General features: G+C 49.4%; 4 protein-coding genes across 7 annotated transcripts; 3 read left to right on the top strand and 1 right to left on the bottom strand.

The window, feature by feature from the left end:
* Positions 1-29957: 29957 nt before the first annotated feature.
* LOC125546372 (cytochrome P450 CYP72A616) lies at positions 29958-32075 on the top strand. Its single transcript, XM_048710621.2, has 4 exons — positions 29958-30555; positions 30641-30885; positions 31028-31412; positions 31503-32075. The coding sequence occupies exons 1-4, from the start codon at positions 30031-30033 to the stop codon at positions 31932-31934; spliced, it is 1587 nt and encodes a 528-aa protein (XP_048566578.1). The 5' UTR covers positions 29958-30030; the 3' UTR covers positions 31935-32075.
* Positions 32076-32555: 480 nt separating this feature from the next.
* LOC147982551 (uncharacterized) lies at positions 32556-33152 on the top strand. Its single transcript, XM_087516341.1, has one exon. It carries the CDS (start codon positions 32556-32558, stop codon positions 33150-33152), a length of 597 nt encoding a protein of 198 aa, XP_087372467.1.
* Positions 33153-33522: 370 nt separating this feature from the next.
* Positions 33523-38963, bottom strand: LOC125546373 (uncharacterized). 4 transcript variants are annotated; one of them, XR_007300618.2, is made up of 5 exons: positions 38531-38963; positions 38314-38404; positions 37672-37752; positions 37050-37235; positions 33523-34148 (listed from the first exon to the last, which is right to left on the bottom strand). XR_007300618.2 is itself a non-coding variant. In XM_048710626.2 (5 exons), exon 5 carries the CDS (start codon positions 35694-35696, stop codon positions 34512-34514), a length of 1185 nt encoding a protein of 394 aa, XP_048566583.1. In that variant the 5' UTR covers positions 35697-36517; positions 37050-37235; positions 37672-37752; positions 38314-38404; positions 38531-38963; the 3' UTR covers positions 34159-34511. The 4 variants fall into 4 exon arrangements, 3 of the variants coding, with proteins under 3 accessions (XP_048566583.1, XP_048566579.1, XP_048566581.1); XM_048710626.2 differs by lacking the exon at positions 33523-34148 and adding an exon at positions 34159-36517; XM_048710622.2 differs by lacking the exon at positions 33523-34148 and having other exon boundaries at positions 34159-37235.
* A 168-nt stretch (positions 38964-39131) lies between these two features.
* On the top strand, positions 39132-39780 carry LOC125546374 (uncharacterized). Its single transcript, XM_048710628.2, has 2 exons — positions 39132-39395; positions 39527-39780. Exons 1-2 carry the CDS (start codon positions 39132-39134, stop codon positions 39596-39598), a joined length of 336 nt encoding a protein of 111 aa, XP_048566585.2. The 3' UTR covers positions 39599-39780.
* Positions 39781-70765: the final 30985 nt, after the last annotated feature.

Genomic DNA, 70765 nt, shown 5'->3' with positions numbered 1-70765 from the left:
CGCCCTTTGCGCGACTGTTATTGGGTTTCATAGGCCCTTCATTTATCTTAATCTGATGGATAGGATTGGTTGGTACTCCAACGTTGGTGTTTAGGAGTACCACCGCCAGTCAGCCCGAGCATTTGTCCGCAGTTTGAGAGGTCCGGTTGGGTCGATTTTTCTTTTTACCGGGTGACCTACCCGAGCGTTTAAGATGGGTATGGGGCGGTCTGAGCAGGCTTGGGCGCGTCTGAGAGATGGACGCGCCCAAGCCTGCTCAAGCCTGCTCAGATTTATAGGGTGGATATGGGGCGGTCTGAGCAGGCTTGGGCGCGTCCATCTGTCAGGCTTGGCCCACCACGTGCCCCACGAAAAACCCCAATCCGAGCGGCGAGCTCAAACCCTAGCTCACTCTCTCTGTAACACCCTCGATGCGACTATAGCTCCCACGTGTCGAGGCACGACTTAGAGACATAATCGCATTGAAGGCATATGTCGCAAGTTAGGCAATCTTCACAAACATCCCATGTAATTTAATAATAAAGGGGAGATACATAGTTGGCTTATACTCGCCACGTCAATCAAGTACATAAATAACATTACATCATCCAAACACTCATGGCCCGACTACGGTGCCAAAATAAAAGAGAACCCAACATGCGACACGGTCCCAATCACCCCCAACTGGGCACCACTACTGATCATCAGGAAAAGACACGTAGTAACGCTGAGAGTCTTCGTCGAACTCCCACTTGAGCTCGTACTCGTCACCTGGAGCGGAATCACCTGGACCTGCATCTGGAGTTGTAGTATCTGTGAGCCACAGGGACTCAGCAATCTCACACCCTCGCGATCAAAACTATTTAAGCTTATAGGAAGGGTAAGGCAAATATATATGTGGGGCTGCAGTAAGCGACTAGCATATATGGTGGCTATCTTATTCGCAAAAGAGAGCGAGAAAAGGAGGCAAAGCACGAGCGAGAAACTAGAGAGCAACCTGCGCAAACATTACTCCAACACCGTGTCCACTTCCCGGACTCCGCCGAGAAGAGGCCATCACGGTAACACACTCAGTTGATTCATTTTAATTAATTAAGGTTCAAGTTATCTACAACCGGACATTAACAAATTCCCATCTGCCCATAACCGCGGGCACAGCTTTCGAAATTTCAATCCCTGCGGGGGAATCCCAACTTAGCCCATGACAAGCTCTCACGGTCAACGAAGGAATAGACCTCCTCCCAAGACGTTCCGATCAGACTCGGTATCTCGGTAATTCAAGACAACTCCGACAATGGTAAAACAAGTCCAGCAACACCACCCGCTGTGCCGACAAATCCCGATAGGAGCTGCACATATCTCGTTCTCAGGGCACACCGGATAAGCTAAGCGTATGGGAGCCAACGTAACCCAAGTTGCCGAGGGACGGCCCCGCACGGTGCTCTAGGTTGGACCAACACTCAGAGGAGCACTGGCCCGGGGGGGTAAAATAAGATGACCCTTGAGTCCGCGAAACCCAAGGGAAAGGCTAGGTGGCAAATGGTAAAACCAAGGTTGGGCACTGCTGGAGGAGTTTTATTCAAGGCGGACAGTCAAGGGGTTCCCATTATAACCCAACGGGAACATAACACCGATATGACGGAAACTAGGGAGGCAAGAGTGGAACAAAACACTAGGCGAGAGGCCGAGCCTTCCACCCTTTACCCAAGTATATAGGTGCATTAAGATAACATGGCAATATAATGATACCCCAACAAGTAAATAAAAGATGTTCCAACAAGGAACGGCTCCAATCTTCACCTGCAACTAGCAACGCTATAAGAGGGGCTGAGCAAAGCGGTAACATAGCCAATCAACGGTTTGCTAGGACATGGTGGGTTAGAGGTTTGACATGGCAATTTGGGAGGCTGACAAGCAAAAGGTAGGCATCGTAGCATTGGCATAGCAAAAGAGCGAGCAAACTAGCATAGCAAAGATAGTAGTGATTTCGAGGGTATGATCATCTTGCCTGCACAGTTGTCAGAGTTGACTGGATCCTCAAGAGCAAACTCAACGGGCTCCTCGTTAGCGAACTCGTCTCCCGGCTCTACCCAAATAAGACAAACAAGCAATAAGGACACAATCAACCATGTGCAAACTCAATCAACACGATGCAAAGATGATATGCTATGCGGGATGCGATGCGGGATGCCAAATGCAAGATATGACAGGAAAATATATGAACCTGGCCTCAACTTGGAATTCCAAGTGTGCCACTGGAAAGATGAGATGAAATCGCTTGAAAACGATATAAAGATCAGCGGAATCGGAGTTACGGTTTGGAAATGGCAAGCGTTTCAAAAATGACACCGGTCTGCGATTTACAGCAAGTAGGCATCTAAATGCAATCAGATGAACATGCTACAGCACCCAAACATGACAACAAAATGCATGGCAGGGATGCACACAAGATGCTTAACAAAAGACTAGCACTGAGCCACGGCCAATTCATCCATTATGAGGTTTAAACAAGCATGGCAAAAACGCAAATGCAAAACAGATCTCAGACTTAGCGAAGTCAACACTTGTCTGAAATTTCAGATCACGAAGCCCTCTTCGGAGCAACAAAACAATATGATACATGACCTGATTAAGACAAGTAAGAACAAGGCATGGAGCTACTCAACAAGCTTAACAAAAGACCCAAAGTGACCTGGGGCCAAAAGGGTTCACAAAATATACTAACGGGCACATGAACATAGCTAAAAACACAATCAGTTTTTCAGACTTAGTGAAAACTGAGACATGCTGAAACATAACTCACGAAGGCATGTAAACGAGCTCGATGCACTCACTACGGTGCAAGTCATGGCAAGGCAAGCATACACCCATTAAGAAGGCACAAAATACTAGCTAAACATGGCAAGAACAATGGCATAGCATGCACGGATCAACTACAATAGCATCGGCAAAATCGCAAACGAGTTGACGATCTGCCCAGATTCACAACGAAGCAAAAGTAGAGCTCGATTGACTCACGCTAGGATTCTTCATAATTGAAAACAAAGACATGGATGGATATAGCATAACAAGATTAACAAAACTCCTTTACTGATCATCCTCAAAAGAGGCACAGATCACTAGAAAACAAGCTGAACATATGGCATCATGAACTAAACAATCCCAGACTTAGTGAAAACTACTAAGTCCCTGAAAACTGATTTACCGGGTGCCTCACTTTGCAAGCTTGCACAAGTCACCACACAAATTCTAAAAATGCATGGGTTGCACCTCTGGAAAGAAGACAAAATCCTTAACAAAACATATGAAGGACTCACAGGCATATCATGCACACAATAATCATGGCAAAAATGACAGAAGTCTAAGATGAACTAGCAGATCTGACAAATAACTCACGAAGCCTCCTTCTAACAGCATTTTGGGCATCAAGATGAACTCCAATGAAAATGACGCAATGGAAAGAAATGATGTACTCGTCGAGACGAACATTTTGATATGCTACACGCCCAAATTAGAGCTACGGATGCAAAGTTACGGAGCCGCGAACATGAGCATGTGAAGTAAAAAAATCTGGGACTAAAAAAAACTACCCCGGATCAGATCTAGGGTTCCGGGCACGCAACTCGAGGCGCGGCCGGATCTGCACTGTAGCTCCTCGCCGGAAATGGCGCCTTGGCCGGAGGAAGACGGGCGGCCGCCGGAGGGAGGCCGCGGCCGGTTCGGATCCGGGCGACGGAGAGGCCGGCGCGGCCGGTGGCGGCGATGGCGGCGACCGGGCGGCGGGCGGCGCGGCGAGCTACGGCGGGCGGCGGGGCGGCGGCACGCCGGCGGGGAGGCGGCTCGGGCGCCCAGGCGGCGGCGCGGGGGAGCAGGCGCGGGGAGGCGGGAGCCTCGGGCGGCGGCGGCGACCGGGCCCGCGCGGGCCGGATCTGGGCCCCGCGGGCCGCGCAGAGAGAGAGAGCTGCCGGGTGAGGTGGCGGGCGCCTATTGGCTTGGAGCGGCGGCGGGGATGACGTGGCGCGACGCCACTGGCCGGAGCGAGGTGGAGGGCGGACGTGTCCGTCGGTGGAAGAAACGTCCGGGCGCGAAGTGGAAGAGGACTAGGGCTTGTACCGCGAATGTTTCGGAGGGGATCACATATATATAGGTAGGGGGAGCTAGGAGAGTCCAAATGAGGTGCGGTTTTCGGCCACGCGATCGTGATCGAACGCTCTAGGACATGGAGCAGAGTTTGGTGGGTTTTGGGCCAAATTGGAGGGGGTGTTGGGCTGCAACACACACGAGGCCTTTTCGGTCCCTCGGTTAACCGTTGGAGTATCAAACGAAGTCCAAATGATACGAAACTTGACAGGCGGTCTACCGGTAGTAAACCAAGGCCTCTTGGCAAGTCTCGGTCCAATCCGGAAACGTTTAATCCCCACACATGAAAGAAAGCTAGAAATGACCACCGGAGGAGAACGAAGCGCCGGAATGCAAAACGGACAACGGGGAAAATGCTCGAATGCATGAGATGAACACGTATGCAAATGCAATGCACATGATGACATGATATGAGATGCATGAAAACGAAAAAAACACACAGAGACAAAGACCCGAACCTGAGAAATAAATATAACTTAACACCGGAAACGGCAAGAGTTGGAGTACAAATTGGGAAAGTTATATCTGGGGCGTTACACTCTCCCTCTCTCTCGTTCCGTCCACTCCTCTCCCTCACCCTTTCCGATCCGATCCACTACGATGAGCAGCTCCAGTAGCAACTCCGGCTCGGAGCTCGACTACGAGGAGGAGATGGCCCTCCGCATTGCACTAGAACGGTCCAAGGTGGAGACCGGCGGCAGCTCCGGATCTGGAGAGTCGCCGCACCTCCCGCACGGGCGTAGCGCGGACGCTGGAGCTGGACCCTCCCGTCCCACGCGCAGCGACACACGGTCAGCATAGTCCGTGCCGGCCCTGCGTCGTCTCCTTCCCCCGCCGGCCGCTCCTGCACACGGCCAATGCTAGGTGCCTGTGCCCGCGCCTCCGGCCCGCACGTGCACTCCGGAGTCGGAGCCGCGCGTCGGCACCGCGAGAAGAAGCATGCACTGGAGAGGAAGACAGCTGACGAGGATGCGCGTCTCCTGGCCTGGGTGTACCTCCGCTCCCTCACGATGGCAGAGACGGACGCTCGCCGCCTCCGATGGAAGAATGCCAAGGTGCTTCGGCTAGCTATTGAGCAGTCGGAGCGTGAGGCGAACGAGGCATCAGCGAAGAAGGCTCAAGCGGGAGCAGGACAGGGCAGTCCGGCGGATGAAGGGGCTCACCGTCCTCTCCGATTCCGACTCCGACGGCGACGGCAGCTGCTTCTCGTTGTCCGACGACCAAGACCCTCCGCCAGCCGCGGACGCCTACAGCTACGCCAGCGACCGGAAGGGCAAAGGCCCAGCGAGGAAGTGGTGATTCCGGCCCCCTCCTCCTCAATGTTTATATTGTTTTTAGTTGTAGAAGTTTTTGAACTTGTCCGTGGATGAACTATGATCTTTTGGATGTGGTGAAGTATGTTATGTCCGTTTGCAGCCGATCTTGTGTTCCTTTGAAGCTCAATTTTGTTGTCCCTTGTTTGATCATGCAGGATAGATCAACGTGTGCATGAATAGTACGAATATAAGGTGCCGGATATGACATACGCGGATGCAGAATGACAAATATGAAGGGTGCCCGGTCAGTACCCACGGACGCGCCCGGGCGCATCCACGGGCGTTTGAGGGGCCCGATTTGCCAAGTCCGGCTATAGATGCTCTAACATTTTTCTTACTCTGATGTATATATACACGTTTTGATGTGTTTATTAACTCATTTAATTTCGTATGTAGTCCAAATTGAAATACCCAAAACATTTTGTAATTCAGAACCGAAGTGATAGCAATTAACTCTGCCACTATGTTGCGGGTTAAAAAAAACTCTGCCACTAAGCTAGATCGAGTTTGATTTTGAAGGTTAATTTGCTGTCGAATTTTATTGCTAAAATCATTTCGCATTTCGTTGCATGCACTGCAAATGCGATGGATCGACACGGCTGGTTTAACATAATCACGCGCCGCCAGCTGGCACGCAAATTTTTTTTGCGGGATAACGAAGAGGTTTATTCAAATGAAGAGGCACCGGCCATGTCATCCATAAGGCTGGTGACCAGAAAACCCGGGGGGGGGGGGGGGGGAGCCCATCCAACACTCCATTGCCTCCTTTGTGCATGCTTGTTGCGCATAGAGGTGGGCTGGAACGCGGTTTGCATGTCTTCTTACATGAACTACATCAAAAGAAACTAAAGTAGCAGCTAGCTCCTCTATATCTAAAAGTAACGGCGCTATAACAGAGCGCGAAGTCCGGCGTGATTTCCGGAGGTTCACCACCTCCAAGCTATCTGTCTCAATCTCCACACGCGCAAAACCACGGAGTGTTGCCACAATCACACCTTCACGTACAGCTGTCGCCTCCGCAACGAGAGGATCTGTAATGCCTGGGCATGGTTTGCACCAAGCAGCAAGAAAATCTGAAGATGAACGAGCCACACCCCCAATCCCTCCTCTATGCTCCTGCATAGAAATACCAGCGTCGGTGTTGATCTTAACCAACTCTCCCCCTGGTGGTCTCCACCCATGGCCTGGCAATATACTTGTGTGCTTGCTCTGGAGCTCCAACACCATTAGAGCATCTCTGATCATCTTAAGTGACTGAACTGGTTCCATACTGGCCTTGTCATGGGTAATATTGTTGCGCGAGGTCCAGATAGCCGACATCACCATAATAATTTTTGCCCTGTCTGCCGCATCAAACCTAGCATCACAGAGAATATCTCTAGACCATGTCAATTCATGCAATTCTAGGAGCTTGATATTGAGCCACTCGCCTGCTTCTCTCCAGAACCTCCTAGCAAGGTTACACTTTATCAATGCATGGTACATGTCCTCATCAGCTGCCAGACACACTTTGCATCTGGCTAGAGTTGTTATATGTCTATGTTTGAGAGCACTTTCGACAGGAAGAATTCCTCGAAGCACTCGCCACCAGAACACACGTACTTTTGGTAGCACGTTCAACTTCCAAAGTCTTGTCCATAACTGCTTATTTGTCTTCGAAGTTTCCGTAGCCGATCTTTCTTCTAGACCACGATGCTCGTTATGAATCATTAGAGTTCAGTACGCTGATTTTACAGTATAGACTCCATCCTTCTCTGCTGACCATGCACAAAAATCCTCCCCTCCCAAACGCCTTAAGGGAATATTGAGTATTGCATCCGCTTCAGGAGGAATAAAAATTTTCTCTCACTACATTGATCTTCCATCTCCCGGTTTCTGCATCAATCAAGTCTGAGACCCTGGCCAAAATAGCACCCCCAATCTGCACCGACGGCCTCATGGAGAGCAGCCCTGGAATCCAAGGGTCGCCCCAAATCGAAACTGTAGTGCCATCTCCAATCCTTTTGATCATACCAACACCTAGAGCCAAGATGGCACGCCAAGTGGCCGAAGCATGTGGATGCGCTGAGGCCTCCCAGAAGTCAGTATTCGGGAAATACTTCCCTTTGAGAACCCGTGCACATAGCGAGTGAGGGCTAGTGACGAGTCTCCAACCATGTTTTCCTAGAAGGTCTAAATTAAATAGCTGCAAGTTCCTAAATCCCATCCCTCCTTTCTCCTTTGGTGTAGCAAGAGTATCCCAATCGATCCAGTGCAGGAAGAGTATCCCACCAGTAGCGCGCCATACATGATGATAAACCCTTGCAAACTTTCTTCGTGAGCTTAAAGCAGCTCATAGAGAACGCCGGTATCGCCCGAGCCACGGATTTGAGCCAAACCTCTCTTCATGCACATGAAATCAAGCGTTCTGTACCCCCCTGCAGCTTGCTTCTCAATCTCTCATTTAGGTGATCAAAGGTGCAACTTGTGATCCACCCAGTTGCAGTAGCTAAACCAAGGTATCTCTCACTGAAGGCTTCCACCGTTATTCCTAGAAGACACTTCAGCCTTTGTCTGATTGGATCTGGTGTGTTGGGACTGAAGAAGATAGAGCTTTTTTCTTTGTTTACACACTGTCCCAAACAGTCGCCATATATCCTTAGAACTTGATTCAACCTTTGGGCACCTGCTTCTTTTGCATTCATGAAAATTAAACTATCATTAGCAAATAGCAAGTGATTCACCCAAGGCGAGTGATTGCTCACTCTAATTCCTCTATCCACCTGTGCCCCACCCAAATTGTTCAACAGACTAGTGAAGCCTTCTGTGCAAAGTAGGAACAGATAGGGTGAGTAGGGGTCCCCTTGACGTAAACCCCTCGATGGTGTGAAATAAGGCAGCAATTCGCCATTCACTTGTACCGTGAACCTGATTGAGGTCACACGTTTCATTGTCAATCTAACAAAAATTGTGCTAAAGCCCAGTCTTAGCATGATGGCTTCCAGATAGTGCCACTCGACCCGGTCATACGCTTTCATCATGTCAAGCTTGACTGCATGCATGTGATTTCTCCCCTTCTTTCGCCTCCTCATCGCATGAACACTCTTATAGGCAATCAATACATTATCAGTGATAAGACAGCCGGGAACAAAAGCACTCTGCTCCTCACTTACAATCTCTCCGAGGAACGACCTCGCCCTGTTGGCAATACATTTGGATGCGATTTTGTATAACACAGAACAAAGCGAGATGGGTCTGTACTGCGAGATACGTTGCGGGTACCTTACCTTGGGTATAAGAGTAATGGAAGTATCATTCATTCCCACAGGCAGCTCGCCTCCATTCAAAAAGTCCAAGACAGCCAGCACTATATCTTCTTGAAGGAAATCCCAATGCCGCTGAAAAAAGCCCGCTGTGAATCCATCTACCCCTGGTGCTTTGGATGGTGCCATTTGAAACAATGCCGTCTTGACCTCTAGGGCTGTGAACGGTTTATCCAGGTATTCATTCATAGCCGGCGTCACCTTGGACGGAACTTGATTGATCAACTCGTCCATAGGCCGAAAACCCTGAGATGTATATAATGCTTCATAAAAACTTTGGACTTCTGCACAATTCTCCTCAAAAGTCTGACACATCGAACCATCGGCTTTCTCCAAGAACTCAATTTTATTTAAACGCTTACGTTGAGCTGCCTGGGCATGGAAATAGCTCGTGTTACGGTCCCCCTTGCGAAGCCAGAGAACTTTAGATCTCTGCCGCAACCATATCTCCTCCTGTCGGAGAGCTTCACGCAATTGTTTTCCAACTGCACGTTCCTCATCTGTAGGGCCCCGCCCCGTGGAGCAGGCTCGTAGACGATCGAGCTTCGCGTGCAGTTTTCGGACTTTGCGTGTTAAATTCCCAAACTCCTTCGCTCCCCAACTAGCAAGCTGTTGTTGCATGTCGTTGAGACCACCAACCACTCCGGCCAGACCATGTTGTCCCAATCCCTTCTTCCATTGTTGAAGTACTAGCTGATCGTAGTCACCATATGTCTGCCAAACATCCTCATAACGAAACTGTCTAGCAGCTCGTGTGTTGTTCCCGGCCAAATTCTCCCGTGGGTCAATCAATAGGAAACAGTGATCAGACTCCGCGGTACTAATATGCCGGACATGCGTATCAGGGAACATATGGACGTACTGGAGGTTGCCAAACCAATGATCAAGCCTGGCTTTTATGTTCGCGAGTCTGTGCTGTCCATTATCCCATGTATGCTCAGTTTCCGACCAACCGAGATCCTGGAGCGAGCAGTCATCCACCGCCTCTCTGAACGCCCGCATTTGATATTCAGGTCGTTCCGCTCGCGAGAAGTGTTCAGAGACAGTAAGGGTCTCATTGAAATCACCCACACAAAGCCAGGCTTCATGCCGGATTGCAAAAAGTGTACATAGCAACCTCCAACTGTGGGGGCGATCTTCCACTTTCGGAGCTCCATAGAATCCAGTTGCCCGTACCAACGAAGGTACGTACCAAGCAACCCTACTGTCCACTGACGGTGCACGCACGCGCGCGCCTCCTCTGCTAAACAAACAAACAATTGCATCCACCCACCGGCGTCCGGCGGCAACGAGCCTGCCTTAATTTCTAGACGATCACGTGTCGGCGTCTTTTGATCTCTTCTTTTTTGGGGTCCAAATTAAGGAACCAGTACAAGTATGATAGGCAGCGGAAATATGTACACGGTGCCATGGTAGTTGCACCATCAACTCAATCCGCCGCCTAATTAACTGCGTACGTAGGAAACGGCGACATGTCATGAGGCGTGATCATCAGTGAACTGAATAGTACGTGCATTGTGATGGAACATGCATGCATGCACCGTACATCAAGAGATAAGAGAAGGATGTTCCTACAAGGCTTCACAGAGTTCAGTGATTCTCAGCCGTTGGATCGTTTCTCTTGATGCAGTCTCGTCCATCCGATCGAGATCTGGAGAAGCCTGGGCCGTTGGATCTGGGATTGACACTGCTGAAATGAATAGTAATGGCCACAAAATGTAAATACCGTGCCCCCACCGGGGCATTTCGGTCATTTCGCCTAGGGGGTATAAAAGGGGGGCGCTCTGGCGGAGACCTAGCCGCCTCCTCCCTTGCTCGCTCCTGCAGCCGCCTCCCTCCCTCCCACGCAGCCGCCTCCCTCCTCCCTCGCTCGCTCCTCATCCGGCGACGCCGGCGGCGGCTCCCGCGCCCGCATTCTTCCTTCCCCAACACGCCACCGCGTGGCCCCGCACGCCTAGGCGGCTCCCACCAACCACGGCGACGGCGGCAGCAGCCATGGAGGAGGGCGGCGGATCAGCGGCGCCGGCGACGGATCAGCGGCGCCGGCGATGGCGTCCGTGGCGGCGGTGAATTTTCCTGCCGTCCACTCGATCTCGTGCTCGATCTCCTAGCCCCTCCTCTCCTGCGCTCGTTTCCCTGCTGCCTCTCTCATGCCATCGCCGCCCCATCTCCTCTCGCACTTCCCGTCGCCGGCCTCGAGCTGTAGAGATGCGCCAGTGCTCGATCCGAGCAGCGCGGTCCCTTGCTCGTGCCAGGGGTGCCCCTCCTCCTCGGTCCTCGTCTGTTGCTCTGGTTTCCGAGCACAGGCTGCCACAGCCACTCGGCGCCGCGGCTGCGCCATAGCTCGGGCCGCAAGCACACCGCGCTCCACCTCTGCTGCACTCGTCGATCCGTAGGTATGTCACTATTTTGTTCCGCTTTGGTTATTGGCTGCTGCTAATCTTTATTTTTTCATTTTTTTTCATCCAGATTGGTCCACGGTTCATGGCCTTCTGGTCAATCCCCTGGTCAGTGACTCCTTCGATCTGTGCGTGCACATCATCTATTAGCAGCCTCGTCCATCTTCGTTCACGGATCTACGGGTCAACCCCTCTTCTCCTCCTTTCCCCTCCTATTCTTTCCAGACCTACGTGTAGGATTATATGGCAGTATGCATTTTTTGCCTCGCTCTGTTCTGCTTGTAGATCATGTCCTTTCTGTTAAAGGCCAAAAGTATTTTTGTCTTTGTGCATTGAATGTTTGTCGTTTCCTTCCTTCACTGCTTGTTTTTAGTGGAGCCTAGATATATGCCTTTTGTTCCTTGTCTGGATCTTTGTAGGGCCTATGATTGTTGGTCCTTTCACCTTTGTGCATGGAATGTTGGTTATTTTGTTCCTTGCTTGTTTTATTTATTGTTTCTTTCTACTGTGCTCCTATGATTCAACAATAACCGAGGCAAGGGTGTGATGATCTGAGTTTTCAAATATTGAATTGCAATTATGGTTTAGTTGATGTTTGCATTAGTGAGGAGCAGGGGTGGTCACACAAGCAGAATGGCCACACAAGGTGTTTTTCTCAATCAGATCACATGCATCTCTTAAAGATAACACCATAGCAAGTATGATTTACAGATTATTAGATATTATCGGTCTATGCTTCATGTGTTTGTAGTGTTCCTAAATCTAGATATGTTGTTTACATATGTGCTGATTTATGTGACTAAATAGACTAGTAGTTCTGTCAATGGTTCTAAATACTTGCAGCCAGGAAATACCAGTCCCCATACTGGAAGGCTTGTCTATTTTATGTCTTGAGTTGAAAGAATTATTGCCAATTCTGTCAAACATATCTATTAAAATAGTGCTTCTCTTCATATAGTAGAAATAATTATATGAGAAGCTAATGCAACTACTCAAGGTAACAGAGAGGAGAAGAGAAAAGCTTTGCTATGGGATGGCATATTTTTGTTAGGCACATGAATTCTTATTCTGAACAAGTTTAAAATTTGACATGGCGCTGGTTTGTAGGTGCTTCTTCTATATGTATAGATCAGATGCTTTCTACACACTCTTGCTCTTCATAGATCATCTATTTGTCAGCCTATCACTTTATGAGTTTCAAATAACAACCTAGGTCTTGCAGAATGCAACTAGATGAATTTTAGGCCTATGCTCACTCGCCGATTGTTGTAGGTGTTCTCTCATTGTCGTACTACTGGCCACCTCTCCTCTCCATGGCACTCAATTATGTGACATGAGCCTGTTTTTTGTCAAGCACGACTATCCCAATGGTGTAGCTGTCGTTGTACAGAGTTGTACTTCCTTGCCAGAAACCTTTCCAATTCAGGTATACCACCTCCCTCCCGTCTTTTTCGTTCTTTTATGCGCTTCATGATTTATGGACGTGTGATGTGGAATGTCTTTAATGGTAAATTTTTGGATCGTTCTTTTGTGGTCGATACAGCTGCAAAAGCAGATATGCAAATTTGAGACCAATGATACTATGCTTACTAAAAATAACAACTCTGACAATTTCACAGACGATAGGTCTGAAACTTTTATTTACATATTTACCTTCATTTTTTCTGATAAGAGTATCCTCAAAGTATGGCAACTATTCACTTACTTAATTGTTGTTGGCCTTTTCTTCCTTTACTTGTACTCATCGAAACCTTTCCCTTTTCTTCGTAGTGGTGTCAGCTATGAACTGGAGAGAGGTGTTTAGACTCCCTAAGATGGTATATGTCGTTGAGGAGACGTGATCTCGGAGCAGCCCTTCTCATAGCTCGCAGTCCAGGTCGATGCCAAATTCAACTTCCAGGAGGCTTTTTGTGCTGTGGCTGCAGGTTCGTGTTATTGGGGGAAAATATCTTTTGTTTGTTTCTTATATTGTTGATGTGGGTGAGTTGATTTCTACCTGATTTGTTCCTTTCCATCTTGATCTGTGTAGCGTTAAGCATTTGAATGGAGCACATATAGGCATGCCCCGGTTCATCTTAGGTGAGTGTGGATCTTACATTGTTCTGTTTTACTAGATGTTTATTCGCCTGTTGTGATGGCATATCTGATTGTTTATATTGTTTGACATGTATTCCGTGCACAGAGTCACTTGGTTGTTTGATGCGTTCGTGCTCGTCGGCGGGACAGTGCAAGGCGCAACTCCGACGCGGTTCCTCGCCGGTTGGACGGCGTTCAGGCGCAACCCCGGCGCGCACTGAGTACTGCCTTGGCTATAACCTCCCTCGGTGAGCTCCATCTTCCTTCTGCTCCTCTGCTTCGGCTACTGTATGGGACATGGTCATGGCAATATTGATGTGGTGCTCGTCTGGTTGATACTCTATGCCCTACTCATGCATCGGTTCCTACCTGAGCTCTGTAGTTGTGGATCCATGCTATCTTAGGGTTTGCAGGCTGCTTTTCATGTTTAGTTGCTATCATATGAGCTCATTTGATGCTCTGGTTTACATGTGGATGCCCTGGTCCTATAGCTATGCTCCTGGATTTGCTAGATTGATCAGTGGCGTTCGTGCTAGGGCGATGATGATTAATCGTGGCTAAAATAAGTGTGCCTTTGAGTAGTCGAGGCACCTGTGGGTATCAAGATGGATCCTCCCTCTTGTCTCTAGAATCCTTTTTGATCCTGTGATACTTGTTGTTGTCCTTGGATGGTCATTCTTGTTGAGTGATAACTAGGGCAGCTCCACTGTATAAACAGATTGATCTGGTGATAAGAGATGACGTGGGTAGGTTATATGATCGAGGAAAGGTGAATCTGAGCCCACTATGCAATGAACCCTGAACCATTTTTATTTGTTTTTAAAGGTGTTGCTTATTTATGCTCAAGTGGTGTTCGTGCTAGGGCGATGATGATTACCATGGCTGAAATTAGTGTGCCTTTGAGCAATCGAGGCACCTGTGGGTATCAAGTTGGATCCTCCCTCTTGTCTCTAGAATCCTTTTTGATCCTGTGATGCTTGTTGTTGTCCTTGGATGGTCATTCTTGTTGAGTGATAACCAGGGCAGCTATATTGTATGAACAGGTTGATCTGGTGATAAGAGATGACGGGGGTAGGTTATATGATCGAGGACAGGTGAATCTGAGCCCACTATCCAATGAACCCTGAACCCTTTCTTCTAGAAACATGAAACGGATCGAAACCTGAGCGTTCTCCGCGATTAGAGCACTCTGTTCGTCCGATCGTTTTCCTGATGTGTTTTCGGGCGTCGGATCTCGGGCTCGGCTCATGTGAGGCGTCGGATATTTACCAGATCGTTATGAGCCATCGGATAAAATTCCAATGGCAACAAAATGGGCGATGATGATTACCTTGGCTGAAAGTAGTGTGCCTTTGAGCAATCGAGGCACCTGTGGGTATCAAGTTGGATCCTCCCTCTTGTCTCTGGAATCCTTTTTGATCCTGTGATGCTTGTTGCTGTCATTGGATGGTCATTCTTGTTGAGTGATAACCAGGGCAGCTCTACTGTATAAACAGATTGAGCTGGTGATAAGAGATGACGGGGGCAGGTTATATGATCGAGGAAAGGTTAATCTGAGTCCACTATGCAATGAACCCTGAACCCTTTTTATTTGTATTTAAAGGTGTTGCTTATTTATGCTCCAATGTTTATAGCCATCTTATGTAAAGGTTTCTTCTCTCATATCTTCACTGCATATAAGTTGTTCTTGATCTTTTATTGTTTGTTGTTGGTTCTCAATTTAATCCGGTAAAGAGTAAGTTGCACTTTGTTGGTCCATTTGGGTTGTGGATTTATTTATTATGATGGTGAGACACACCTATGGTGAGATTCTATTTCGATGATGATGTGGACTCTTCACACCTCGCTCTGAATTGGCACGATAAGATCGTTCTAGATTGGAATCCATATAACTTTGAGAAGGTCAGCTTTGGACCTTATTTGATTGCTCATTTCTTCTTTTCCTCAGAATGGCATATGATATTTACTGTCTAACTCTGAGCTATTGCAGGTCGGTGTCTGTTCTCTCTCTCTCTCTCTCTGACTTCCTCTCCTCCCATTGACTTGGCATGCTGGTCACTGCCGTGTCTCCTGCTGGCTTGCCCCTCGCCCTCGTTGGGAGGGTTGTGTGGGCCGTCCTACATTTTAATACACATACCTTTGAAAAGGTCAGCTTTGGTCCTTTTTTGATTCTTGGGTTAGATAAATGTCGTTGGGGTCCGAGAAGGTTGCACAAACACGAACTAGATTGGAAGTATAGGTTGGCATAAAATTTGTGTTTTTGTGAAGTTAAATAAAATTGACATCATATATACTAACGCGTAGTTCTGCTGCAATTGTGTCTCTATGAATATGTTGCTTTCAAATCTACATTTATCTCTCTGCAGTATGCTCATTTGCTATATAGTTTTGAAGTTTACATATCATGTATATTTATTATATACCTCTCATGGTTTTTCCCTGGATTTTACTTTATGGCGTGTGTGCTACCGTGTAGAGATTGAACGGAATCTGCTTAGACTATTTATTGGGTTCGGCAATAATATAATCATAAATCATGGTGTGAGACTATGGGTATACTTTTACAGTTTACTTAATTTTCTACCTCCGTTGATATAGCATATCCTCTTTGTATTATTTCACAGGATTCTTTACTAGCAGCTAAAATATCGTATACAATCTGGAAAAGAGATAGCTTAAATGGATGCATGTTTTCTCAAATTAGGTTGCTCCTGCCGTGTATATAAATGCGATGTTTCCTTCCATGACTAAACAAGCTGATGTTTGGTGAATCCTTTATAGTCTTGGATTGTTCAATTAGTTCGTGTGTTTTGCTATGGTCAATTCCTATGTGTGTATTGTTTTTTTTCTCTGGTTTTAAACTCTGTATGCTGATGCAGTGAGAGCTCGGTGTCGTGTCCGCCGGCTGAGCGGCAAGCTTGAGCTGCAGGTCGCTGAACAAGGCGGTCCTACTGTGAGGATCTCATCTCTCACTCTATGTGTGTATCTCTCAGTCTCGTTCCCCTTTATGGTAATCATTCATGCCTGTAGGGATCACTAAGATTTTTCTTGGTTCTGTAGTTGTGGATTGTTGTGATTGTTACTTTAATAGTGGGTCATATATATACACCTGGCAACTCTGTTTAGGATATCGCTTGGTAAATGTTGATTGTTACTGCAATAGTGGATCATATATATACACCATATATATATATATATACTAATTGTTGATTGTTTCTTCCATTTTGGTGGCAACCTTGCTGTTCCGTGCACTATTGGCTGTTGTTTCTTCCATTCGGTTCATGAAGGTAAAGCACACTATGCATTATTCCCTCTTAATTGTTTTCTGTGCATCCATGGTTGTGTTCTTTGATCGTGTGGGGAGGCAATTGATTGGGACACCCTTGATAAGCCTCGTTCGACATGGACGTCCACCTGCTATGCCACTTTCAGAAGTGATTGGAAGTCTCATGTATTTAGTTGCCAGCTCCTAACTGCGTTCCCCTTTCCTCTAGGTCGGTAAGCCCCGCCGGCCTCATGTGCGCCATTAATTAGCTCCGTTGATCGATCCATTACTCTTAGTCAATCCTTCTTTAGAATCTGCGGCTTTCATTGTTGCGCCTCTATACCAACGACGGAGGGGAGGTCGTCAAGGGGGTCTCCTCCAGTTTCCTGTGTGAGTAAGAAACAGGAGCAATTTGCATTATTGGGTTCTCAACAGTTATTCGGACTTAACGGTGTTTAATCCATTGAGTTAAGTTCAGGATTTTCTGCTGTTTAGAAATCAGGATCGGTCAATTTGATTTTTAAGTTACGCAAACTGTGCTAATGCTATTCTTCAGTGAAATTTAATTTCCTGTGTGAGTCCCGATTCCCAAGCATGTGAAATTAGCATTGTTTGTTGGTTCTGAACAATTTTCTAATTAGTCAAACTTAACGGGTTATCTTCAATTCAGTTTAGTTTAAGCTTTTTGCAGCTCAGAAAATCAGGATCTGATTTGATTAGGCTCATTTAATTTGTGCTAACCCTATTCTTCAGTGGAATCCAAAAGGGATATCTCTACATTGTAGTGGATTTTATTGTGCTGTTATTCTTCAGTTGTACTCAAACCATAGCTATGAATCTCGAATGCTTCGGTTTGTGTGGTTATGTGGGCGGCAACGACGACCACTAGTTATAATTTTAAAGGTTTTGGATCTCAAGAATCCTTTTCTTGCTATGAGGGATTACATTTTTTTGCTTCTATTAGCTAATTCTTTAGAGGTTTTGATGAGTATAGATGGAGAAATAAGGCGTGTACCGATGTTCTATAACAGATAAAGTGTTTGTGCGGTTGGATTTTTGGAGTTTAACATAATTATTGGTCTCTAGCCATAAACTGGATGATTTGTTTCTAGCAGCTCTGAGTAAGTAGCAATTCTGGCTTAGTGACTTTTCTCTACCAATGATTCGTATGGATTGCAAAATTAAGATCAATAGTTATTTTTCGTTTGTTGTATGGACTAAACCGTGGGAATAGCCGTAGAAAATTGACCACATGTACCTTGTTTATATGAATATGATTTGGCTGCTATAATTCAACTTGATGTGGTAGTAACTACAATACCACCATTGAAAGCGTGGACGTATAGTTTTTCACAAATGCGATACTCCTTGCTGCAATCATATGACCCTTTTAGCTAGATTTAATCATTTTTCTTATCTAATGCTGCACTATGTATTATTATTAGTTTCCCATAGAGTAGGTCAATGTAGGTTTCCGCCTACTCAGTGCGGAGGCAACTGATGTGGCAAATTCCATGCGGGATAGTTAGTTTTTGCCTCTTGCAGATATCTTATACTTTGGTGATCCTATACAGCTGCTAATTACTGCACTTAAAAATTACAGAAGTTGTAACATGAATCATAATTGTTTTGTTCGGGTAGTGATGCCATTCTCCTTGGCTCCGAGGCTCTCTACGGGTTGTACCCAGTTGAGACTATTTCAATAGTGGACAGAATTTGTGCTAAGGTGACTATAAACACAGGCCTGTTTGGGAGAGCATTTGTTGATAAGTTCCCTGTAGTTCAAATATGACTTCAGTACTAAAATGTTACAAATAAATACTATTCTTCCGAACAGCCTCTAAATGTGTTCTCTATATCTTTGTCACTCTAATGGAAATCCACTCCTTTACGCTTTTTCTCTCTTCATATTTGGTGATATATTTTCATGAATTGTTTCACAGGCTGAGAAGGTCTTCAACCAAGATTTGTACTTCAAGCGAATTGTGAAATACGTGGGAGAATCCATGACCCACTTGGAGTCTATCTGTTGTCATTCCTCGTCTGAAAACAAATCAATTGAAGTGGAGCTTCACAGGTGCACTTGAGGTATGTTTACAACCTTTTTATAACTAGACTCGCTAATTAACATGTATACTACCATATAAATTTTCTCTGATAAGAAACAGTAAGCCTCGGTGTTTGGCTCATATTTGTTGCATTATCTTCCTGCAGGCAAGATAGTGCACATTTAGAGAATTCCATGTGCGGAGGAGCTTGCTCAATTCTTGGCAAACGGAAGTTAAAGATTCTCTGGCAGATAATGTATTTGTCGACATAGACTTTAGCCCGTCTTGATCTATTTCTGTTGGCTGCATGAGAAATACCACATTTTGTTTCTACATTGGCTTTTGATAATTTCTTTCTTGATTTTTCAAATAAAAATTCGTTACCTGTAGTTTGCTGCTGGTATAACCGTGCAAACATGGTGATGTATGCCATTTGTACTTCTTGGTCCTAAGAGTTATTGTCGATACAAACCTTTTGAAAATTATAGTATTATTCGTAGGCTGTGGCAGAACACACTGAAATCGATTCTGCCTTACAATATCATGCTGATACCACTATGTATTGCTTCTATAACAATTGAATGTTTCTTCTTCATTTTGTTAAATCTGGATTTTTACTAACTTAGCATTATCAGCTTTATCAAAACGTTGGGACCGGCACCCTTGCGCCAGGGCGCGATCCCGATCTAGTACTACATGAACAACGTACGGAAGGGGGTCCATCGAGCCTCACAGAGGCGGCCACTGTACGAGATGCTTAAGGGCATGTACAATGGGGCAGCTGCTGCCCCGTCCATCCACGTAGGTAAAAAAGTGTGAGGCACTTGGTTTGATTTTTAATACCCCAACGCATCAGCCTGAGGCTACACCTCACTGGGACCCACATCATCTCTATCCTCAGAACTACTCCCGTCCATCTCGCCTCCCCTGCGCATCTTCCTCCCCAATCTTCCTCAAATCCATACCAAATAAATGGAAATAAACCTTTACGCCTGATTTTTTTTACCCAATCGACCTCTGCTAGCAGAGTGGCATTGGGCATGCGTAGCTGCGGCCTTGAGCTCGCGCCGCCGGCCATGGCCCTTTTCCAATCTCACGGTGTCCTCCATGGATGTGCCACCGAGCTCATGCTGGTGGTGCCGGCTTTGGCCACGTTTCCGAGCTCGGCATCACCGTCGCCGCTCTCTGGCCGGCACACGGAGGAGCACTTCGGGCGGAACGGTCGCCTCATGTATTTCCGCCTCGACCGCTCCATGTTCCTGATCTGGAACTCGTGCTTCTGTTCTCGAGCTGCCATGGCCATGGTCGTGTCCTGCGGCGCCGGGTGCGTCGCTTCCTGCATCGTCCGCGGGTAGAGCCAACTTCTCCCATCCTTTTCATAGGCACTCTCTTGCTTTTTCCTATCTTTTCTTGCTTTTCTCTCGAGGAAGCCGGCTCTTCTGCAGGAGTCACCTGTCGTCTGCAGGCGACCGCTTTTACGCCACGATGGCATCCGAGCCTAGTTGGCCTGTGGAGCAGCACCCCTGGGGCTAACCGTTGGCCATGCCCTAATTGATGGAATTAACCCCAATCACAGAATGCATCATTGAGGACGCAGATTAAGCCAGTTTCACTTATACTTGGTTCCCTGATTTTTAACGTCATGCTACTACTAGCTCTATCCATGCAATGCACGTACTACGCCCGAGCATCGTGTATATTTCATCAGATCGAAAATACGCCTCTATATACGAATATCGCAGGGTCCTTCGTGCTTTGGAATTTGGACCATGGCATGCCTAGCTAGGTGCACCACTGGCACGATGAAACAAATTAACCTGTCAAGATCAAAATCATATATCCCTATCAAGAAGCAAAGTACTCCCCCTATAAACTAATATAAGAGTGTTTAGATAACTAAAATAATAATCTAAACGCTTTTATATTAGTTTATGGAGGGAATATATATATACTCCTTCATGTATCGAATAACTATTTCACAGCCCCCACTAGCTGCAGTCTCCGCCCATGCTGCCTCATGGTTGGCGTGGACCTTCTATACGGCTACTTTTCATGCATTTATTTATTCCAATTTTTTATGCTTTTCTCTTTGTGAATACTTTTGCCATGAAATGGAAAGCTTTGCTGAGTTTGGAGGCTCACAGAAGATGTGCAATCACACACCAATTAGCACGTCGTATGTTAGTAAATTCCCATATTTATTTATATTTAGCAAGTAGGAGTGATACATAATCCCTCCGTTTCTTTTTACTTCGCATATAAGATTTGGTCAAAATCAAACTGCACAAAGTTTGACCAAATTTATATAATAAAATATGAATATCTACAATACTAAAACTATATAGTATCAAAATACGTTTCATGGTGCATCTGATAATATTGATTTTATATTGTAAATGTTTATACTTATAAAGCTTGACTTTGACCAATTCTTATATGCGGACTAAAAAGAAACAGAGAGAGTATATCGAATTACTTACTCCCAATTCACGTCAGAATAGAATCGTATGGGTGCAGCCATGCAGACAGCTTAATTTTGATTTGGTCCCCTATAACCCTTGTGCGCGCATGCGAAGAACTTTGTCGGAATTAACAACTCATCATGGTCATCGTCGTTCTCGCTAACTAGCGAGTCATGTAATTAGGGCATGGCGATTAATCAAATTGTCATTGTTAACACCTACCTACTGATTCTAGAAAAACTCCACCTACCCACCGTGCACCCTGAGATCCTAAATCAATACTACTCCCTCCGTCTCATAATATAAGAACGTTTTTGACACTAACGTTCTTATATTATGGGATGGAGGGAGTAGTTCATTATTTATTTTGGGTACGAAGATGACAAATATCTATCGATCGGCCCGACACCAACCTACCAGACTCGATCCATCATCCATCGACCACACACACCAGGAAGAAGAAGAAGTTGTGCTGATTAACCGAATTAACTAGCAAAATTAAGACGTGTAACCGTGTCACATTAGTCTATGATCGATTCTTCTCTTGGCAGTTGGCACTACATATGATCCGACCGATAAAAGATATGACTTGCAAGCTACTCCCTCCGTTCCAAATTACTCTTCGCAAAAAGGGATGTATTTAGAACTAAAATACATCTAGATACATCCATCTCTGCGGCGAGTAATTCAGAACGGACGAAGTAGGTCATAGAAAATATCATGGCGGCGTACTTGGCCATAACTAGTTGGCGGTCGCGCATGCGTATGTACGTACGCACGTGTCTGGAACCATGTACATATGCCGGCGTGAGAAGAAGTACGCAAGTTGTAACAATTTAACATCATCTTGTTGTATGTTTATTCCACTCTAATTCTGACCCAATGGGATGATCAGTCGACAAAGTTATTGCAAGACGTGGAGGTCGAACAGCAACTTTGTGACTGTTAGCTTATCTATCGTTGTCGTACGTCATCACCTGAGCCGCAACACGGACGTCAAATCACCAGTCGACATGTATGTATGTGTGGTATATATTCCTCCAGCAGGAACAATAATTCAAGGTTTGGATCAACTGATGGATGGATGAATCGTCTGAAAAGGACATGGCATATAATATGTGGTGAGATACAATCAAAGGAGATAGTTCAACGCAGATATTTAGCAGCAGAATAGAGGTGTTTGCCCATCGACGATGGGGAGTGAACCGGCGGGGAATTGGTGTCGGCAAGGGTTTTGGGGGGAGACGAGCTTAGTCATCATGGGTTTGCCAACATAATTAGCTTAGATGTCATTGTTGTTGTCCCATATGTTGCGACACACACGACAGATGACCATCAGCCGACAGGTATATGTATGTACGTATGTATGTATGGTCACCATAATACTATGGTGTATATGTATTCTACCATCACAAACAATAATTGACGTTTTGGATCAACCAATGGATGATGAATCATCCGAAAATTACATGAACTACATGTGTTGTATACTCCCTTGTCATCCGATGAAAAATCATGCTGTTACTCAATTCCAAATCAAATATTTGTTGGCACTGTAGGTTTTATTAAACTAGCACATATGGCACTGTAGGTTTTATTAAACTAGCACATATGCCCGTGCGTTGCAATGGGAGAGATATTATTTTATGAAAAGCAATGGGGGAGATAATTGATGTGTCCGTCAACAACGGTCTCCGCGGCAGTGGGGCTACAGAGCAAGGAGCTTCGGTCTTCTCGCGGCTCACATTTGGCCCGCGAGATCTTGATAGTGGTGGGTTTGGTCGGTGTGGCGACGACCACCGAACTCGTGTCTTTTTTTTTGCAGGCCCGCCTCCGTGTTGGGGTTGGGGTTGCCTCCTCATTTGCTGGGTGAGCGGCGACCTTCGAGGCACGGTTGCTCCGACCACTCTATCCTATGATTATTTGCTGGCTGTTGGCGTAACCAGGCAGTCCCTTCTTTATCAGGTTTATTATTTTTTATTATTTTAGCGCTCGTGTGCCACAGTTTTTTTCATTATAGCGAAACCAGCATATTCTCTTTTATTGGCATGTGCCCATAATTTATTTCAATTATAACGAACCAGGAAATTCTCTTTTATCGTAAATAGTGCATGGGACACACAACGGTACACGTCAGGGCCAGCCCACTGGCAGGCACCAAAACGATCTGTGTCTGTAAGGCGCAAGTAAAAATCCAAAACAAACGACGAGTTGCAGGATCGAACTCACGACTTCAAAAACTCGACCACGTGCTCCTAGCCACTCGAACAATCAGGTCCTGCAAACCAATGGTCAGCATGAATGTTTAAAAACATACTATAATGTTAGATTCAAAACCTTTTAAATTTTTCTCAAACTTTTTCAAAATTATATTAATAATTATGAACTACTGGATATTCTTGGAAACGTGAACTTTTTTAAAATTACAAGCATATTTCAAAAATACAAATAGTTTTTTTTAAATTTTCATTCAGTTTTTTGAAAAATACGAGCAAAATTTGAAATGGGAATATTTTTTGAATACATGAATCTTTTATAAAAAAATTAACATTATACTATAATGTTAGATTCAAAAACTTTTTTATTTTTCTCAAACTTTTTCAAAATTATATTAATAATTATGAATTACCGGATATTCTTCGAAACGTGAACATTTGTTTAAATTCCAATCATATTTCAAAAATACAAATAGTTTTTTGAAATTTTCATTTATTTTTTAGAAAATACGAGAAAAATTTGAAATGGTAATATTTTTTGAAGACATGAATCTTTTATAAAAAATTAACATTTTTCAAATTTGTAAACAATTTTTTAAATGGAAATGAACATTCAGAACAATTTTAGGAAATGTTATTTATTAAACAAAACCATTATTTTGAATTGTGAACATTTCATGACACTAAGATTATTTTTCTAATTTTGCATTTTTTTAGAAAGCCAATTTTATCCAGAAACTATGAACAATTTTAGAAAACACAAATACATTTGAAAAAATTGGAACTTTTTTATTTTAAGAAAAAACACAATTTAAGTACCGAACTTTTTTCAGAACAGGAACAATATTTCGGAATTCTGCAATTTTTGGGAAAATGAAAAAAATGTAATTCTGAACGTTTTCTGAAAATTCTGAATATAGAAAATAAAGAAAAAAAACTTGGAAGGGAAAAGTGGAAAATAAATAGGAAAGAAATAGAGAAAGGCACGGAAAAAGAAAAATAGAAGAAACAACAACAACAACAAAAAAACAGGTCGGCTTGGTCATGGGCATCATGTGCGAAGCTCTGACTATTTATCGCACCATGTGACAAATAGAATTTCCCTAGCTGCGTGCACAAGAAAATAAGTGGCTTGGCTTCGCTGGGCTATAACGCGTGGCCCAAGTACGAAATTCTGGAAAAAAAAGTTTAGTACCACCTTGGATAGAAACAAATATATTTTTCGATGGTAAACGGATGAAAAAAAATCAGAGAAATGCACCTTGCTTCATTCTGAAAAAATCAGTGAACAGATTTTCATTTATTATAGCATCATGTTGAATTACAAGAATGTGACAGGTTTTTTAGTACTATTAGGTAAGACACGCTCTTTTACAAACAGATGGATGGAAGAAGATATACTAACAAGTTCAGCGAATGAGAATGCTTATTATATTCATCACAATCAAAGATGGCTAGCTCAAAAAAGGAAAACAAGATGGCCCAATAGACTGAAGCGAATATTATGTTACGCTACTGTAAACTAATATAAGAGCTTTTAGATCTCTAAAATGCTTCATCCTGTTTGTAATTTGCAACTTGCAAGAAGATGTGGACTAGCAAATTCTTCAGGACCGATTATACGATTATTAGCTGCTTATATCTATGGTTGTCATAGCACATCCCAAGACCGACGATATGGACGTGAAATCACCGGTTGACATGTATGTGTGCATAGTGTATATTCCACCAGCACAATAATTCAAATCGGATAAACAGATAGATGAATTATACGAAAATGACATATGGTGTGTATCTACTTTTGAAGATGTCCGCAAAACAAAAAACACAGGTATTTAGTGGTACTACCACTTCCCACAAAAAGGAAAGAACTATATTTAGCAGTAACAACACAAAGAGAATGTTTCTGCTAGGATCGGCATGGAAGTGGACAGGGCATGTGTGCGCGTCCTGAGTTAAAACCATAAAACTACCATAATTTGCGTTTTTTTAGCGGGATACATAGTGTTGTTATTAGCAAAAAAAACATCACTTTAGGTGGTGATCACAAAATGCACCACACACAATGTTAGTCTGACAAAAAACACGGAATGTGATATGGCAAATAGCTGACCTGGCAAAGGGATAATGGCGCAAAGGTGACGGAAATTAACGGCTCGGTCGAACCATGCCTTTTCTTCCAAAAAAAAATGCAACCACGTGGCGGACGTTAACGAAGGGGATTTATCACCTTCTTCATTTTTAGTGGGATGGGACATGCATGTAAGGATACACTAAGAGGGTAAGAGAGGCAGCTGACAAGCAGGCCCCACATCAATTTTAACGGTCGTCACCTTCCCGCTGTGTCTATCCCTTTGCCACGTCAGCTATTTGCCACGTCAAAATTGCGATCAAATAACTTTTAGTGATTTTTGTCACAGATTAACATTGTGTGTGATGCATTTTGTGAACAACCCGTAAAGTGGTGTGTTTCTGCCAATGACGACACACCTGTGATGATTTTATGGATTTAGCTCGTCCGCCCTAGTTGAAATTCTGTGGAATTAAGCTCTAGCAGTGGAATGTTAGTAGTGGGCTTTGCCTCCTCCTCCTCCTCCAAGAAAAAAAGTTAGAGTTCGTGCCTCTCGCCGGCGCCGGCGCAGGTCCGCCTCGTCTCCGGTGGCCTAGGGCCATGGAGGCGCGGTGTATCCTGGCCTAGGGCCGGTGGAATGTTAGTAGTGGGCTTTGCCTCCTCCTCCTCCTTCAAGAAAATAAAGTTAGGGTTCGTGCCTCTCGCCGGCGCCGGCGCAGGTCCGCCTCGTCTCCGGTGGCCTAGAGCTCCGTTTTTAGTCGTTTTTTTCAATCTTGTTAGGGTTTGTGTCCTACTTAGAAAGGCGAGACGGCGGCGACTCACTGAAGATGGAATAAAGGTCTCCCCGCCTAGTCCCCGTTCCGGCGATGTGTCTAGCATCGTTGGTGGGCGTGTGGAGGTGTGTCTCCGGCAGATCTATCTTTGGTGGATTTGCTCGGATCTCGTCGTTGTTCGTCCACGTTCGTGTGTCTTCGGTTTGGATCCTTCGGATCTACGTTATTTTTCATCGGCGGCGATTGCTGTTCTAGGGTGCTGGTCCTATGGGGTCTTAGCACGACGACTTCCCGACTGTCTACTACAACAAGTTGTGCCCGGCTTCGGTGATGGAGGGGCGATGACGGCGGCGCGCCTTCGGCTCGCTTCGGTACTTATAGTCGTCGCTAGGTGGTCTACGGATCTGGATGTAATTTTTATTTCTGGTGTTCGTTGTACTGTCATGATTAAAGATGAATAGATTGAAAGTTCTTTCACAAAAAAAAAGCTCTAGCAATGGATAGACGATGGTTTGCTCAATGAGGGCGCAAATTGATAGGGCCTTGTACGCGTCACGCAGAGCAGTTGCATCCATCCGATAGGTGCTAATTGACCTAATTTACCTGTAAATTAACTGATTAATTAAGACATCCAGTCATCTCACATTAGTCTATCAGCCCTTCTCTAGCTTGGCAGCATGTATGACTCAATCCATAAAAAAATCTATCACATAGGTAGATAGATAGATATTTTGCAAGCAAGGTCAAAGACAATGCGTGTGTACATGGCACCTGTCGTGTCGGCCCTATAACAAGTTTCTTTCGCGGAGAGCTATAAAAAGTTGTTGTGGGCGTATGAGGAACCACAACCAACAATTTAGCCTCCTCTTCTTGTCTGTATTCTAATTCAAGTTGGAATCCGAATTCCGAGCCTATTGGTCCCTTGCCATCTGATAGTATGCCAGGTGGTCACTTAATTCTAACTCAGATATTTGTTAGTAATGTAGGTGTGTAGGTGTTATTGTTGGGAAATTCAGTAGAAAAATAAAAAAGTTTCATCCTACAAATCAAAATCCCAAGATGATTATGAACATGCAAATATATTAGATCGAATCTTTACCATCTAGAGTGCAGTGAAAGAAGAGTTGGTGAAGACCATTCCTGCAGATTTCTGCAATAAGGATTAAACCTCCCAACCATGAGAGTTTTTCTCCCTCGAACTAGGATCGAAAATATGTTTGCTCCGCCGGTAACCACGCATAGAGAATCACCATGCGACAGGGCTTCGCCGTCCAGAATGAAGAACCACCAAGAGCTAGGGTATAGGAGCAGCCTTGCGGCTTGGGGTGAAGAACTTGCGCGCGCGCGAGAGGAAGGGAGGGAGAGAGAGAGAGAGAGAGAGAGAGAGAGAGGGCACAACCTTCAAGCATGAGAGCAAGAGTGACAACCCCATGCCTCCCCTCCAAAAAATTCCCGGAGGTTTCAGAAACTTCTCAAACCTTCCAGTGCCCTCCGGAGGGTTTCTAGGGTGATCTAGAACCTCTTGGTATTTTTGGTTTTTCCCAATTTCTCCCAAACCTTTCTGTTTCTCTCTCTGAAATACTTATATTTCTTATGAAACTTTTCTGGTGCAATTCCAATATGCTCCTATCACTTCCTAGCACCCAACAAATCGATTACTCTTAAGCATGCGACACCATAGTTTGGTAAAGGCAAGACATGACCTGGAACTATTTTGGTCAATGACCAATAGAGGGATCTGGGTATCCATAGTGACCCCCCACATTTACACGAATCATTATCGAGCAAACCTTTAGTTTCCATACACCAGTTTCTTTGCATCACGATACTTAACAAAACCCGAGGCAAGACTTTTGGTATCCGTGTGAAGCAACAACTAGATCACAATACTAAGTAATCCTCATTACCGGTTTTGTTCCTTTCTTGTTTCCATATTCCGGCATCCACATGATCATATCATGTTGTTCCTATGCAGACAATGATGGATACAGACCCTTGACATACTTTCCCATTGCACCTGAAAGTTGCCGTTATAATCGGCCTATTACAGGTAATGTTTGATGAACTCCGATGTACACAGTACGACATGAAGGTACTTAATACTCTCACGCTCTGAGGAAGTAAGTATACGTTAACATCTGTATGATAATACCAATAACATGTGACGATGTGATATTGCAGTATACTATTCGGATGTGTCTATTCAGCACCATTGTTCCGATAACAATGTGCTCTCATCGTGGCCAGCATCCTTGTCACTTTAACAATGCCCTATGTTTAGAAAAACAGGATCATCATGTAGCATATGAGCTACTCTTGAGGCAAGATTTGGAACGAATTATTGTGTTTATGTATCCACACATGCTTCTGAGTTATTCTCTGAATCTCACATTCAAGCACATAACACTTATAGCATAGAGATCTAAACATTAGGTATGAACAAGGAAATAAATAATAATATTTTTTATTGTCTCTAGGGTATATTTCCGATGTTACAAACGTGGAATGTCGGCTGAAAGCATATAGCTGACTAGCAATCAACCGAAATAGGTCGGCCGATTTAGCGACCAGGTTTTCTATCTTGGTTCCGCGGTTTCGGGAACCTTCTAGAAGCTTCTGGTCTAGTTTTCATTGGTTTATTGGTTTTTGTGTCTTTCTAATGTTTTCCATTGTAATTTTTTATTTTATTTTTTTTCCTTTTCTTTAATAGATATTCCATTTCTTCTTTAACAAAAGTTTACAATTTTAAAAAGAATTAGTAATTTAATAAAAACATAATTTAAAAAAAAATCACAAATTTTAAAAATGTTTGTTTTCCGTAAGTGTTCCGAATTTAATTTTTTAAAGCGTTCGGGTTTAGAAAAAATGTACACAAATTTGAAAACATATTGATGTTCTCGAAAAAAAGGCAAAACTGTGTTTCAGCTACATCTTATCGTTCCCTAAAAAATAGCTACTCTATATCTTACCAGGAAGATAATTTGACATGCCACCATCATCGGTTAATAATTTGTGAATTGAGCAGCATGATCTTGACCATTTTATACTCACTCAGGTTCCAGAAATAGGAACTGTTGTACAAATTTGAATCCATATTTTCATTCCAAATCAGGTTTTGAATGGTATACGAGGCAGTGTGTACCTGACCTATGATCTGATCTCCGTTGTCTTCTTTCTTTGCCTTTTTGTCACAGGCTGACTAACTGACAGCACTTTGGATTTGACAACAACATTGCTAACGGTAATTAAGGTTACATGCACCATCAAGGCAAGGGCCCAGTATGCCCAGTACCACTGCTACTCATAATGGACAATATAACATCACTTTGTAATAAGCTCAGACTGCATCCTGCATGCAGACCAGTTTACTGATACCTCATGTAGCTGGCTGGTGCTACTTTGTTAAGCATCTACTCCCTCGGTCCCATAATATAAAAGCATTTTTTTGACACTAGTGTATTATGAGGTCGTCGCCATATTTGAGGGTTAGGAGACATCACCTATAATATAGTGCCATGTAGTACAGAATCCTCGAGAACATGACGATGGATAGGACGGTCCACACAAGGCGGCAGACCTTCATAACAACTAGTAGCTCTCAGCAGAAAGGCAGAGCTAACATGGGCGATAACAACCGCTGTGCTATTTGTTGCATCTGAGTAGTAATATTATTTTAACCTTCCGTTGCTTCTTCAAACCCTCTCTCTCTCTTTTGATGGTTAAAAAAGATTGTAGTTTCTTGCCTGCCAAGTTCCTTAATTAGGAACGTGGCACTGACTATGGCGTCTGATTGACTAAGATGCCCAAATACGACAGCATTACTTGCAGCGGAAGAAACTTAAACAAATGAGCACACAGGACTTATGTGTCCTAATGACACTTGTATATATTCAGAGTTCTGACTACCAATCCAATCCAATCACACTTGACTGGTTTCCAGCCTTTCTTCTTGCACCCACTTCTGTGACCTAGAGAGGGAAGCAATGAATCTTGAATCCGTATTGAGTCCAGCACTACCATGGAGCTACATCGCCTGCGGCCTCTTGGGCCTGGCGCTCCTGTGGCCAACCATCCGACTGCTAGACCAGCTGTGGTGGCGGCCGAGGCGCCTGGAGCGGGCTCTTCGCGCCCAGGGCCTTCGTGGGACGTCATACAGTTTCCTCCTCGGCGACATGAGTGACTACGGCAGGCAAAACAAAGAGGCATGGTCCAAGCCCCTGCCGCTGCGCTGCCACGACATCGGCGCCCACGTCTTGCCTTTCCTCTACAACACCGTCGAGGAGCACGGCAAGCAGTGCATCTCCTGGTTCGGTCCGGTTCCCAAGGTGAGCATCACTGATCCTAACCTGGTCAGGGAGGTGATGTCCAACAAGTTTGGGCACATCCAGAAGGTCAAGTTCCCAGCGCTGTCCAAGCTCCTCGCCGTAGGCGTAGCGACCCACGAGGGTGAGAAATGGGTTAAGCACAGAAGGATACTCAACCCCGCGTTCCATGTCGAGAAGCTCAAGGTACCTACCTGCGGTTGCAGCTAGCTCTTTTTGATAGCGTTTGTGACAAGTGTGCGTGTGACTGATTCGCTCGCTTAATTTACAGATCATGTTGCCAGCCTTCTCTTTGTGTTGTGAAGAGCTTGTTAACAAATGGGCACAGTCCCTTGGTCCCGACGGCTCGTGTGAGGTGGATGCTTCCTTAGAGCTCCAGAGCCTCACCGGAGATGTCATCTCACGCACCGCATTCGGCAGCAGTTATCTTGAAGGAAGAAGGATTTTTCAACTGCAGTCTGAGCAAGTCGGGCGGTTCATGGCAGCCATTCACAAGATCATGATTCCGGGTTACATGTGAGTTACCTTTTTTCTCTTCTAGAAATGTATTTACAAATAGAATTTTATCTTACTAGTTAGTACTACTTCCACCTTGCCACCACCGTCCAGGTGTTTTGTGCTTATTAGCTGGTATACTGACAACATAAGTGCACTTTAGGTCCTTCCCTACTAAAAATAATCGAAGGATGCGTCAAATTAACAACGAGATAGAGTCCATTCTACGAGCTCTAATTGGGAAAAGGATGCAAGCTATGCAAGAAGGAGGAAGCACAAACAATGACTTGCTCGGCTTGTTGCTGGAGTCAAACAAGACAGACGTAAATGAAAATGGCCAATCCATTCCAGGAATGTCCATAGAAGAGGTAATAGAGGAGTGCAAGTTGTTCTACTTTGCAGGGATGGAGACAACATCAATATTACTTACATGGACAATGGTCGTACTTAGCATGCACCCAGAGTGGCAGGACCGTGCAAGGGAGGAGGTTCTTGGCCTATTTGGAAAACATAAGCTTGACTACGAGGGTCTTAATAGACTAAAAACCGTGAGTACATTTATTGAAATTACTTGAGTTGCTGCAAACATATATAGGATCATAGGCATGGTATCTAATTAATATATATGTTGTACATAGGTGACAATGATTCTTTACGAAGTTCTCCGGTTGTACCCACCGGCTAGTGCATTCACCCGGCAGACATACAAGGAGATTGAGATCGGAGGCATCAGGTACCCACCCGGCGTGATTTTCGAGATGTCTGTGTTGTACACCCACCACGACAAGGATATCTGGGGAGACGACGTCCACCAATTCAGGCCCGATAGGTTCGCTGAGGGGATTTTCAAGGCGTCCAAGGAACCGGGAGCATTTTTCCCGTTCGGATGGGGGCCACGGATATGTATCGGTCAGAATTTTGCACTCCTTGAGGCCAAGATGGCGTTGTGCATGATTCTTCGGTGCTTTGAGTTTGAGCTCGCGCCGTCATATACTCACGCCCCACATACCGTAATGATGTTGCGTCCCATGCATGGTGCTCAAATTAAGCTGCGGGCGATCTCTTCGTAGTAGTATCGCCATATATACATTATTCACTATATATATCATTATTTTCAAGTACAAAGGACTCTTATCTTGGCCATGTAATAAGGCTTTCATTGCCCTCTGTTTTGGTAATAAAGATCCAACATGATTCAGGGCGATGATAACTCATCTGTTTTTACTCTTTGACCAAACGTATCTATGGTGCTACGCCTAGGAAGGTATTGTGCGGCGTTCACAAGGTGTAATACTGGTGCGCTCTTCAAGTGAATTTTTATCATTTCCCATGGACTTTGGCCAGCCGTTGTCCACAAGAACAACTACCCATACTAGTGCCTTAGAGCATCTCCAACGGCCACGCGAAACGACGCGCGCACGGTAAACGCAGTCTTTAGCGCGCGCGGGGCGTTTTGCCGCGCTCCAGTGGCGGCGGAAAAACCACGCGCGCGGAAACCGCTTGCGCGCGCATGAAAAGGCGCTAGCTCGCGCGCCATCTTTTGCGCGTCGCTTCCGGCGCACCTATAAAATGTGGCGCGCGCCACGCGCCTCTCCACGTCTCCTCTTCCTCTCTCTCTGCCACGCGCCGCTCCAGCGCCCCGCCACCGACACGCCTCCGCCGCCCCGGCGCCCCGCCACCGACGCGCCGCCATGCCGCCGCGTCGTCGTGGAGCGTCCGGCTACCGCGGCGTCCGCCTGCGCCCCAACGGCGGCTACTACGCAGAGATACGCTCCGGCGATCTCCGGCTCGGCCTCGACACGTACGGGACAGCGCGCGAGGCCGGCCGCGCGTACGACGCGGCGGCGTGGCGCCTAGGCCGGCCGCGCGGCCAGATGAACTTCCAGGATGTCTACACGCTCCAGCAAGCGCTCGACCGTGCCCCGCCGCCGCGTCTGAACACGGCACAAGATCGTGCGGAGCACGCCGAGCGGCAGCGCCGCCTCCTCGTCGCCCAGGAGGACGAGCGGGTCATGGCGGAGTGGCGGCGCCGCCACCCGGAGGATGTCGCCTACGAGCAGTCCTACAGCTGGCCAAGGCGTCGCGAGGAGGACACGCGAAGGCGCCGCGAGGTGCGGTTGGAAAGGCGTCGGCGCAAGGCGTTGGCGAACGCGCAGTCCGATCTCGTTGAAGCAGGTGGGCAGTCGTTCTTCACGCCGGATGATGATCGGTGGTTGGACATCTGGCTGGATACCTCTGACGACACCGCCGAAGAGGATGACGATAGTGATGATAGCGACTTAGACTAGTTTTTTTATGCAATCTATCTCGTGTTTTATCGTTTGTCGTTTTTAATTATTATGCAATCTATGTTTCCGATGTAAAATACCTTTGTATCGTTAAGCTATGCAATTTATCTATTTTTCGATAGCCTAGAATAAGCGCGTGCACTGCTTTTTTGCGCGCTGCTGGAGTGGCGCACGCGCTGCATTTTAGCACGGCGGCTGGCGCGGGCGCGCCGATGCGCGTGCGGCATATGTGTTTTTTGCGCGCGGCGCGACCGGCGCCTGTTGAAGATGCTCTTAGTGCCCACCTTGATGCGCACCTGTCTTGCATGGAATGAGTGCAACGATTAAAAAAGGCACGTGTAGATACACATCAGCCTACGGAATCACCATAGACAAGGAAGATCCGGACTGTCATTAAAGAAATATAGATACAAAGTTTCGTTTTGAGCACTCATGAACCAAACAAAGTACCGTAAACAAAAAGTCAAAAGTGCTACTGTAATACATATGGGTTTAAGAATGCACGAAGTGTTAGATTTGGCTCATACGATGTATTATGAATCTAGACCAGAATAGTTTTCATGTTGTAATTGAAATTGAATCGATATACCCCCCACGCAAAAAAATAAAATAAATAAATTGATCTACAGTGGCTGACCAAATCTTTGCAGCTTGATCTGTATGCCCAAGACTAAGAGCTTTACCTAATTCTGTTAGTTGAAGGTTGTACTGTGTTCTATTTATTCTAGTCAAGGAGCTTCAAATCACACGCAAAATTAAGTGAATTGATTAGCTCATTTGACTGAAGCACAAAGAATGCATGTGCATCAGTCGCATCAAAAATTAAAAAAAGCAGTGCACGCACTAACCTGGCTGGTGGTCCTCTTCTCCTGAAGTTTCCACACAGCTACAGTACTCCACCGCCCCATCTGGCTTCCTGATGTGCATCATGCGCCTTTGGACCTCGGCTAAAAAACTCCCAAAATATAGGGTGAATGCTGATTCCGAAAACACTATCTGCATATAAGATATAACCTTCAATTTCCGGGCTAATAGGAAGCAATGGAACTACCCAACATAGATGATAGCTGATGGTTGATAAAGCCAAGAGGAATGTCTTGACCATTTGGGCTCAATGCTGGAGTTCAGAGGAAGATAAAAGGTTGTACATTGAGCCCTCGAACAATGATTGTATGGCTCCCAACAATGCATTTTTAAAATCTGAAGATTTACGGACAACGCTAGAAAATGTAATTAGAGACTTCGACATATACAAATATCAGAACATCGGCCACTGCCCCGTCTTGTACAAGTACAAGGCACAATACAAGCACGAATGGCAGGTAGCCATGGAAGCTCACACGGAGATAAGCCACAGTTTCAAAAAAAAAGTGTCATGTATTTGTATTTCGCCACCTCCATGGTCTCAAAGTCAGTGGAGAATAGCCATTTCTCCTCTGCCGGAAAGAACACAATAGAGCTCGTGCTGGTTGAGACAATCTTCGTAGACTGACGAAAGTACTCATCCCTGTGCCCTTTCAGTCCACGGGTAGCCTCCTTTAATTGGATGCCCTTCTGAAGCTCCCAATCGGGGCTATCATACCGCCTTGCCGCAAAGATGCGAAGGTTGTCGCCCTGCAAGCAAACAAGATGCAACCTGTCGTCGTTGTCGATATCGAGAACCCACAAAGCCGATCCTCGGATGTGGTCCGGCAATGCGAGGATCTCAAACTCGTCTTTCCACTGGAAATTATAAGTTAGCAAAGAGGAAGGGTCATCTTGCATGGTCCAAAATATAGAAATTTGGGCACAACCAAGGAAATGCAGGGATTCCGTGGCATGGAAGCGGAATTCAGGACTGGCCCTCTCTGGGTACTTGACGATGAACCAATGGAACACATAGGCGTTTGCTGTGCCAATGTTATCACATACCCCGATGTGCTCATTGAAGAGCAGGCAAATCACTCTGAAACTCGACATTGCATCGATGGCGCGGCCCCACCTCGAGGTATCTCCTCTGTCATTGAAACCATCGAGGAATACACCAATGCATCGGTGGTATTTCTTTTCCTCCATGCGTGGGATTAGTTGGTAACGCCGTGTGAGGGGCTCGCAGACTACGAGGTCAGGCAAGGTATGACGTCTCCACCCAGTCTTCTTCTTGGCGAGGAGGAGTAGGGTGTGGCGGCTATCAACGATCTCCCATGACCTGCTGCCGCCTGGAGGGAGGAAGTCCAGGGAGAAGTGCCGGCTACTGACATCTAGTGCTGGCGAGGAAGGAACAAAGCTGAGGCAGCGGCCGTCAACAGGGGCTGTGTGGTTATGATAATGGCCTGCAACAAGAGATGAGGAATGGGGGATGGAACCAATTTCAGAGAGGAAGTTTGCATCAACGATGATGCGGCGCCATCGCTTGCAGGTGGCCGCTGCTCGGACGAGCCAGTGGGGCGAGGTGAGGTACAAGAGGATGAGCTTGAGGAGCTTGTCGGGGATGTCGTGCAGCGTCGTCGGCCCAGCCGGTGACTCTCTGCGTGCCAGCGCTATGCGGTTTACTCTGTTGGCCATCAGAAGGGACCTGGTCGATCAAGAGCTTTGGCTCCTTGTTGGATGTGAGTAGTTATATATATGGCCTTGATTAGTGTATCAAGTAATACCTCTGTCACAATGCTGGCTTTGGCGTGTCGTGCCCTCCAAGTAGGTCTGAATCCCTCCAAGTAGATGTTTTTAGTCCCAAAAGAAAGTAGGTTTAAATCCCTCCAAGTGGTTGTTAGTTGGATTAGCATATTTTGCTCGTCAACGGGTTCCTTACCCAAATATTAATTGTATTTTGGGTATACGCGTAACTCTGCGCAGTTTGAACAAGACTTCAAACAAACAAAGCCATGCGACTATGTATCAGGAATATTCTTACCTGTGAACATGTACAGGTTTTTCTTCGAAAAGAGTGAACATGTACAATTATTTTCCACATCTTCAGTACCCCGCCATCTATTTCCACATTTTTTTCAGTTTAACTGTCCTTTGCAATTGGGCAATATTTATCCTCAGCTTCATACTTGTGAGCTTTACCAGGCTGAGAAGAGGCAGTGGAGCCATTACAGGCAAATTTCCCAAAGATAGTCAGTTCACCTGGGCATCGATGGTGCGGTCCCACCACGAGGTATCTAGTTTCTCCCTGAAACTATGGAGGAATACACCAATGAATCGGTGGTTTTCCTCCATTCGTGGGATTAGCTGGTAACGCCGTGCGATGGACTCACAGACTAGGAGGTCAGGCAAGTTACGGCGTCTCCACCCAGTCTTCTTGGCGAGGAGGAGGATGTGGCGGCTAAACTAGAGCCGCAACAAAACCTTTCTGAGAAATAGAAAGCGGCAAATTGGAAAGCCTGAAACAAGCTCTCTTTTGGTGAGTGACAGATAAACAAAGTGTTTCCCTATGCTTTGCTGAATCATGTGGACTACCGGAAGCACCAAGTTCAACTCTACGCACACATCAATGCGAACTCTATTAATCTTAAAAGTAGCTGCCGAATATTCATGAAAAAAAATCTTGGTACTCCATGTACTTACCAAGGTAAAAAACAGAGGAATATAAACTATGGCCACAATCCTGAATATATATGTGGCACATGATTGCTTAGTGTAATTAAATCTATATGATGAGACTGGCACATGATTGCTTAGTGTAAGGCACTAAATGTCCAAGATATCTTGGGCCAAGTTTAAAGTGAAGCATCCAACTGTATCTTATGCCAGTATCATAAAGTAAGTATTCTTATTTCTTGTTTGATGACCTCATCACTGCCAGAATACAAATTATATTTGAAAACAACAGATCTCTACAGGTGAGAAAGGCATACCACGGATATTGATAATAAATGTTTTAAGAAAACATTTTGTAATTAAACCATTACTTACCATAACATTAGGCCAAATCCCTCCACAATAGTTCCGAAGCATTGAAAAAAGGGTAGATTCTGCAGCTGGTCATCATTCAGAGCAACTAATGCCCAAGGAAAAAGTCCCGCTATGAATACCGCAACATATTCCATCTGTACACCCTCGCTGTTGCATATTCAGAAATGAGCATCTCAACACAGTAACCTAAAAAAGAGATTTATATAAGAATTGGTATTACAAAACAATTTCCGGATTTTCTCAGTACGAAAATAAAAAATGCATTTTATTAATAGTTGTAAGCACTAGCTATGGACAGGGGTGCGTGGAAGCTTGCTATCCATGTGACAGAGCCATGAGTTGGTCACGAGATCTTATGGGTTTCGCCTCTAGCCTACCCCTACTTGTTTGGGACTAAAGGCTTTGTTGTTGTTGTTTGTTTGTATTAATAGATGTAAGCAACATGCAGCACATCATGTCCAAATTCATGAAAAAGCGGTAGATAAGGCTGTCGACGTTATGATGATTTTGGTGTCTATCATCGACACTCTGAAGCTGGACACATGCAACAAGTTCAAGCTGAATGGCTGATGTGAAAAAGAGAAGCTGAAATAAATAGAAGACAAGCACAAAGTCTGCCTACCAGTAGGTTTGGTAGCCCGGCACTAACATATCCAGCTCCAAAATAAAGCCCTAATAGCATTGTGAGTGTGAGTATCCAAAACTGTAAAGAAAATAATTGTTAAGTTGTTAACTACCTGTTATAGGTGATGGATACATTAAGAGAAAAAATTGAGTAGCCTCTGTTAAATTTAATCAATGATGCAGATAGTCTTCTAGTAACGACGACTAAACTAGAACCGCAGTAAAACCTTTCTAAGAAAAGGAAGGCGTCAAAAATTGAATGCCGGAAACCAGCTCTGCTCTGGCAAATGACAGAGAAGGGTTTCCCCATGATGATATGTGGATTTCCGGAAGCAGCAATTCCAACTCTACTCATACATCAATGCGAACTCTAGTAATCTTAAAGATAGCCGTCGAATATTCAGGGAACTGCATGAAAACTAATAATCTCAGTGCTCTAAAGGAGCATCCGAGATTTCCATACCAAGTTCACAAACAGAGGAATATAAACCATGTCTGCAATCCTGAATATGTGGCATAATCAGCTATCACTGTACAGTGTCAAGATAAGCAGTAACAATCCGTGACACCATGAGATTGATGGCATTGAGTGATATCACCCAACTTTGAATTAGCGCACACACAAGAATGAGCATGGTACCGGGAACAGCTACATGTATTTCCAAGGTGACATTTGAGCTTAGCAGAGAGGCAGAGACACGCCGACTGGAGCGCGCGAGAGAAGTGAACTCCTGCAGAAAACCATGCCCTGATGAAACTGAAGGAAAAAAACAACCAGCTCAAATGACTCCAAGGCCCCGCTTGCCTATACTAGACAGTGATTTAGTTTCAAGAGGCTGGCTGGCTCATAGCAGTACCTCGCATGTTTCCAAGTTCCAACCAAGATCGAACACCACGCCGTTGAAGCAGTAGATCTTGCGGTTGCAGTACCCGGAGCTGGCATGACAGGAGCATCAACGGCCCTCCGGCTTCCCCGAACCCGCCGACGCTCTTTCCATACGGGGCATCCGAAACCGCCGGCCAGGGGAGCTCACCTCTTATCTCTCTGCGCCACCCGCCTCCGCCTCCCTCGGGTGCCCTCAGCGCCCTGCAGCGCGAGAACGGGGGCGGAGAGGGAGAGGCAATGGCCCAGGGGGGGCGAGGGAGGGAGGCTCCACCAAGGAGAGCCGCCGCCACGGAGCTCGGTGAAGTATTCTGTTTCCGGTCGCCGCCTCGCCGCCGGCGGAGGAAGACTGCTTTTTTTCTTCTTCTTGAGAAGAACGGATGGAATGACCGAGGACGGCCCGTTATTACTCCCTCCGTTTCTAAATATAAGTCTTTGTTAGAAATTTCACTATAGACCATATACGGATGTATATAAATGCAATTTAGAGTATAAATTCATTTATTTTGCTCCGTATGTGCTCCATAAAGAAAAGACTTATATTTAGGAACGGAGCGATTATTAGTCTGAAGCCCATGTGCGGCCACCCCGCAGCCCAGCAAATAGTACTCGCTCCAAGGCTGGACTGGATCGCAAACATACCACAGCTGACTCTCTCGCGCGGCCCAGGAGGAAGGAAGAGGAGGAGGAGGATGAACGGCGGCGTCGGCGGCAAGAAGAAGTTCGGCGGCGGGCGGGTGCCGACGGGGACCCCCTCGCTGGCGTGGTCGTCGGTGGTGGTGGTCGCCTCCCTCCTCGCCGGCGCCTCCATCGTCCACAACATCTACAAGCCAGACATGGTCCCTCTCAGTTCCCTTCATACCCCCAGGCCCCCACACCTTGGGCATGCACCCCAACTGTTCGACGTAATGCTTCCCTGCGTGCTCACCTCTCTGATGCTCGGTCCATCTCTCTTTTTATGTCACCGCAGACTCTACCGCCGGTGGAGGTCGTGGACAGCAACGGACCCGGCGCCGGCAGCGGCAATGGCAAAGAGAGCTGAGCTAGACCCGACGGACGGCGGCGCCGGTGCTCGAGGCTCGAGAGGATAGATAACTAAGGGCCGTTACTTTATTTCTAGCTCGCTATAAACATATGTGATGGAGTTCTTCGTTTTGTAATCTTCAGACAGGCGTGAACAAAACAATTCGAGCTTTTGGAGCTTTTATTATGTACTCTGCTTAACCTGCTGCACTACTATTGTTCTTTGTATGGTGATTGATCATCGATCCATGGTGCTTGTTATATTCCTCAAAAGATTAGTCCGGGATGTCTACTGGTGGGTGCCACTTGTCTTGGTTACTAGTATTTTGAATTTTCGTAGCCTTTGCATTGGTCCATGACTGTCATGCATGGGTGGTGACGTGTCACGGCCGGACATCAGGAGGAGGATTGCAACTTAACCATACGTAAACCACACATCTATTTTCTCAGGCAACTGAGATTTGTGTCCCAAACAGCCGATTTCCTCGAAGAAGCGGCGCAGAGATCCGAGGTCAAGACAGGGGCCACGTTATTCGCGGTGGAGTCGATGACGGATGGGGCTTTTGCTCCTAGAGAGCAGAAGAGTGCCAGACCTATTCAAATACTCTAACTTTAGTCTTATTTTGTAAAAACAATTTCAGTTATTACGGCTAGATTTGCGGAAGAATACTTAGTTCCTATTCTTTTTTTTCTTCTTTTGCAAAAGCCATCATGTTTCTGGCAATCTTTTTTTGGAGAAAGCACCGATCGCTCGATTTGTTGCGTTTGATCACTTTCTAAAAAGCGGGGTCCAATTGTAAGGAGCTGATTTGGCAAAGAAATTGCACACACACCCTTGTATCAAAAAATGAAAAGCGATCAACCCCGGGTGGGCGCAGGGGGTGGTGGTGGTCGCCTCCCTCCTCGCCAGGGCCTCCATCGTCCACAACATCTACAAGCCTGACATGTTCTATCTGACTTTCACCCCCCCCCCCCCCCCCTTGCCAGTGCACGCGCTCTGTTCAACAGAATGCTTACCTCTCTCCTATTCTTCTTCTCTTGTATTTGACCCTGCATACCCTCCCGCCGGTGGAGGTTGCCAACGACAAGGGAGCCGGGGCCGGAGCTGGCGGCGATAGCAAGGAGAGCTGAGCTAAATCTGACGGCTGGCGGGCGGCGGTGCTCTGCTCGATGCCGAAGAGGATGGATGATCCAGTGTCATTATTCCTTTCTTTCTTTTTATTTCTCGAGACAGCATGCAGGCCTACGTGGTGCCATTCTACATTCTAGCTCGGTTCAAACATGTGGAGATCTTCGTTTTGCTGCGTCTTCAAACCTGGACAAAGACAACAGCTCGACCTGTATCTTCAGTACTACTCTGCCTAAACTGTACAACTTTGTGTGGTGATTCATGGGTTCGATGGTGCTTGTTAATTTCATTATATTGCTGGGTCGATCGATTAGTCCAAGATGTTAATTTGATCCAAGCAAAGCCGGCTGGCTCTTGGTTTACTGTTTCGAAGATGGAATTAAGCTGGTTACTAGTAATAATTACTCCCTCCATTTCATATTAAGTATCGCTGATTTAGTACCGGTGATACTTAATATGGAACGGATGTTGCTGTACATACAATGTCATGTCCGTGGACGATGCTATTAATGAAGCCGTTGGTGTTAGAAATCAAACTTCAGTACATTGTCAGATTTTGCATCCTTCTTGAATTGGCCATGCCTGTTTTCTTAGAGAAAAGGCTATCGCCCGGCTTTTAATTTATGAAGCCCTTATAGATAACCTTACAGCGAACACAGCGAAGCAGACACACACAACAAAGAAAGGAAATAAAAGAACGGCCTGGTACAACATTGCTGAGGCACATCAACCACCACACTCGACCACCAATAGATAGGGATCCTGCTCCTAGTACGGAGCCTCCAGGAAAGGAACGACGCCATCACGTCGCCACCGCCCGGTCCGGAAAGGATCAAGGCTTCACCCAGAGCACGAAGGAGGACTCTCGAAAGCGTCGCCGTCACCGGCATCGACACCGTTAGGCAAAGCTTTCGCCGGGGACCTGACCACCTACCGCCCAACGACCACTAACCACACCTCCATCGTCCAGAAGGAACGACAGCGAGGCGAGGAAGACCGATCGATAGCAGTGAAGACAACACCCAAATCAGGGAAAGGAGTGACCTTGACGCCAAATCCCCCATGGACGCCTCCTCCATGAGCTGCCTCGCCGTCCACACGGCCAAGACACTGCACCAGCACTAGCAAGACGGTCCCTGCCGCAAGGGCGCCGCCATGCCCACCGCCCGGAGCCGCCGCCCCGGAGACGCCACACACCTATCAGAAAACAAGCCGTGGATGCGTAGCAGGCCACCCCTGCTGCCGCACCAACGCCCAACCGCCACCCACACCTCGAACTCCGGCAATACTTAGCCCAACCAATGAAGGAACCAGGAGCCCGGATCTGGACATATGGGGAGGACCAACACAGCAGGAGCAGTGCAGCGGTCGCCGGCCATGGCCCTCGCCCGACCCTCCCGGTCGGTCGAAGGGGAACGGCAGCAAGCTCCTGCCTAGGTGGGTTGCGCCCACCCAGGACACCACCGGCGACAGGGAGGTAATCCCACGCCCCTTGTGCGGTCGCAAGCGAGGGAGCCCCGCCCTCTTGGCCGACCGGACCCCTCCCCCACCACCCGTGTTGTCGCCGCCGAGGAGCTGCGCCTCCATGGCCGTCCTGGCCTCCCAAGCCACGCACTACCAGAAAAACTTGTTTTGCCGACGGCCGTATCTATGCCGACGGCTCCCGTAGGCATATATGTGCATACCCCGACGGCCCAACTAAAGCCGTCTGATGAAGCCATGTACCTAGGGTAGGGGCACGGACCCGTCCAAGGAGCCCTACCCTAGGACATCCCTAGAAGAAGTCACCTTTCAATCGACTTGAAGGTATCCCACTCGACGGGTTCAAGACACTCGACCAAGAAGCTATCACTCGACCATGAAGCCAACCACTCGACCGCCAGGAGACCTATAGTCACTCTGCAGGCAAACGGTCAGCTGTTAAGTAGTCTTTATGGTCATTATAGCACTTTATTAGGGGTGTTACCAGTAACGCCCGACCTTAAATGTACCTTAAACCCTGCATTGCTGAGGGCAGGAGGGGGCCGGCGAACTCTATATAAGCCACCCCCTTCTCAGGATGAAGGGTTCGCACCCCTGTTATTCACACACACATAATCCAATCGACCGCCTCCGGGCACCGAGACGTAGGGCTGTTACTTCCTCCGAGAAGGGCCTGAACTCGTAATCCTCGTGTGTTTACAACTTCCCAATAGCTGAGATCTAGCCTCTCCATACACACCCCCCTACCTCACTGTCAGAGTTAGAACCACGACAGTTGGCGCCCACCGTGGGGCGGGAATCTTAGCGCCTGATTGGAGAAGTTGCGATTATTCCGATCCCTTTGATCATGGTTTCGTGCGGAGTTTTGGTGGAGGGCCGCGAGATCCGCCTCGGCGCGCTCACGTTCATCGCCGACGACTCCGCCTGGCTTCAGGAGGCACCACTCGACATCGATGCGCTCCCCGTCCGCGGTGCGACGCACTTCCGCGCATGCGTTCGTGGCGTCCTCCTGCGGCAGCCGTCGACCCAGTATCGGTCGGCCCCCGTGTCGTCTCCCCGCTCTGTCTCCCACCGACGCAAGCGCTCCGGTCGGTCGAGACTTCAGAGGTGGGCGAGGCATGCCGCGGCTCGCCAGTCGGCCGCCCCACAAGTCGCGGCAATCGAGCCCGACGAATCCCTCTGCGGCCTGTTCGACCTGTTGACTGGCTCCGCGGAGACCGCATCCGAGTGCGACAGCAGCGACCCAGCGGCTGAGGTTCTGGCGGTCGATGGAACGCACAGCCCTCCCGGTTTCCCTCGCGCTGATGGAGGCGCGGGTGGGGGCGACCCGTCGCATCCCCACGATGAGTATCTCCCCGAACCTCTCACGTCATTACAGCGAGAGGAGCTTCGCCGCCGGAACATGGACGCGCTCCGCACTCCTATCGTCGGAGAGACCCCCGAGGCCCGGGCCTTGGAGGACGCGCGCTTGGCTAACTTGGCCGAGCGCACTCGACTGGAGAATCTCCAGCGAGCACTCGACGAGCAAGCGCGTCAGCGGGCTCCCGAGTCTAGTCGACGTCAGCTCTTCCCGCCGACGCAGGTATACCGAACCCCAGTTCAGAATTTGGCCGCCGCGGCCCGTATAGCAGAGTCGATTCAGCCCTCCCAGTCGGAGGCTGGCAGGGGCTTGTTGCAGATCGGAGCGTTGCTCCGGGCAGCGGGAAACCAGAATTCCGCTGTTTCTCAGTCGCGGAATAGGATCCACAGTCGATCCGTTGCAACAGATACAGTCTAGTCAGCTCACAGCCCGAGATCGCCCCCGAGGCGTGAGGGACGTGGTGACCGGCATGATCAGTACAGAAGGAATGAGCAGCATGATCACCGATCCGATCGTGATGGTCGACGTCGAGTGCCAACCCCTCCCCCGAGGAGTGGGTCATATGCGCCTCGACATCGAGACGACAGGCGCCCTCATAGTGTTGGGCAGAGGATTCCAGTCGACCCCAGGGATCCAGGCTTTGACGCGAGGTCTATCCTCGTCCAAGGTTTGGTTGACAGGAACAGAGCTCACCGAGAAGGCCACGACAGGGATGCGCCTGCCAGCAGTAGAGTGCGTGTTTCGGGGCCAGAGTGTTTTAGTCGAGCCATCAGATCCGCAGTGATTCCTCCCAACTTCAGGTTGGCGACTGGAGTCAGCAAGTTCACCGGTGAGTCTAAGCCTGACACTTGGCTCGAAGATTACCGAGTGGCTGTACAGATTGGCGGTGGCAGTGATGAGGTGGCCATGAAGCATTTGCCTCTCATGTTAGAGGGCTCAGCTAGGGCGTGGCTAAATCAGTTGGCACCCAGCAGCATCTACACTTGGGAGGACCTCTCCCGAGTGTTTGTCACAACCTTTGAGGGAACATGCAAGCGACCCGCTGGCCTTACAGAATTGCGTTCTTGCGTACATAAACCGAATGAAACTCTGAGGGATTACATCCAGAGGTGGATCACGTTGCATCACACAGTTGAGAATGTGCCCGACCACCAGGCAGTTTGTGCCTTTAAAGAAGGCGTTAAATACAGAGAATTGAATCTGAAGTTCGGTCGAACTGGAGAGATGTCTCTGAACCGGATGATGGAGATTGCCACCAAATACGCTAATGGTGAAGACGAAGATCGACTCCGGAGTGGCAAGCACAAGGCAGTCGCCCAAGAAACCGGAGGAAACTCCAGTCGGAAACAGAAGCGGAAGGCCGAGCCAGCCGCCCCTGGGGAGGCCCTGGCCGCAACCCAGGGAAATTTCAAGGGAAAACCCAAAGGCCCCTGGAAGCCCAAGAAAGTCAAGGATCAGGATGAAAATGATGTTTTGGATCTGCCGTGTCACATCCACACCAAGAAAGATGAGGAGGGTAATTTTATTTACCCAAAGCATACCACTCGACAGTGCCGGCTCCTGATCCAGCAGTTTTAGGGCAAACAGTCCAAAGATAAGGAAAAAGAGTCGGACAGAGTTGAGGACAAGGAAGATAGTGACGATGGATACCCCCAAATCAATTCCACCCTGATGATTTTTGCTGATGTCGAAAGCAAAAGTCGACTGAAAGTCATTAACCGTGAGGTGAATATGGTTGCTCCGGCAACACCCAGTTATCTGAAGTGGTCTCAGACTGCCATCACATTCGACCAGTCTGATCACCCTACGCACATTGCTACCCCTGGGAGGCAAGCTTTGGTGGTCGACCCAGTTGTCGAAGGCACTCGACTGACCAAAGTCCTGATGGATGGTGGCAGTGGCCAAAACATATTGTATGCTGAAACATTGAAAGGAATGGGCATTCCGATGTCCAGGCTCAATACCAGTAACATGAGCTTCCACGGAGTCATTCCTGGAAAGAAAGCCGAATCACTCGGCCAGATCGCTCTTGATGTGGTTTTCGGTGATTCGAAGAATTACCGCAAGGAAAAGTTGACATTCGAGGTTGTGGACTTCCAAAGTGCTTATCATGCCATTTTGGGCAGGCCAGCTTACGCACGCTTCATGGCTCGACCGTGTTATGTGTATCTCAAATTGAAGATGCCTGGTCCCAAAGGTGTGATCACCGTTACAGGCAATCGGAAGAAGGCAGAAGAGTATTTTCAGAAAGGCTCAAAGATTGCTGACGCTCAGATGGCAGTTGTCGAGATGCAAGAGTACCAGAAGACTGCTAATCCGAGTGAATTGCTACGAGCCAAGAAGCCTGCTCCAGGATCTGCTTTTCAGTCGTCCGGTGAAACAAAGCCAGCCCACATTCACCCGACCGACCCCGATGCTGCCCCGACTCACATCTCAACGACGCTCGACTCCAAATAGGAAGAAGCGCTCATCCAGTTCCTCCGTGAGAACTGGGGCATCTTCGCATGGAAGCCTTCTGACATGCCTGGAGTTCCCAGGGGGCTGGCTGAGCACCGTCTACGAGTCGACCCGAAGTTCAAGCCTGTGAAAGAACATCTTCGACGGTCCGCCGTCCATAAGAGGAAAGCTATTGGCGAGGAGGTGGCTCGGCTCTTAGCAGCGGAGTTCATCCGAGAGATTTACCACTCCGAGTGGCTCACCAATGTTGTCATGGTCCCCAAAAAGGACAAGTCACTTCGCATGTGCATTGACTTTAAACACATCAATCGGGCCTGCCCGAAAGATCATTTCCCTCTCCCCCGCATTGACCAGGTAGTCGACTCGACTGCGGGGTGTGAGCGTTTGTCTTTTCTAGATGCTTATTCAGGGTACCATCAGACCCGTTTGTATGGACCCGAGGAGATCAAAACGGCTTTCATCACCCCATTCGGGTGCTTCTGTTATGTCACCATGCCCGTCGGCCTCAAGAATGCTGGAGCCATGTTCATGAGGATGATTCAGAAATGTTTGCTCACTCAGATCAGTCGGAACGTAGAAGCATACATGGATGATATTGTGGTTAAGTCACGGAAAGGTTCCGACCTACTGACTGACCTTGCCGAAACCTTTGCTAACCTCAGGAGATATGATATCAAGCTCAATCCATCAAAGTGCACATTCGGAGTTCCAGGTGGAAAGTTACTCGGTTTTCTCGTTTCCGAACGAGGAATCGACGCCAACCCCGAGAAAGTTGGCACCATACTCCGGATGAAGCGCCCTGTGCGTGTACACGATGTCTAGAAGCTTACAGGTTGCCTGGCCGCTCTAAGTCGATTCATTTCCCGTCTCGGTGAAAAGGCGTTGCCCCTTTACCGACTGATGAAGAAGTCTGACAAGTTCGAGTGGACTCCAGAAGCTGATGCAACGTTTGCAGAGCTCAAAGCTCTACTCTCCACCCAGCCGGTGCTTGCTGCCCCAATCAGTAAAGAGCCTCTGCTGCTTTACATTGCGGCCACGGGACAAGTTGTCAGTACAGTACTTACGGTCGAGCGGGAAGAAGAAGGAAAGGCCTTGAGAGTTCAGCGCCCAGTATATTATGTGTCTAAAGTTTTGACTCCTTCGAAGCAAAGATATCCCCATTACCAGAAGCTTGTATATGGGATTTACATGACCACAAATAAGATTGCACACTACTTCTCTGACCATTCCATTACAGTCGTCAGCGACGCTCCACTGTCAGAGATTTTGCACAACAGAGATGCAACTGGTCGAGTGGCGAAGTGGGCGATTGAACTCCTTCCCCTAGATATCAAGTTTGAAGCAAAGAAGGCTATCAAGTCCCAAGCAATTGCAGATTTCGTCGCCGAGTGGATTGAACAGCAGCTTCCGACTCAAGTTCACTCGGAGCACTGGACCATGTTCTTCGATGGATCTAAGATGCTGAATGGTTCCGGCGCTGGGGTAGTATTGGTCTCCCCCCGAGGAGATAAGCTCAGATATGTTCTCCAGATTCACTTCAATTCCTCCAATAATGAAGCAGAATATGAAGCACTCTTATATGGGTTGCGCATGGCCATTTCACTCGGCGTCCGGCGCCTCATGGTCTACGGTGACTCAGATTTGGTGGTTAATCAGGTGATGAAGGAGTGGGACGTCAGAAGCCCAGCTATGACTGGCTACTGCAACGCAGTAAGAAAGATAGAAAAGAAATTCGAGGGGTTAGAGCTTCATCACATCCCCGACTGAAAAATCAAGCAGCTGATGATCTGGCAAAGATAGGCTCCAAGAGAGAAACCATTCCCAGCAATGTGTTTTTGGAGCACATCCACTCGCCGTCAGTCCAGGAGGATCCTTTCATAGAAGAAGCCCCACAACCGAAAAGTGCCACAGATCCGACTGAAGTCGAAGTTCCTGCTGTGGTCGACCTGATCATGGAAGTCTTGGCAATCACTCCCGACTGGACGATACCGTACATCGCGTATATCCTAAGGAAAGAACTCCCGGAGGACGAGGAAGAGGCTCGACAGATCGTCCGCCGATCCAAGGCCTTCACAGTCATAAAGGGACAGTTGTATAGAGAAAGCGCGACTGGAATCGGTCAGAAGTGCATAACACCAGAAGAGGGTCAGATAATCCTTGATGATATCCACTCGGGGACCTGTGGTCACCATGCGTCCTCTCGGACCATCGTGGCTAAAGCATACCGAGCGGGATTTTACTGGCCAAGAGCAAATGAGATGGCAAAAGAGATAGTCGACAAGTGTGGAGGGTGCCAGTTCTACTCCAACATGTCACACAAGCCTGCATCAGCCCTGAAGACCATTCCACTCGTCTGGCCCTTTGCTGTCTGGGGACTGGACATGGTTGGTCCACTGAGAACAGGCAGGAGCGGTTTCACTCATGTGCTTGTAGCAGTCGACAAGTTTACCAAATGGATTGAAGCTAAGCCCATCAAGAATCTTGATGCTTGCACTGCTATCAGCTTCGTCAGAGGGCTAACGTTCAGATATGGAGTCCCGCATAGCATCATCACTAACAATGGGTCAAACTTTGATTCGGACAAGTTCAGAGCTTTTTGCGCCTCTGAAGGCACGCGAGTCGACTACGCATCGGTCGCCCATCCCCAGTCGAATGGGCAAGCCGAGAGAGCAAATGGTCTGATTCTCAAAGGACTAAAGCCTCGACTGATGCGTGATCTCAAGCACGCGGCAGGCGCTTGGGCCGATGAGCTTCCGTCAGTTCTGTGGGGATTAAGGACCACCCCGAACCGGTCGACTGGAAGAACTCCATTCTTTTTGGTTTATGGAGACGAAGCAGTTCTGCCGAGCGATCTTCTTCACAACGCACCCCGAGTCGAACTTTATACCGAAGATGAAGCAGAACAAGCCCGGCAAGACGCAGTCGACCTCCTAGAAGAAGAGAGGGAGATGACCATGGTCAGATCGACCATTTACCAGCAAGACTTGCGTCGATTCCACGCCAGGAATGTGAAGAGCCGAGCCTTCCAAGAAGGAGATTTGGTCCTCCGAGTGGATCAACAGAAACCACACAAGCTTGCTCCTACTTGGGAAGGCCCCTTCATCGTCACCAGAGTCCTCCACAATGGAGCGTATCACCTCTACAATGTTGATCGCCAGATCAACGAGCCAAGCTTGGAATGCGGAACTGCTCCGCCCCTTTTACACTTGAATTCTCACTCGGACGAGATGTAATAAGAAAAAAAAAATTCTGCAGTACATTTTTATCAAAGACAAGAGTGTTCCAATAATTGCCGTCACTTTTGTTTGCATACGAAATCCCCCAGTGGGTGACTTAGCTGCGAATCCGTTTTGCCTAAGTTTGAAAAATCCTACCGAGTGGAGAGCCAGACTCCCACTCGGTGGCTTAGCTGCAGCCCACTGCTTGCCTAAGTGTTCAAAAATCCTACCGAGTGGAGAGCCAGACTCCCACTCGGGAGCTTAGCTGCAGTCCAGTACTCGCCTAAGTTCTCCCACTTAGAGACTTAGCTGCAGTCAGGCACTCGCCTAAGTTTGAAAAAATCCTACCGAGTGGAGAGCAAACCTCCCACTCGGGGGCTTAGCTGCAGTCCAGTACTCGCCTAAGTTCTCCCACTTAGAGACTTAGCTGCAGTCGGGCACTCGCCTAAGTTTGAAAAATCCTACCGAGTGGAGAGCAATCCTCCCACTCGGGGGCTTAGCTGCAGCCCAGTGCTCGCCTAAGTGTTTAAAAATCCTACCGAGTGAAGAGCAATCCTCCCACTCGGGGGCTTAGCTGCAGTCCAGTACTCGCCTAAGTTCTCCCACTTAGAGACTTAGCTGCAGCCAGGCACTCGCCTAAGTTCGAAAAATCCTACCGAGTGGAGAGCAAACCTCCCACTTGGGGGCTTAGCTGCAGCCCAGCGCTCGCCTAAGTGTTTAAAAATCCTACCGAGTGGAGAGGAATCCTCCCACTCGGGGGCTTAGCTGCAGTCCAGTGCTCGCCTAAGTTCTCCCACTTAGAGACTTAGCTGCAGTCAGGCACTCGCCTAAGTTTGAAAAATCCTACCGAGTGGAGAGCAAACCTCCCACTTGGGGGCTTAGCTGCAGCCCAGCGCTCGCCTAAGTGTTTAAAAATCCTACCGAGTGGAGAGCAATCCTCCCACTCGGGGGCTTAGCTGCAGTCCAGTGCTCGCCTAAGTTCTCCCACTTAGAGACTTAGCTGCAGTCAGGCACTCGCCTAAGTTTGAAAAATCCTACTGAGTGGAGAGCAAACCTCCCACTTGGGGGCTTAGCTGCAGCCCAGCGCTCGCCTAAGTGTTTAAAAATCCTACCGAGTGGAGAGCAATCCTCCCACTCGGGGGCTTAGCTGCAGCCCAGCGCTCGCCTAAGTGTTTAAAAATCCTACCGAGTGGAGAGCAATCCTCCCACTCGGGGGCTTAGCTGCAGCCCAGCGCTCGCCTAAGTGTTTAAAAATCCTACCGAGTGGAGAGCAATCCTCCCACTCGGGGGCTTAGCTGCAGCCCAGCGCTCGCCTAAGTGTTTAAAAATCCTACCGAGTGGAGAGCAATCCTCCCACTCGGGGGCTTAGCTGCAGCCCAGCGCTCGCCTAAGTATTTAAAAATCCTACCGAGTGGAGAGCAAACCTCCCACTCGGAGGCTTAGCTTCAGCCCAGCACTCGCCTAAGTGTTTAAAAATCCTACCGAGTGGAGAGCAATCCTCCCACTCGGGGGCTTAGCTGCAGCCCAGCGCTCGCCTAAGTATTTAAAAATCCTACCGAGTGGAGAGCAAACCTCCCACTCGGAGGCTTAGCTGCAGCCCAGTGCTCGCCTAAGTACAGGACACAGCCCAATCCGCAAGGACGACGAGGTGCAAGTCGACTGCTACCTTCTCCTTCGGAGTTGCGCCGCAAATACAAGGTTATTCCGAGTGAAGATCAAGTCCCACTCGACGAATCAAATCATGAAGATATTCAACGAGAAATCAAGATCAGATAAAGCCTAAAAGGTCCCAGACCTCAGATCAAAGTACTCGAGCCCTCGGCTCGGCGGAGTTTAACGGTTACAAATCCACTCGGCATTCTGAGGCAAATTTAAAGTGAGGCATAAAAGTTTTTCATTCCTCAGGAGGAGGAATGGAAGGGGCGACGAACTCGTCCAAGTCGATCCCGTCTGCAATACGAGTGGCAGCAGCAATGAAAGTCTCCATGAAGTCTTGAAAGTTGTGCTTCCTGGTATTGGCGACTTGGATGGCGGCCAGCTTTTCTTCTCGCGCCTCCTTGCAATGGACGCGGACCAGGGACAGAGCGACATCAGCACCACATCTAGCAGAAGATTTCTTCCATTCCTCCACTCGACCTGGGACTTCATTAAGTCGAGCCATCAGGGACTCGAGGTCGTTCTGAAGCATCGTCCCAGGCCAGAGTGATGTGTCGATCCGCGACATCGCAACCTTCAGTCGAGCAAGATAGTCAACCACGCTGGCAATACGAGACTCCAGACGGAGCACGTTCATTGCAGCCTCGTCCTTCACAAGGGAGTTAGCAGGGTCCAAGCCTGGCTCCACTCGACTGGTCTTCTCTTCAAAGTTCTGGCAGAATTCTGCAAACACGATTCAAGAATAAGACAGTGACCCTACACCGACTTGGTAACTGCAAGACAGTCGGGGCAGAGTAATTACCTTCGAGCACGACGAACAGCTTCTTGGCGAGTCCACCAAGATAAGCCTCCAGATCGTTCCTCTTCCCCGCCAGCTCACCTGCCTTGTCATGCAGAGCCACGTTGTCATTCTTCAGTCGGCTGACCTCTTGATTGGCTACCTCCAGAGCAGCTTTCAGTCTGGAGTTCTCCTTCTCAAGAGCTCCGACCGAGGCCATTTTCTCTTCAGCAAGCCTCATTTTGTTAAAGACTTCCTTCTGTGCCCCTGCAAGATCTTGGTACTTCTTCTTCAGAGCTTCCTCCAGTTTATCTGCGGTGCGTCGAGTGAAATCAACATCAAGAATGGACAAGAAAGAAAAGCCACTCGTCAAGAATGGAGAACCTCACCAGCCATACCTTTTGCTTCTTCCTGCGCCTTCTTCAAATTCTCCTGAGCAAGCTTCAAGTTAAGGTTGAGCTGGATCTGCTGATTTCACAAGATTTCTGTAAAAATAAAAATCAGTCGACAGACGGCCAAGACAAGTTGCTTCCGAGCGACTAAGAGACAATGATGACGTTTCTAAGACTATAGCCGAATCAAGAACATTCGACAGTAGTCTCGGGGGCTACACCCAGTGGGTGCACTCAGCGTGCCCCCACTGTAAAAAAAAGTTGACTGCCCGCAGTCGACCGGACACAGTCCCACTCGACATGGCCTGACCAGACCGAGTGAAGAAATACAGCTACAGCAACACAACATAAAGACTACAGTCGACTGCCAGCAGTCCACCGTAGTCTCGGGGACTACACCCAGTGGGTGTACAGATACAAAGATCTTCGGAAAAGAGGTTCTTCAAACAGCATATCGTGAATAGACCAAGTGTTGAGTCGACTGACCTGGACGTTACTCTGAAGAGCCGAACTTGCGTCGTAAGCTGCTTGGCTGGCCTCCCGAGCCACCTTCACTTGCTCCATCATGATCCCCGCCTGGCGTATAGCCTCTTTCGCAGCAGCCGCTTGGTCCTCAGGGACGGGGTATGTGGCAAAAAGCGAAGACGGATCCACAGTCGACGTCGAGGGGCGCACACTCGTCAGAGGAATGGCGAAGGTCACAGAAGCCCGAGTGGTGTCACCACCATCCCGAGCCACGGCCTCAGACGCCGGAGCAGATTGGGAGGTCTTGTCAGCCGACGCCCTGTTGTTCCTCCTCACCCTCAACGGTTCGTTGCCTTCATCATCCAGGAGGTCGATAACATGAGGAGGGGCTACAAGAGAAACATTCAATCGACCAGAGTTGCAATAAATGTTCAGTCGACTCAAAGCGGAACGTCAGTAATCGTACCAGGGTTGGAGGTAACAGCATCCTCCATCTCTTGGTCGCTGTCCTTGGCGGAGATCTCAGAAGTAGCAGCACTGCAAGTCTCGAAAGTCAGTCAGTTGGCTCAATGAATCGACCAAGGACCTGTCCACGGTCGACAAAGGAAAACAAAGTTTTATTATTACCCAAAAATGGTGGGGATGGCCATCTTCATCTTGGGCAGAGCCTTGGGCGGCTTGGACGGCGTTGCGCGTGGGTGCTTGGGAGCCTTTCCAGTTGGCGCAGGAGAAGAGGTCCGAGGGCGTTTCGACGACTGCCCAACAGGAGCAGTCGCCCTGCCACGCTCCCGCGCTGGGTCGCGTGTGAGCTTGGATCGCCCCTCCGGGCGGGGGGGGGGGGGGGGGGTTCAGCCTCCTCCTCCTCCTCTTCGCTGGAGTCGACATCGTCGCCTCCCTCCCCTTCACCGTCGGACTCCCACTCCCCTTGATCGTCTCCGCTCTCACCTCCGCTCACCCCCCCTTCCTCAGTTGGCCCCTGTGCCCCGCTGGGCGTCGAGTACATCTCGGTAGTCGCCTGGAAAACAATAGACAAGACGAAAGTCAATCGACCTACTCAAAGAAGACCAATGAAGAAAACAAGATCTCAGTCAGGAGCATAAAGACATACCTGGTCCACGTCATACGAGTTGTCGAGTGGAATTACCCTCCTGGCTCCTCGGGGGTTGTCCTTGTTTCCTGTGATGCTCGACAACCACCCCTCCAGCTTCTCATCAGTGACCTCCTCCGGGTGGATCCGAGTGGTGTCGTCGAGACCCGAGTACAGCCATATCGGGTGGTCACGAGCCTAGAGCGGTTGGATGCGCCTCCGGAGGAAGACCTCCAGCAAATCCATACCCATCACGCCCTCACGGACAAGCTCAACCACTCGACCAGCCAGCACTTTGACTTGGGCCTTTTCCTCCGGCGTCACTTTCAGAGAAGCAGGTTTTTCGGCTCGGTCGAGTGAGAAAGGGGGAGACCAGTCGACTGTCTGGGGTCGCCTGGTCTTGACAATAGAACCAGGTCGCCTTCCAGCCACGGACCGACTCCGGGAAAGTGATAGATGGAAAACAACTCTTTCCCCTCGTCTGGATCGCCAGGCCCCCGCACAGCTGGATCACCTGCATCCTTTCGTCACTCGACTTGGCCTTCTTGACCGAGTGAGAACGGCAGGTAAAGATGTGCTTGAAGAGACCCCAATGGGGGCGGCAACCCAAGAAACCCTCACACATGGAAATGAAAGCAGCGAGGTATACGATGGAGTTGGGAGTGAACTGGTGAAGCTGCGCTCCGAAGAAATTCAGGAAGCTCCGGAAAAAAGGATGGGGCGGCAGAGAAAACCCGCGGTCGACATGGGTGGCTAGGAGCACACACTCACCGTCGTGAGGTTGAGGTTCGATCTCTCTCCCCGGGAGACGCGCAGCTTCGTGGGGAATGACCCCCCCCCCCTCGACCATGTCGTCGAGATCTTCTTGCCGGATCACCGACAGCATCCAATCGCCTTGGATCCAGCCTCGGGGCAGAGCAGACCTTGAGGAGGATCCGCCCCGAGCGGACCTCTTCCCTTTCCCCTGCGCCGCCGCCTTCTTCGCGCGCTCCAGGGCGGATGTCTTGTCCTTCGCCATCATCGTCGGCAAATCTTGCACGGGCCTGCGGCGCTAGGGTGAGAGCGGAGGTGGCGGAGGAACTCGCGAAGGGAGAGAGAGGAAGAAGGAAGCGCACCGTTTGGAAACCCCGAGCCGACAACTTATAAGGGGCCGCTTCTGAGTGGCTGACTGGTAGGCCCAGGCTACCCAGTCAAATCCCGCAGCAGACGCGCACGCAGTACGTGGCGAAAAAGGTGACACGAGGATTGAGGAGCTTCCACTTTATCGCTTCCGATTACTGCGGCCGCTCCCGTCCCCCGCGCTTCCCGAAATCCGAATCCCGCGACACCCGCGGGCCGCAGAACAACTTGTTGAAGACCCCGCTCGCGCCGACACTCAGTATGTCACACGTAAAGAAATTCACTCGACGAAAGGCCTGGAATGGATCAAGGCGACTGAAAGAGGTTGATGACGTCATCCGTGACGGTTGGCCCAAAACGAGGCGCTCACGTAGCCCAAAGAACCAGTCGGAAAGATCTCCAACTCTTTCCCCACTCTAACCTCGATCCATTCTGGGGCTAATGATGAAGCCATGTACCTAGGGTAGGGGCACGGACCCGTCCAAGGAGCCCTACCCTAGGACATCCCTAGAAGAAGTCACCTTTCAATCGACTTGAAGGTATCCCACTCGATGGGTTCAAGACACTCGACCAAGAAGCTATCACTCGACCATGAAGCCAACCACTCGACCGCCAGGAGACCTATAGTCACCCCGCAGGCAAACGGTCAGCTGTTAAGTAGTCTTTATGGTCATTATAGCACTTTATTAGGGGCGTTACTAGTAACGCCCGACCTTAAATGTACCTTAAACCCTGCATTACTGAGGGCAGGAGGGGGCCAGCGAACTCTATATAAGCCACCCCCCTCCTCAGGATGAAGGGTTCGCACCCCTGTTATTCACACACACATAATCCAATCGACCGCCTCCGGGCACCGAGACGTAGGGCTGTTACTTCCTCCGAGAAGGGCCTGAACTCGTAATCCTCGTGTGTTTACAACTTCCCAATAGCTGAGATCTAGCCTCTCCATACACACCCCCCTACCTCACTGTCAGAGTTAGAACCACGACACCGTCGGCGTAGAAAGGCCGTCGGCGTATAGCCATCTATGCCGACGGGGACCGTCGGCATAGATAAGCCGTCGGCGTTTCTCCGAATATACCGACGGGGGACGTCGGCATAGAGCAGGCTGTCGGCATATCGCGTGGGCCCGTCTACCCGGGCGGCGACGGCAGTTTGACGGCGTCAGGCTACGCCGACGGGCTAACGGTGGCCGTCGGCATAGCTACGCCGACGGCCTAGTCGTCGGCATAGCTATGCCGACGTCATCGATCCGCCGCGCCACCACGTCATCGATCCGCGTCGTTCGCCGGTCCCGTGGGGTGGCATTTCTATGCCGACGGCTAGGCCGTCGGCATAGGCCTGGCCCATGGTTTTTGCCACGTCATTGATCCCCGCCCTACGCCACGTCATCGATCCAGGGCTCTACCGTTCCGTGGCCGTAGCTATGCTGTAGGCATAGATTTCTAATAATATTTTTATATTTTTTGTATTTTCTCTTATTTTTTTCATTTTTTTTCCAATACTAATTTCATTAACTTAAATGTACAGAAAACATATATTGATTGCCCCCCACACGGGCCTTCTTCCGTCATGTCACGGAGAGGTTAGACGGGACGGGCCGGGTACCTGTGGGGGGGTAGCAATGCCGCCAGGTGTTGCGGTGGGCCCTCCTACTATTGTGGAAACGTGGTGGCAGGCGCGGGCACGCGGCTCCGGGGTGTGCCCCCTCCCCCCTCACGGGCGTCGATGCCGCCGTGCCCCGGAGGGGGGAAACGGCCACGTCGGGCCGACACAGAGGGATCTTGGGGTGGGTTGTGCCAGGACTGTGTTGGGGGGTGTAGCTATGGCTGGGCTATGACAACAAGGTGAAAAGGTCCACCGGTCAAACTACGTCCAGCGAAAGTCAAAGGGATAGACCCGGCAGTCGTCTGTGTCAGGGTTAGACGGGACGGGGTACCTAGGGGGGGTAGCAATGCCGCCAGGTGTTGCGGTGGCCCTCCAACGGTTATATAAGCATGGTGGCAGGCGTAGGCACTTAGCACGCAGCTTGTATGAGGTCCCGGTGCGACGCTCCGGTGGCATTGCTACCCCCCTAGGGCCCCCGTCCCGCCTAACCCTGTAGCGTTTGACCACGGGATCTACCCCTTTGACTTTGCACGGACGGGCTTTGAGCAGTAGACGTATCCACCCGGTTGTGTAAGGTCAGCCCATAGGCCCACGGCAACATCTGGCCCGGATGTTGCTCCAAAGTGTTCCTATGGGCTGACCTAACACAACGGGGTGGGGAGGTCCACTGGTCAAAGCCCCGTCCGTGCAAAGTCAAAGGGCTAGATCCCGTGGTCAAACGCTACAGGGTTAGGCGGGACGGGGGCACTGGGGGGGGGGGGGGGGTAGCAATGCCACCGGAGCGTCGCACCGGGCCCTCATACATGCGGGGTGGTGTGGTGGCATGTCCGAAGAGGCGGGATGCGTCTCCGGTGCGTGGACCCCCCTCACGGACGACGATGACACGGTAGTAGACGTTCTGCAGTAACGATGCGGCGTCAATATTACTAAATACTCGGAGCGCGATAAAATCATGAGTTTTTTTGCACGATGTGGGCACATGTGCTATAGGAACGATGGTATTTTTTCATAATTTTTGGTGATGGAGAAGTATCCGAAAAATTCCCTCTACGCGGATTGCCCTTCGCGCGTCTACGGCTGTGGCCGGCGGCCTCCGGGGGCTAGCATGCCGCCAAATCTTGCATAGGCGGCCTCTCACAAGTCTGGAAGTGTTGTGGCGGTTGCAAACGCCCGGCACGCGTGTCCGGGGTGTGCCCCCCTCACGGACGGCGCCACCGCCGGCACCTGGAGGGGGGAAACGGACGCGTGGGGTCTACACGGAGGGGATCTTGCTGTGGGTCTCGCCCGGATGTTGCTCCAAAGTGTTCCTATGGGCTGACCTAACACAACCGGGTGGGGAGGTCCACTGGTCAAAGCCCGTTCGTGCAAAGTCAAATGGCTAGATCCCATGGTCAAACGCTACAGGGTTAGGCGGGACGGGGGCACTGGGGGTAGCAATGCCACCGGAGCGTCGCACCGGGCCCTCATACATGCGGGGTGGTGTGGTGGCATGTCCGAAGAGGCGGGACGCATCTCCGGTGCGTGGCCCCCCCTCACGGACGGCGATGACACGGTAGTAGACGTTCTGCGGTAACGATGCAGCGTCAATATTACTAAATACTCGGAGCGCGATAAAATCATGAGTTTTTTTGCACGACGTGGGCACATGTGCTATAGGAACGATGGTATTTTTTCATAATTTTTGGTGATGGAGAAGTATCCAAAAAATTCCCTCCACGCGGATTACCCTTCGCGCGTCTACGGCCGTGGCAGGCGGCCTCCGGGGGCTAGCATGCCGCCAAATCTTGCGTAGGCGGCCTCTCACAAGTCTGGAAGTGTTGTGGCGGTTGCAAACGCCCGACACGCGTGTCCGGGGTGTGCCCCCCCTCACGGACGGCGCTGTCGCCGGCACCTGGAGGGGGGAAACGGACGCGTGGGGTCTACACGGAGAGGATCTTGCTGTGGGTCTGGCCCGGATGTTGCTCCAAAGTGTTCCTATGGGCTGACCTAACACAACCGGGTGGGGAGGTCCACTGGTCAAAGCCCGTCCGTGCAAAGTCAAAGGGCTAGATTATGTGGTCAAACGCTATAGGGTTAGGCGGGACGGGGGCACTGGGGGTAGCAATGCCACCGGAGTGTCGAATCGGGCCCTCATACATGCGGGGTGGTGTGGTGGCATGTCCGAAGAGGCGGGACGCGTCTCCGGTGCGTGGCCCCCCCTCACGGACAGCGATGACACGGTAGTAGACGTTCTGCGGTAACGATGCAGCGTCAATATTACTAAATACTCGGAGCGCGATAAAATCATGAGTTTTTTGCACGACGTGGGCACATGTGCTATAGGAACGATGGTGTTTTTTCATAATTTTTGGTGATGGAGAAGTATCCGAAAAATTCCCTCTACGCGGATTGCCCTTCGCGCGTCTACGGCTGTGGCCGGCGGCCTCCGGGGCCTAGCATGCTGCCAAATCTTGCGTAGGTGGCCTCTCACAAGTCTAGAAGTGTTGTGGCGGTTGCAAACGCCCGGCACATGTGTCTGGGGTGTGCCCCCCCTCACGGACGGCGCCGCCGTCGGCACCCTGAGGGGGGAAACGGACGCGTGGGGTCTACACGGAGGGGATCTTGCTGTGGTCTGGCCCGGATGTTGCTCCAAAGTGTTCCTATGGGCTGACCTAACACCAACCGGGTGGGGAGGTCCACTGGTCAAAGCCCGTCCATGCAAAGTCAAAGGGCTAGATCCCGTGGTCAAACGCTACAGGGTTAGGCGGGACGGGGGCACTGGGGGGGGGGGGGTAGCTATGCCACCGGAGCGTCGCACCGAGCCCTCATACATGCGGGGTGGTGTGGTGGCATGTCCGAAGAGGCGGGACGCGTCTCCGGTGCGTGGCCCCCCCTCACGGACGGCGATGACACGGTAGTAGACGTTCTGCGGTAACGATGCGGCGGCAATATTACTAAATACTCGGAGCGCGATAAAATCATGAGTTTTTTTTGCACGACGTGGGCACATGTGCGATAGGAACGATGGTATTTTGATATAATTTTTGGTGATGGAGAAGTATCCGAAAAATTCCCTCTACGCGGAATGCCCTTCGCGCGTCTACGGCTGTGGCCGGCGGCCTTCGGGAGCTAGCATGCCGCCAAATCTTGCGTAGGCGGCCTCTCACAAGTTTGGAAGTGTTGTGGCGGTTGCAAACGCCCGGCACGCGTGTCCGGGGTGTGCCCCCCCTCACGGATGGCGCCGCCGCCGGCACCTGGAGGGGGGAAACAGACGCGTGGGGTCTACACGGAGGGGATCTTGCTGTGGGTCTGGCCCGGATGTTGCTCCAAAGTGTTCCTATGGGCTGACCTAACACAACCGGGTGGGGAGGTCCACTGGTCAAAGCCCGTCCGTGCAAAGTCAAAGGGCTAGATCCCGTGGTCAAACGCTACAGGGTTAGGCGGGACGGGGGCACTGGGGGTAGCAATGCCACCGGAGGTCGCATCGGGCCCTCATACATGCGGGGTGGTGTGCTGGCATGTCCGAAGAGGCGGGACGCGTCTCCGGTGCATGGCCCCCCCTCACGGACGACGATGACATGGTAGTAGATGTTCTGCGGTAACGATGCGGCGTCAATATTACTAAATACTCTGAGCGCGATAAAATCATGAGTTTTTTGCATGACGTGGGCACATGTGCTATAGGAACGATGGTGTTTTTTCATAATTTTTGGTGATGGAGAAGTATCCGAAAAATTCCCTCTACGCGGATTGCCCTTCGCGCGTCTACGGCTGTGGCCGGCGGCCTCCGGGGGCTAGCATGCCGCCAAATCTTGCGTAGGCGGCCTCTCACAAGTCTGGAAGTGTTGTGGCGGTTGCAAACGCACGGCACACGTGTCCGGGGTGTGCCCCCCCTCACGGACGGCGCCGGCACCGGCACCTTGAGGAGGGAAACGGACGCGTGGGGTCTACACGGAGGGGATCTTGCTGTGAGTCTGGCCCGGATGTTGCTCGAAAGTGTTCCTATGGGCTGACCTAACACAACCGGGTGGGGAGGTCCACTGGTCAAAGCCCGTCCGTGCAAAGTCAAAGGGCTAGATCCCATGGTCAAACGCTACAGGGTTAGGCGGGACGGGGGCACTAGGGGGGGGTAGCAATGCCACCGGAGCGTCGCACCGAGCCCTCATACATGCGGGGTGGTGTGGTGGGATGTCCGAAGAGGCGGGACGCGTCTCCGGTGCGTGGCCCCCCCTCACGGACGACGATGACACGGTAGTAGACGTTCTGCGGTAATGATGCGGCGTCAATATTACTAAATACTCAGAGCGCGATAAAATCATGAGTTTTTTTGCACAACGTGGGAACATGTGCTATAGGAACGATGGTATTTTTTCATAATTTTTGGTAATGGAGAAGTATCCGAAAAATTCCCTCTACGCGGATTGCCCTTCGCGCGTCTACGGCTGTGGCCGGCGGCCTCCGGGAGCTAGCATGCCGCCAAATCTTGCGTAGGCGGCCTCTCACAAGTCTGGAAGTGTTGTGGCGGTTGCAAAGGCCCGGCACGCGTGTCCGGGGTGTGCCCCCCCTCACGGATGGCGCCGCCGCCGGCACCTGGAGGTGGGAAATAGACGCGTGGGGTCTACACGGAGGGGATCTTGCTGTGGGTCTGGCCTGGATGTTGCTCCAAAGTGTTCCTATGGGCTGACCTAACACAACCGGGTGGGGAGGTCCACTGGTCAAAGCCCGTCCGTGCAAAGTCAAAGGGCTAGATTCTGTGGTCAAACGCTACAGGGTTAGGCGGGACGGGGGCACTGGGGGGTAGCAATGCCACCGGAGTGTCGAATCGGACCCTCATACATGCGGGGTGGTGTGGTGGCATGTCCGAAGAGGCGGGACGCGTCTCCGGTGCGTGGCCGCCCCTCATGGACAGCGATGACACGGTAGTAGACGTTCTGCGGTAACGATGCAGCGTCAATATTACTAAATACTCGGAGCGCGATAAAATCATGAGCTTTTTTGCACGACGTGGGCACATGTGCTATAGGAACGATGGTGTTTTTTCATAATTTTTGGTGATGGAGACGTATCCGAAAAATTCCCTCTACGCGGATTGCCCTTCGCGCGTCTACGGCTGTGGCCGGCGGCCTCCGGGGCCTAGCATGCCGCCAAATCTTGCGTAGGCAGCCTCTCACAAGTCTAGAAGTGTTGTGGCGGTTGCAAACGCCCGACACATGTGTCCGGGGTGTGCCCCCCCTCACGGACGGCGCCGCCGCCGGCACCCTGAGGGGGGAAACGGACGCGTGGGGTCTACACGGAGGGGATCTTGGTGTGGTCTGGCCCGGATGTTGCTCCAAAGTGTTCCTATGGGCTGACCTAACACCAACCGGGTGGGGAGGTCCACTGGTCAAAGCCCGTCCATGCAAAGTCAAAGGGCTAGATCCCGTGGTCAAACGCTACAGGGTTAGGCGGGACGGGGGCACTGGGGGGGGGGGGTAGCAATGCCACCGGAGCGTTGCATCGAGCCCTCATACATGCGGGGTGGTGTGGTGGCATGTCCGAAGAGGCGGGACGCGTCTCCGGTGCGTGGCCCCCCCTCACGGACGGCGATGACATGGTAGTAGACGTTCTGCGGTAACGATGCGGCGTCAATATTACTAAATACTCGGAGCGTGATAAAATCATGAGTTTTTTTGCACGACGTGGGCACATGTGCTATAGGAACGATGGTATTTTTTCATAATTTTTGGTGATCGAGAAGTATCCGAAAAATTCCCTCTACAGGGATTGCCCTTCGCGCTTCTACGGCTGTGGCTGGCGGCCTCCGGGGGCTAGCATGCCGCCAAATCTTGTGTAGGCAGCCTCTCACAAGTCTGGAAGTGTTGTGGCGGTTGCAAACGCCCGGCACGCGTGTCCGGGGTGTGCCCCCCTCACGGACGGCGCCGCCGCCGGCACTTGGAGGGGCGAAACGGACGCGTGGGGTCTACACGGAGGGGATCTTGCTATGGGTCTGGACCGGATGTTGCTCCGAAGTGCTCCTATGGGCTGACCTATCACAACCGGGTGGGGAGGTCCACTGGTCAAAGCCCGTCCGTGCAAAGTCAAAGGGCTAGATCCCGTGGTCAAACGCTACAGGGTTAGGCGGGACGGGGGCACTAGGGGGGTAGCAATGCCACCGGAGCGTCGCACCGGGCCCTCATACATGCGGGGTGGTGTGGTGGCATGTCCGAAGAGGCGGGACACGTCTCCGGGGCGTGGCCCCCACTCACGGACGGCGATGACACGGTAGTAGACGTTCTGCGGTAACGATGCGGCAGAGGGGGGGCCACACCGCGGAGACGCGTGCCTCCTCTTCGGACATGCCACCACACCATCCCGCATGTATGAGGTCCCGGTGCGACGCTCCGGTGGCATTGCTACCCCCCTAGGGCCCCCGTCCCGCCTAACCCTGTAGCGTTTGACCACGGGATCTACGCCTTTGACTTTGCACGGACGGGCTTTTAGCAGTGGACGTATCCACCCGGTTGTGTTAGGTCAGCCCATAGGAACACTTTGGAACAACATCCGGGCCAGACCCACGGCAAGATCCCCTCCGTGTAGACCCGACGCGTCCGTTCCCCCCCTCTAGGTGCCGGCGGCGGCGCCGTCCGTGAGGGGGGGCACACCCCGGAGACGTGTGTCGCCTCTTCGGACATGCCAGCACACCATCCCGCATGTATGAGGTCCCGATGCGACACTCCGGTGGAATTGCTACCCCCCTAGGGCCCCCGTCCTGCCTAACCCTGTAGCGTTTGACCACGGGATCTACCCCTTTGACTTTGCACGGACGGGCTTTGAGCAGTGGACGTATCCACCCGGCTGTGTTAGGTCAGCCCATAGGAACAATTTGGAGCAACATCCGGGCCAGACCCACGGTAAGATCCCCTCCGTGTAGACCCGACGCGTCCGTTTCCCCCCTCCAGGTGCCGGCGGCGGCGCCGTCCGTGAGGGTTAGACGGGACGGGGTACCGGAGTGGGGGTAGCAATGCCGCCAGCTGTTGCGGTGGGCCCTCCTACGCTTGTGGAAGTGTGATGTTACTCGCAGGCACCCGGCACGCGGCTCCGGGGTGTGCACCCCTCACGGTCGTCGCTGCCGCCGTGTCACGGAGGGGGGAAACAGCCACGTTGGGCCAAAAACTATCTATTCCGACGGGCAGAATGCAGTCAAATTTTTTGTGAGAACCAATCGACATGTTTAATATTTATGTGTTAGGAAAAATGCACCTTAAAATAATGAAAAAAATATATATACCTATGCCGAAGGCTTGGCCGTCGGCATAGGCGTACACGTGGCATAGAGAGATATGCCGACGGCTAAGCCGTCGGCATATACTCACCTTATCCATCCCCTGGGGCGCCCCGTCCACTCGTTCTCCTCCTCTCTCCCCGACCCCCCGCGCCTCCCAACCACATCGCCGCCGCGCGCCTAGGCCTCCACCCGCCCACGCCGCCGCCTCTTCACAACCCGCGCCGCCGCCGCCGCCGAACCCCGCGCCGCCTCGCCTCCACCCCGGTCCAGCCCCGCCCCGCGGCGCGCCGCCGAACCCCGCGCCTCCTCACAACCCGCGCCGCCGCCGCCCAACCCCCCGCCGCCTCGACCCCGTCCCGGCCTGCCCTCTCCAACCCCGCGCCCCGCCCGCCCCTGCCTCTCCAACGGCCCGCCGCCCCGACCACACCACCTCCTCCTCGACCCTGTGCGGCGCCGGCGGCGGTCCCGAGCACGGCTGGCCACGGCTCTCGCCGACCCGCGCCCCTGCTGTGTTGGCCGGGCTTCTCCGGCCGGCCCAACCCCGCCCCGGCCCTCCCGTCACCTCCACCGCCGCCCCTGCCTCCAACACCACCACCGCGACGCTTCTCTGCCCGGTGAGCTAACACTTCTTTTTTTTTTCTTTTTTTTGCATTATTTAGCTACTGTTGGATGTATGAATGGATGCATGGATGGATGCTGGATGTTGTTTGGTTGCTAGATGGATGAATGTTGTATGTGTCTTAGATGGATGGAGGAATCTCGGCAAAACGAATTATTTTGCTACGGTTAGGTTGCTAGATGGATGAATCTCGGCAAAATGAATTATCATAGTTAGAAAAGCAACTTGAGTCACTTAGTTTATAAAATTGTTAATGAAGATTTTATTTTCAGTTTGTGATGTTGTTAAGTAGCTATGTGAGATGTGCTTCAAATTTGGGATATGATAAGTGGTTATTTCATCATGATGATCTTGCTAAAAAAATTGATGTGTCAATGCTTAATTTGAGGTGATGACCTAAATTGCGATATGATTAGTTCTTCCAAATTTGACAGTTGACAAAATATGATTTTTTTATAGTTTAAAGTGTCAATGCTTAATGTGAGGTGATGACCTAAATTTTTTCCACTCGGTGTAATTAACAGGATTTGTGGTGTTCCATCTTCGTGGAGTGATTGTCGACATTGGAGGTGTTGGTCCACGATCGTCCCTCTGCTTTGATCGACTACATCGGAGGGCGAGCAACGATTCCATGACCTCGTCCACTTTTTTTCCATGTCACTAGATTAAATTTTCACATCAAGTCGCATAACCTAGGTCTCCCGTCCGAAAGGGTTGCATCGATAAATATGCATTCAATTGCATATTTATCACCGCAGCTCTTTCGGATTGTCCAGCGTTTTCCATGGACAGCCCGAGGATGTGTAGATTGGGTATGTTCTCCATGTTCTACCCCGTTCCGAGACAGGATTTCGGCGGCGCCTCCCCGTTGTTCTCCGGAGCACATTCTCTCGGCTATTTGCCGAGACGTGTATCTGGAGAACAGCGGGGAGGTGCTGCCGAAATTTTGTCTCGGAACGGGGTAGAATGGAGAACGTACTCAATCTACACATCCTCGGGTGGGATTAGGACCCATCTTTACCTATTAGAGATGTAGGTGCATTAAACGCGGTAGAAACCGAAAATTTGATGTGATTAATTTAAGTGAATCCTTAATTATGTTGTGTGGGTTGCAAAAAAGCAGAGGATGGCAGATAATCAGTGGATGTACAGTGGTTTTATCCGTCGGAATCGAGTAACATCAGAGTGGATCGCGAAAACCGATGTGTATTTGAAGGAGATATTCCGTCGTCCAATGAGAATTATCCCACCATGCCCCTGTGTGAGATGTGCCAGACGTCACCGTAGAAATCAGACGGACATGAGTGAGCACCTTTGCACGCACAGATATATGCCAAACTTTGACATGCCGCTGATAAACATAGCCGAGGAGGACCGTGGTAGAGAGGAGGTGATGCGACAACACATCGATGGATATGAGGACGATGGGGTCAGGGACATGCTAGATGATGTCATTGTTGCAGAAACGGCAAATGCGACACCTTCAGAGAATGAACCGGAGGAGCCGGAGGCAACCGCAAAGGCCTTCTTGGAGGTCTTGGCCTCGTCGAAGAAACCTCTTTATGCGGGTGCGAAAATATCTCAGCTGGATGCCATCTCGCAACTGATTGCAGTCAAGGCTGAGTACGGCTGTAGCCAGAAATGCTTCGAAGCATTCCTGGGAGTATGGGCTAGCAGCCTCCCTGAGGGTCATGAACTGCCGAAAAGCATGTACGATACAAAGAAAATCATGAAGGCACTCTCTATGGACTATGAGAAAATAGTTGTTTGCCCAAAGAATTGCCTTTTGTTTAGGCACGAGTATGCGGATGACAAGTACTGTAGGAAGTGCGGTTCGTCTCGGTACATTGAGGTGGTCGGTGAGGATGGTGAGAAAAAGCAGCTAACCATCCCCGTTAAGGTTCTTCGGTATCTTGATTTTATAAAAAGACTGCAGTGCCTTTTCATCACGAAGGAGTCTGCCAAAATGATGAAGTGGCACAAGGAAGGTATAAGGTACAATCCAAAAAAAATCGTACATCCATCGGGAGGGGAAGCATGGAAGTCATTCGATGAAGAATACCCCGAGGAAGCAGCCGAGGCTGGGAATGTCAGAATAGCCATATCAGGTGATGGGTTGAATCCATATGGTATGTCGTCCAATCCATACAGCTGCTGGCCTGTGTTTGTAATTCCGCTCAATCTTCCTCCCGGTGCCCTAATGCAACGGAAGACCATGTTCTTGTCGCTCATCATTCCGGGGCCTGACTACCCGGGGAAGCAATTGGGTGTGTTTATGCAGCTGCTTGTGGATGCTTTGCACCATTCTTGGTACTTTCCGAGGTTGACATACGACCGGGATCTGCAGAGAAATTTCTTGATGAAAGTTTGGTTGCACTATTGCATGCATGACTTTCCCGGCTATGCTCTATTCCGCGGATGGTGTACAAGTGGTAAGATGCCATGCCCAGTGTGCATGCAGGCTCTGCGAATGAATTGGCTGAGTAAGGGTGGCAAGTATGTAGCCTTTGACCTGCATCGACAGTTCCTCCCTCCAGACCATCCAGACAGGGAAGACAAGAAGAACTTCACGAAAGGTCGGGTTGTTCATGAAGTAACCGAGATTCCAACATTTTCGGGGGCAGATGTTCTTGCTCAGCTAAAAGCTCTCAAGCCTAAAGTCAAAGGCAAAGCCAAAGACAAAGCCAAAGGCTTCGAGGGATATGGTGAGACGCACAACTGGACGCACATTACCCCCTTCTCGCAGCTTCCCTATTTCAAGGACCTCAAACTTCCTTACAATATTGATGTGATGCACACCGAAAAGAATGTGACAGAGTCCCTTTTCCACACGATCCTCAACATTCCTGATAAGATGAAGGATAACATAAAAGCTAGAGCCGATCAACAGAGAATTTGTGACAGACCACGCCTGAACATGAAGCCTCCCACAGGCGGTCGAAAAAACTGGTTCAAGCCAGATGCTGACTTTGTCCTTAGACCGCCAGAAAAAAAAGAAGTACTTATCTGGCTGAAACAAATTTTGAAGTTCACCGATGGTTATGCATCGAATATAAGTAAGGGAGTCAATCTTTCAACGGGCAAAGTGACCGGCCTAAAGAGTCATGACTACCATGTATGGATTGAGCGGATAATGCCGGTGATGGTTTGAGGCTATGTCCCCGAGCATGTCTGGCGAGTGCTTGCCGAGCTTAGCCATTTCTTCCACACGCTCTGTGCTAAAGAAGTAAGTAAAGAGGTGATTGAAAAATTGCATAAGAAGGCACCGGAGTTGATAGTCAAGCTAGAGAAGATCTTTTCGCTAGGCTTCTTTACTCCGATGACACATCTCATTCTGCACCTCGCGAACGAGGTATTGTTGGGGGGCCCTGTGAAAAATCGCTGGCAGTACGGCCCTGAGAGGCAGAACAAGCATCTCCGACGAAAATGTGGAAACAAAGCTAAGATTGAAGCTTCCATAGCTGAGGCAGTTATCCTAGAGGAGGTGTCAGACCTCAGGACATCATACTATCCAGACCATGTTCCCCATCTGCATAACAAGGTGCCTCGATACAATATAGAAGAGCCCAAGTATCAACCCAGGCTCGATCTATTCAACGCGCAAGGTGGGAGGGCTGGGGCGTCGAAATCTTATAACATGCCACGACAAGAGTGGGAGGACCTCATGTTCTATATCTTGCACAACATCAAGGAAGCTGAGGAAGTGTGGATGAAGTAATACCACTACACCATTCCTTTATGTCTTCCACATCATCATGTTTCATGTTCACTTAGTCCCGGTCTAACACCGCTTATCTTTTTTTAGTGATTTCATTCAAGAGGAATGGACTGGAGTGAATCCTCCTACTGAGGCGGAGGCACTTACTCTTCTCCGTCATGGAAACCCTGGACGTAAAAATTTTGTTGCTTGGTTCATGGAGAAAGTAATTTTCCACACTCCCCTATTAAATACCTACTTCAACGTTTATTAGTTAACCGAACTAATGCACACAACAATTTCCATTATACTTGTAGGGAAAAGATCCAAACATATCTATGGATGATGAATTGAGATGGGTTTCCATGGGTTTTGACCCTGTCGTCATGACATGTAAAAAGTATGATGTGAATGGGTATCGCTTCCATACAGAGGAGCACCAAAACAGCTGCCCCGATCCCAAAACTATAAATACTGGAGTGTACACCCCCGGTCAAAATTCAGTAGACTACTACGGAAGGGTACAAAATATATACGAGGTTAAATTCCGCCAGGGGCGTGAGACCCTAAGTCTGCCTGTGTTCAAATGCCGATGGTTCGATCCGCGGGAGGGGGTAAAACATACGCCTTCCATTGGTTTGTTCGAAGTTAAACCATCAACCATCTATGCCGGAGCCGATCTCTTCATTGCGGCTACCCAAGCTACACAAGTATATTATCTGCCTTACCCATGCCAGAAAGTGTATCTAAAGGGTTGGGAAGTTGTGTTCAAGGTGTCGCCACATGGTAAGCTACCAGACCCGAATGAAGACGATTACTACAACATTAACCCCATGACATACGAGGGAGTGTTCTATCAAGAGCAACCTGATGATGATGATGATGATGATGTGGTTAGAAACGATGACGCTAGACCATTGGGTGATGATGATGTGGACCCAAACGTCGACGATACACGGAATGATGGTGAGACCATTGTCAATGAAAATGACATACTTATGCTAGAAAAGTTAAACGAAGACGCTGACGACGAGGAAGAGCCTCCACCTCCGATGGACAACGAAGATAATATGATTGATAGTGATGATTAGACGGACCGAGAAAGAGGTTACAATAGTGATGATTCATATGGGTTCTAGCAGATGTACGTTTCAAGTATTTTTTTCTATAGTTTAGGAATATGCCTTTTTATGCATTTTTATTAATGTGTTTATTATCATGCCTTTTCCTTCATTTCATTAATTTACTAATTTCTTTTTCTCTTTTCAATGTAGGTTTGTGGAACATGGGCAAGGGGAAGGCCGACGGCGTGGGTTTCCTACGCAAGGTCGTCGGCCTGCCTAGTCGGAGTGGTCGAGCACGTAATCCTCCCCCTCTGCTCCTTGATGATGACTCCTCACAGGGAGGTCGAGGCAGAGGTGCTCCTAGAGGAGGAGGGGGCGGGGGGAGAGCCTCTAGAGGACGAGGTGCTGGGGGGAGAGCCACTACAGGGGGTCGCGGCCAGAAAGAGCGCACCGTCACCAACTTAGGGGTGTTGTCTTCGAGGCCCTCCTCTAGTGAGGTACCCTCCTCTAGTGAGGTACACTCTAGGGAGGAGGAGGAGGAGGAGGAGGTGGTGGTGGAGGAGGAGGAGGAGGAGGTGGAGGAGGAGGCAGGCGAGGAGGAGGAGGAGGAGGTTGGGGAGGGGGAGGAGGTTGGGGAGGGGGAGGCAGGCGAGGAGGAGGGTGGTGGCAGGGATGATGGTGGTGAAGGGAAGGGGGTTGACAAGAAGGGGTGGCTGCGTGGTAACGCAAAGCTACCAAAGCAGGTTCCGGCTACTGAGGAGCAGAAGTGGCTCATTGAGCCCACGGGAAAAGAGTAAGTGGTTCATTATTTTGCTTGTCACATGCTTATTCTGGTTGTTATTTATTTTGCTTGTCACATGCTAATAGTTCATTCTTTTGCAGCAACTGGATATATTCTAAAGGGGTCCGTATTCCCAACGACCTCATCACCGTCTTGCTGAAGTTATACTGGCCGGGGTTGTACTGTCCGGATCCAGTCAGGCAGCCGGCTCGTCGGGTTTTGGCCACGAGCTGGGACCACTGGGAAGCGGCCCGCCATGCGGACCATGAGACCCATGCCAAGGCCGTGATCACTACTTTCTGGGTGAGTTCTCTTCAGAAGAACAAGTCCATTCTAGTTTCATGAAAATGATTTAACTCATGGCTTCTTCCATTCTTGTTTCATGCATGATTGTAGAAATTCTATCGAGTTCTTCCGGAGCATAGGGCTAGAGCGGACCAGATCGTGCTGCGCCAATGCAAGAAGAAGGCCCGCCAGATGCAGTACGAGGTGCGCTATGTGGCCATCTCCACATACTACCATGACTATCTTGGTGTGAAGATGACCAAGGAAGAAGCGCGGAGGATGGGCATTACCTTGGAGAGGCCCGAGTTCTTGGCGGTAAGTATAAAAGATTTTTCATTATGCTTTCATATATTATGCTTTCATTATGCTTTCATTACCTTGTGGTGCTTTATGCTTTATGCTTTATGCTTCCATAACACCAATTTGGACACACCTACATGCCATTATGCTTTTATTATGTAGGTGTGTCCAAATTGGTGTTATGGAAAAGACGAGTCGTCCTGGGCGGCATTGGTGGATCATTGGTGTGATGAGGCTGGAGCCTGGGCGGCTATGAGAACCAAAAATAAGGCTAACCGAGGGACGGAGGGAGTACATGCTCAGGGAAACCGAAACCACTATCTCCACAAGGCAGTTAATGTATGACTAACCCCATTAAACATTCTTCTTCTTCTATTTACCATCACTTTCTTATGTATGACTAACCTCTGTTTGGTGGTGCAGGAGGAGAAACTGAAGCGGCCGCT

Source organism: Triticum urartu, chromosome 3A (genome assembly GCF_056163025.1).
Source record: "Triticum urartu cultivar PI428250 chromosome 3A, HENAU_Tu73, whole genome shotgun sequence".
Lineage (NCBI taxonomy): Eukaryota > Viridiplantae > Streptophyta > Magnoliopsida > Poales > Poaceae > Triticum > Triticum urartu.
The sequence above is the reverse complement of the archived record's forward strand: the minus strand, read 5'-3'. Positions and strand labels throughout refer to the sequence as shown.

What these genes read in the sequence shown, in the direction of transcription:
- LOC125546372 (XM_048710621.2), top strand. Translation starts at nt 30,031, where the DNA reads ATGAATCTTGAATCCGTATTGAGTCCAGCACTACCATGGAGCTACATC. An exon ending in TCCATGTCGAGAAGCTCAAG is followed by an intron (nt 30,556 to 30,640) that starts GTACCTACCTGC and finishes CTTAATTTACAG; the next exon opens with ATCATGTTGCCAGCCTTCTC. An exon ending in ATCATGATTCCGGGTTACAT is followed by an intron (nt 30,886 to 31,027) that starts GTGAGTTACCTT and finishes AGTGCACTTTAG; the next exon opens with GTCCTTCCCTACTAAAAATA.
- LOC147982551 (XM_087516341.1), top strand. Translation starts at nt 32,556, where the DNA reads ATGCCGCCGCGTCGTCGTGGAGCGTCCGGCTACCGCGGCGTCCGCCTG.
- LOC125546373 (XM_048710622.2), bottom strand. Translation starts at nt 35,696, where the DNA reads ATGGCCAACAGAGTAAACCGCATAGCGCTGGCACGCAGAGAGTCACCG.
- LOC125546374 (XM_048710628.2), top strand. Translation starts at nt 39,132, where the DNA reads ATGTGCGGCCACCCCGCAGCCCAGCAAATAGTACTCGCTCCAAGGCTG. An exon ending in ACATCTACAAGCCAGACATG is followed by an intron (nt 39,396 to 39,526) that starts GTCCCTCTCAGT and finishes ATGTCACCGCAG; the next exon opens with ACTCTACCGCCGGTGGAGGT.